General features: G+C 38.4%; 1 protein-coding gene and 2 pseudogenes across 1 annotated transcript; 1 reads left to right on the top strand and 2 right to left on the bottom strand.

Moving 5' to 3' along the window:
- Nucleotides 1-26,171: 26,171 nt before the first annotated feature.
- LOC132297641 (U2 spliceosomal RNA) lies at nt 26,172-26,392 on the bottom strand (annotated as a pseudogene).
- A 5,193-nt stretch (nt 26,393-31,585) lies between these two features.
- On the bottom strand, nt 31,586-31,803 carry LOC132297651 (U2 spliceosomal RNA; annotated as a pseudogene).
- A 10,802-nt stretch (nt 31,804-42,605) lies between these two features.
- LOC132295061 (photosystem II 5 kDa protein, chloroplastic-like) lies at nt 42,606-43,205 on the top strand. The gene has a single exon (XM_059793134.1). It carries the CDS (start codon nt 42,694-42,696, stop codon nt 43,024-43,026), a length of 333 nt encoding a protein of 110 aa, XP_059649117.1. The 5' UTR covers nt 42,606-42,693; the 3' UTR covers nt 43,027-43,205.
- Nucleotides 43,206-72,089: the final 28,884 nt, after the last annotated feature.

Genomic DNA, 72,089 nt, shown 5'->3' with positions numbered 1-72,089 from the left:
GGTTTTCGCAGCTATATAGAATCTAAGATTGGGAAACTTAGGAGGATCTTGGATTGGTGAATGAGAAGTCAAGAAGTGCCTTTGCCTTCAGTAATACCCAATTAGCAAGATGATGGGATTATACACGTTATGACAGCAAACCTTAAAATCACACTCAATGCTATGTCAGGCTTGACCAACCAACGGCTAAGCAACATTAAATGCCCTTGATTAAGGGAGAAATGACATGGCAACACAGTGCAAGGCTCGAGAGGATTAGACCTTTCAGACTCCTAAATCCCTAGGATAACCCATATAATCCGGATCAAGAGAAATGCACGCAAGAAGCCATGCACAGAAGGAACCATTGGGTAATAACCAATGGAATCTGGGTCTATAAATTGTACTATCCTATGAAGGAATAAACTAACTCCAGAAGAGGAAGCTGTCATAAGATACTGCATATTTACCCTACCACCATCTTAATCGTAATAGTTAGTCTTCTTCTCCTCCTTCTACACTGAGCATTTCCTCTGTTTTCCCTCGTATTTGTATTTTCTGATATCACCATTGCATTATTATATTACTTGATAAAAAAGAACCCCTATATTTTGGCGACACCGCTGGGGATATCAGTACAAGCAAATGGAATCACAGGAGATGCCAATTCATCAGTCAGAGCCCTCTGTTGGGGGGGGGGGGGGTGGTGACGCTTCCCTCTAGTCCCAGGTGCCGTCCCATGCCTTTAATGTTCATGCACCATACATCACAATGCCGAAAAGCTCAACAGCCCTTTCCGTTCATGAGGAATTGTTACAGTTCAACCGTGACCTTAACGACCGCCTTGACAGACTAAAGGCCCTGATTATGGAAGTGCACGGGCTAAAATCGCTTTTCCTACCAGGGTAACCTTGCCTGAGCACGACCAGCCAGGCAGTTCGTCCACTTATGTGCCGCCACTGTGGTATCCACCGACGCAGGCATAGGCAGCCCCAAAGCCTGCCCCAGTTCAGGTTGTCTCTTCTACAAACCCTTCCCTGGAGTATGTCACTGAATCTATGCTACGTGATTTCTTCATGAAGCATGCCCCGTCCGCCATGCGCGCGTTAGTACTACGTATGGAGCCTCCATATCCAAAAAGTCTCGCTCAGACTCCGTACCCACAGGGGTATATTATACCGAAGTTTCCCAAGTATGATGGCGTTAAAGGTGATGCTGATGAGCACTTGCAAAGATTCGTAGAGTCTCTAGGCCAACATAGCCACGATGAGGTCCTACGTCTTCAGAAATTCTCCAAGTCCCTCACAGGGCTCGCATACAGATGGTTTTGAAGCCTTGAGCCAGACTCAATCACCACTTGGTAACAACTCTCTCAAAAGTTTCATGACAAGTTTGGCCAAGCCATCGAGAGGGTCACCACCCTCTCACTCACCAAAGAAACACAGGAGCCTCACGAGGAGCCCCTTAAGTTCATCTCTCGCTTTTAAGCATGTGCGTGAGAATGCTTTGAGGGTAGCAGTGAGAGGGATCTGGTTGACATTTGCATACAGGGCATGAGCAAGACTCACATGATACACTTGGTCAACTTGGGGCTCAACAGCTTCAGCGATCTCACCACAGTTGTACGAAATATTTGCAAGGACGTCGCACCTACCAAAGCAGAGGTCGTTGGACAGGTCACTCGTAAAGATACGCTGGCTGTTCCTCGTAATGATAGGGCTAAGAAGCGTCGAGAAGCAGACACAATGGCTAAGGGGCATCGAGTTGAGCGAGTTAATGATCCACCCCCTTTCCCGGTGTGTATGGAAGAAGTCGCTAGCACCCTTGAGCAATGGGTCAAGCATGGCGTGGTCATGTTACCTGTTCCTCACAAAGAGCTAACCGCACAGGAGCGCGCTAGTCCAAATTTTTGCATTTTCTATCAGGTCACCACGCATCCGACAAGCGTCTGCAGAACCTTAAGGTGAATCTTCCAGCAACGGCTCGAGGGTGGTGATCTCGAGTTAACCACACCAAAGGATGTGGGACGCAATCCTTATCCTCATCATCGAGGTTTGGCCGTGGTCACCTATTATGATGAGCTCAAAGAAACTAATCCCATGCAGTCAAAAACTCAGGTGCAACATAGCGAAGAAGAGTGTTGCGCAACAACTTCGTCGAGTCAACATACCTCCCAGCAAGCCCCTTTGACCATTTCTTTCTCTGAAACTGATAAGAGAGTGTCCACTCCTCATAATCGTCCTCTTTATGTCACTGCGCAAGTCAATGACAGAGAGTTCTGACGCGCTTTTCTAGATAATGGGTCCTCCATCAACATCATGCCATGGGTAACTTTCTAGAAAACTGGTTTGCCCCAGGATCGCCTTGTCAAGGAGGCCATCAAAGTATATGGTTTCGGCAACGAATCCTATCAGACCCTCGGTTATATAAATGTTGATTTAGCGGTTGGTAGGTTTCGCGTTCCCACCAAGTTCCATGTCATTAAGGCCGACACCTCCTACCATGTACTCCTCAGATGAGCATGGATGCACCGCTTTGGCATAGTGGTTTCAACTTATCACCAATGTTTTAAGGGCATTTTGGGTAACAAAGTCATCACGGTCCCATGCTCAGATAAGCCCTTTGCCAAGCACGAGGCCTATTTCACTGAGACCCTCTTCTTTGATGATCTGGACGACGAAGATTAAGAAGGAGAGGCGCATATCATTCGTACTCCATTGCCCAAATGAGAAGAGGTACATCAAGGCATTTTTTACCCTCCCCAACCATACATTTCCCGCCACAGCGCAGAAGTGACAACTCCTCAGGAGTGCAAACGAGTCCGGCTGCTGGATAGGCGCTATGTCTACCGTTTATGACAGTGTACGGGCTCAGCTTCGGCGAGCCCAGTTGTCGAACCTACATTTGTAGAAGAGGAGTTCCTATAACTTCTAGATCTTGAAGAAATCAATCTCGCCTCCGCTGGACAGGAGCCACGGACTACTTTCATCTCTTCACAACTGGACCCATCATTACGTGACAATCTCATCTGCCTTTTGAAAGAATTTTCAGACATCTTCGCTTGGACTTACAGCGAGATGCCAGGGTTAGACCCCCAGCTCGTGACACACCATCTTAGCACCATGCCAGATTCGCGCCCTGTTAAACAAGCACATTGAGTCTATTGTCCTGAGCTCGAGCTTCAGATCAAGGCAGAAGTTGAAAACTTACTTCTCGCAGGTTTCATTAGACCAATCTTACATCCCACTCGGCTGACAAACATTGTGCCTGCGAAGAAGAAGAATGGGCAAATTCGCATCTGTGTTGATTTTCGTGATCTCAACAAGGCATGCCCAAAAGATAATTTCCTTTTCCCATCATAGACACGCTGGTTGATGCAACGGCTGGGCATTCACTCTTTTTCTTTATGGATGGATACGAAAGGCTACAATCAAATACGAATGGCCGAAGAAGATGCCCACAAGACTGCATTTCAAACACCACTTGGCAATTTTCATTACACCGTCATGCCTTTCGGTTTAAAGAATGCTGGAGCCACATATCAAAGAGCTATGATTGCCATTTTTCACGATATGTTGCATCGCACGATGGAGGAATATGTCGATGACTTGGTGGTGAAGTCCAAACAGCGAGAAGACCATCTTCAAGATTTGCGTCAAGTATTTGAAAGGTGCCGCATGTACAATTTACGTATGAATCCCCTTAAGTGCGCATTTGGGGTAAGTCGAGGCAACTTTTTAGGCTTCTCAGTGCATCGTCAGGGAATCGACCTCGACCCCACCAAGGCTCATGCAATTACAGATATGCTCTGCCCTTGCTCTTTCAAATAGCTCAAAAGTTTTTTAGGCAAAGTTTTATATTTGCTTAGGTTCATACCAGCACTTACAGAGGTCTCTCACCCTTTCAGCTCACTGATCAAAGGCAATGCCAAATTCATTTGGACAGTAGCCCATCAAACAGCCTTTGAGAAAATTAAGTCCATTCTTACCTCCTCGACCACAATACACCCACCTATCAGGGAGCAGCCTTCACTTCTCTATCTTACCTCGACTAATAAGTCTATTGGCGCCCTTCTCACGCAAATAGTCGAAGGGTAAGAACACCCAATCTATTATCTCAGTCACTTTGTGCGAGAGGCTGAAGCTCCCTACTCAGCCATCGAGCGCCATTGCCTTGCACTTGTATTCGCAGCACAAAAATTTAGACATTATTTCATGGCTCACCGATTCCATTTAATCACAAGGTATGACCCGTATAGGCACCTCTTCTCCAAGCCAATCATTTCAGGAAAGGCGTCGCGATGGCTCTTAGCTATCTCAAAGTTCGATATTACATGCTTTGCACCACGGGGCATTAAGAGCCAAGCTTTAGCAGATTTGCTTGCCCAATTCCTAGAACAGAAGCACGAGCCTCTCGAAGACGGTCACAGTGAGTGACAACTTGCTTTTGATGGGTCTTCCACTAGCAAGGGGGAGGGGCAGGCATCGTCCTCACATCTCCAGCTCAACAAGTCACAGCGGTCTTCCAACTCGCTTTTCGCTGTTCTAACAACAAAGCTGAGTATGAAGCACTCATTCTTGGTCTCCTCGCAGCCCTTGACAAGAGTATCTCGAGATTATGCATATGTGGGGACTCCAAACTAGTTGTTAAGCAAGTGACTAGCGAGTACGCCATATGCGGGCTTTCGCTCGCATCTTATCATACCATCATTTAAAGGCTCCTCGCTAGATTCTCCTCCGTTTGATTCATGCATGTACCTCGCTCCAATAACAGGTACCTGGACGTGCTTGCAACATTGGCCTCTAAACTAACAATTGTAGATGACATGACTCAGGTCCGCATCACCAAGCGTATCGGTCCAGCTACCATCACCGAGCTTTTCCTAGCCCCAACTTCTTCGGACAATGACTGACGTGCCCCAATCATTAGTCAACTCAAGCACAGAGCAGGACCATTGCCCCTCATGCAATTGAAATCATTTTAACTCTTGCAGGGTTTGCTGTACTTTCGCCTGCCATGCGGAACGTTAGCTAGATGTTTGGGCCTTCGAGACGCCGAAACAGCTCTCAAAGCGACTTAAGAATAGCACTATGCCACACTCCTTGCACTGTATCGACGACTCCAGCATCAGGGTTACTATTGGCCCGACATGGCAATACAGGCCAACGCCCTTCAGTGCACTTGCCTTCAATACCAGGCCATGATAGACGAGACAAAGTCTAGTGTTCTAGATGTCACAGACTGACGTCGTCTATTTATCGTCTTCTTATCATGTGGCACTCTCCCAGAAGACAAACAGGCTACCGCGAGGATAAAAAGAAAGGCTGCACAATTTGAGCTCAGGGGTGACGAACAAGTTCGTTGCTCTCTCAATGGCACATACTTGCGATGCTTGTCTGAAAGCGAAACAATGGAAGTACTCACGAAGGCTCACCAGTTGGAGCATTATGGCTCACACAAGCTCTTCACATACTTGTTGGGCAAGGGAGTTTATTGTCCCACCATGGAGCGCGATGCTAAGTCTCATGTACGGAAATGCAGGCCTTGCCAGCACCACCATCATGAGATTCATACTCCAGGCACACCCCTTCATCCCATTGAAGCCTAGTGGCTATTCCATACATGGGGACTGGATCTCATTGGACCAATACACCCACCAGTGCGAGGTTACATGTGGATCCTTGTGGCAACGGAGTTCTTCACTAAGTGGATTGAGGCTATCCCTCTCAAGCATGCAACCGGTAGGGTTGTCACTACTTTCACACAAGAAAATATTATCTGCCGCTTTGGGATTCCTCAGTGCCTCCTTACCGATAATGGTACTCCTTTCATCAATTGTAAAGTCAAAAGGCTACTCGCGCAATACAATGTACAACATAAATGCTCATCGCTATACTATTCGCAAGGTATTAGTCAGGCCGAAGCCTTAAACAAAAACATTCTCCGAATCCTAAGTCGAACCCTCGAGGAAAGCCCTACCACATGGGTCGAGCAATTGCCTTTGGCGCTCTGGGCTTATTGCATCTCCAACAAGGGCTCTACCGGTCAGACTCCCTTCTCCCTTGTCTATGGACTCGAGGCCGTCCTACTAATTGATATTGCCATCCCCGCGGCATAGCTCGCCTCGCGAAGTGGGATTCACATGCCTCGAGATAACGAGTTGGAGGCCCTTGATGAAAGACGCGAGACAGCCCTCCAGCATCTCCAACAATGTAAATGGAATATAGCGCGAGCATACAACAAGGATATCCAGCCCCGACAGTTCAGACCAGGTGAACTCGTTCTTAAGGTTGCCCCTCATGTCATGCGAGCTCTCTCAGCTCCCAAATTTTCATCCAACTGGGAGGGTGCTTACTGTTGACCTTAATGACTCCATCCAAGGACAATCTAGAGGTTTTGATGATAACAAACCATTAATTGTGTTTAAGGACTAATGTTTACATTGAGTGCTATATAGATTATTCACATTCAAAGAAGAACCTCAATGAAGCTATAGAGATCATTCCAAGTATTCCATTATTCAAAATCACATCTATGGAAAACAAAGGAGACAAAGGAACATGAAATTACAAGGAATCAAATGCAAAGTCTATCCAAAAATAGCTTGGACTACAACGAGCAAGAAAGCAACTCAAAGAAAGGAAGAAAGTGAGTCTACCTGAAAGTCTACACGATCATAGACAAAGCATGAAGAAAGGGGTAGATAGGATGGTGAGCTTTTAGGATTCAATGTCAAAGTATTTATGAATCCATTTGAAGCTCATCTCTATAGGAACATGCATATCATATCATTATTTATATGCTCTTATATCCATTAGTAATAGACTATGCACTTTATTCATATACAATTGACTTTTGGAGTCTTTGCTAAAGAGTGAGTTAGTTCAAGCTTGCATAAGCTTTGAAAGAACTCATTACTTGTGTTAGAAATGCTAAGACCATGCATATCAATCATATAATTCATATTGGTCGACAATTAAGGTATGGAAAACCTTCATTACCATGAGTTGGTAACGGACATTAGGACCCCAAAATGCGCGTCATGAAAAACTGTGTTTTTGGTTAAGTGTGAAAAATGAATTTTTGAAATAATGATTATTTTAAAATAATTTTTCCCGGTAATAACTCTTTATACTTAAGCTAGCCTAAACTGATTTTATTAGAATTTTTGACCAAGTCTACATTGGTTTTCATAAGGATTCATTTTTACCAAAACTGTCGGAAATCCAAATTTGTACTAAAACTGAATTTCTACATTTTGATTTAGTTGGATTTCAATTTTCTAGTATTTTTTATTGAATCCAAATGGGGGGTACTTCCTTATTTACATTGTAAACTTAAAGTAAATGGACATATAAATACTGTAAAAGACATTTACTTAGGTATGTGAAGATGTCCTGTGTTAATCTGTCTCATCTGTTAACTTAGAACACAACTCATGAAGCAGCAGTTTTATTTCGACAGATTGAAATGCATAGGCAAGTTATTTCGGACGACCGAAATAAAGAGGGCAAATGAATCAGCTCATCCGATTCTCACAGAATGTTTTGGAACAAAGGAGGAAGGAGTTTCGATCGACCGAAACAAAAGGAAAATTATTTCAGCTTACCGAAATAGGAATGACAGCCAACCTTGAACTATTTCAGACGACCGAAACACAATGGTGTTTCAGTTCGGTCGACCAAAACTGTGATATTTCTGATTTTTTAGCATTTTCATTTTTCCAATAATTCGTGGAGACAAGGGTATTTCTGTCTTTTCGCATGTTGTGTTCGGGATTGTGGTTGGGTCCATTTGCATTTTGTACATTTCAAATTATGTGGATTAAGTAGTATTTGGATGTGGTGCACTTGTGTGTGTGGTGTATGAATTGAAGTAAAAGTAAAAGGGAAAAGAAAAGAAAATCTGGTGGGGCCCACCACTCACACTTAAAATGGTCTTGAGACCACACTTCTTGCTCCACACATTCTCTCTCTCCCGTAGCTTCTCTCCTTCTCTCATTTTCCATTTCTTTTTCTTTCCACTTGAAAGGCAATCTTTGAGCTTTGATTATTCTCTTAATTCTTGGTGGATTAAGGTGCCATTTGATGCAAAACAGAGCCCACTACGAGCTCTACGCACTCATACCAACAATTTCAGTTTTAGTGCCCTCCTTAGAGTTCGAATCTAGGGACCCATTGTTAGGGTTTTGGTGCAAACTTGAGGTAGGGACCCTTAATTCATGATGTTCTTGCTCTTTTGTGAATTTTATCTCCTTTGTGTGATAAACATGCTTAATTTGAGAGTTAATTGTTTCAATATTGTGTAATTGATGTCTAGAAAAATTCATGATTTTGATTAGGATTTGTTCTTTTTGATTAGGATTTGTTCTATGTGAAAAGCATATTCTGGTGATAGTTTTGTTGTATTTAATGTGTTGATGACTCAATTGATGATGTTGAATATGATATATACTTAGTTGTGAAGCAATTATGAAATGTAAAACTTCTAAATGCCATAATATTGTAAGCTTGAGACATATATACATGTACATGCCATTGGGTTGCATGAAATAGGATAAGTCAGTTTTTGAAATAAAAACAGAAATTTTGGGAGAAGAGTTTTTGTGAAATGGTTTTGATAAACCCGGTCGCTGCGGGGTTACCAATGGGCCGGAGGTTAATATAGCCTAGAGGGGACTAGGAAGTCGCTCTAGCGTGGTTGAGCTAGCTGGCCCCATAATGACGCCGTGGGGTTACCAAGGGTCAGGGACACTAGCCAATCCTCCTCTCGTGTCGCGGCGGGGTCACCAAAGGGCAGGCTATATTAACAGTTGGAAAGTATGGTTTTGAGAAATGAAAATGGGGAGTGACATATCATGCATTGCATTTCATTGCATTGCATTGTTTACACTTGGAATTGACATTGAAGTTGTTTTAACCCTACATTGCATGATCCCCATTTCCCATTGGCCTATGCTTTGATTGGATTCACGGGGACACAAGACATAAGTCTTAAGTGTCACCTACTGAGCATATAGCTCACCCTACTATATATTATTTTTTTCAGGTCTTGGAAAAGAACCGGCGAATGCCAATCCACCTCAAAATTGAAAGTTGTTAGAAAATGATTTTTCCTATTTTGTATTCGGCCATTCCATGTATAATCATAATTTTTGGAGAATGTAAATAAGTTTGCAATTATGGCCATTGGATAATGTAATTAAGTTTTATTCAAACATGAGCCTTTTTTTATGTATTTAAGTAACGTGTGGTGATTCATGATGGTTGTTGTAGTTTTATTTGATGTTAAAATGTAATTAACTTTTAATTAAACTAAATCTTCTAGTGTATTTTAGTGACGTGTGTGGTTGTTGTACTCGAATTTATTGTTGAAATGTATTAATTTTGCACGTAAGTGTAGTGACGTGGGTGGTTGAATAACCAAAAGTTGGAGTACAGGGTCACACGGGACAGTGGGAAGTGGGAGTGAAGCTTTTCTGGAACCGGTCGACGTATAACCCAAACCGGTCGACCGGTATCTTCACAGTATATGTTTGAGTTGTTGACGTCCCAAACCAGTCGACCTATGGCATCCCATATGTCGACTGGTATCTTGATCCTAAACCAGTCGATGTATGGCTCCCCATACGTCAACCGGTATCATGGCAGTGGGTTTTCCCACTGTTCATATCCCAAACCAGTCGACGTATAAGGAGTATACGTCGACCGGTTCTGCCTTTTCATGTAATTACCAATTTAAGTTCTTAAAATTACACTTTGGCATCATTTGAAGTTGAAATTAATTATTTTTTTGACCTAATTAAATGTCATAATTATATATTTGCCCCAAAAGGACTATTTTACCCCGGACCTCATTTTAATTATTGTGTGATGCACATAAATGACTATGACGTCCTTTGGGTCTTAATTTATTAAAATATGGCAAATTACTATCTTGCCCTTTTTAGAACTCAACATTTTAATTTAACGTGAAATTACCGTTTCACCCTTGGATGTTTTTGGGTCGGGTTAGGACCCGTTTAATGAACCGGATCCATGAGGAGCTGGGTCGTTATAGAATGGTATCAGAGCGTGGCTTCGAAAACCTTTGGGATGACGGGTAGAGGCCTAGATAGAGTTGCGTGGGGTGTTGTTTACATTGTTTACGTGATTCCTTGCTACGTGTTTAATTATTTGAACAAGTATGTTTAATTGTCTATGTGCTTATATGCCTAAATGTTTACGTTAAATGTTTCTTGCATTGTTGTGCATGTTAAATGTTGATACGTTATCATTTGCTGTTGAGTCGTCCACGGTGGACTTTAGCGTCATGTCTTTGAACCATTCTCTTGTTTTATAGCACGATGTCATGACGTGAAGAGTTAAGGGAAGTTGGTCCTAGGCCAACAAGGGGTGATGTTGGAGAGAGCTCTAGCTCCAATCCGAAGGAGCTAAATGATGAGGACACACTTCTTAAGGACTTGATTCCCCCGAGAGTTGTCCCCACAAGGAGGGATAATGTTGAAGCACTCGTCGAAGTAGGTGAAGGTTCTGTGGCACTGGAGTTGAATCGTTTGTTGCAAAATGTCGTAAGGGCAATGATTGCTGCTCAGTCGCAGTTAGCACCACAACCTACAGTTCAAGTTGAGGAGACGCTAGCTCAGAAGCGTCTCAAGATCATTAAAGGTTTTTCTCAGTTGATGCCAGTTATGTTCGAAGGCGGTGCGGATCCAATGGTAGCAGATGACTACCTGGATCAGGTTGAGACTCAGTTGACCTCAATGGATGTGACGGAGAATCATTTGAAGATCATCCTAACTACTTACAAGTTTGCTAAAGATGCCAAGGTTTGGTGGAAGTCAGTTATCAACCAGTATAAGGTGGAGGAGATGAGTTGGGACAGGTTTAAGGAACTGTTCGATGAGAAGTATTTTTTGCTTTCCAAAAGATGGGAGTTACAAGACCAGTTTCATAACCTTATTCAAGGGAGCATGTCAGTGGCGGAATATGAGAACAAGTTTACTTTACTCTCTCGTTTTGCTTCAGAAATGGTGAGAGATGAAGCTTACAAGACTCGGAAGTTTGTTTCTGGTCTTAATGATTGGATGAGGCCATTGATCACGGCGCAGTTCATTAAGGTTTACTCGGAAGTAGTAGAAAGGGCATTAATGTTGGAGGCCGATAATAAAGAGAAGGATGCAAGAAGAGAGCAGTTGAAGCAAAAGAGAGGTGTAGGGCCATCATCGGAGGGATCTCCTTGGAAAAGGAGTAAGAGTGGTTCATTTCAGTTTCAAGGGCAACAGTCTGCATGATCTGTTCCTACCATTCCTATGCCAGCTGGATCTGACAAGAGTGGAGTTGTTTGTTATCAATGTCAGCAACCTGGGCACTACAAGTCTAGTTGTCCCATGAGATCGTCTTCAGTTTCTTCAGTTCCAAGGACTTGTTATGGGTGTGGCCAGTAGGGTCACTTGATTCGGGACTGTCCGAGTTAGGGAGCAGGTACTAGTAGTGGCAGAGGGTCACGATAGAGGCCGTCACAGTTGGCTACAGTTCAGTCAGGCTTCAGACCACCACCACCACCTCAGCCTGCCATGTCTTCTCAGGGTTCTCGTCCAGCTAGGAGGGATACTCCTACTGTGTCGGCACAACAGTCTGGTGTTCAGATTGGTGGTTCTCAAGCACAAGCACAGCAGGGACGTGTCTTTGCACTTGCACCAACTGATCCATCTCCTGGACCGTCAGTTCTCCGAGGTATATTTCTAGTGTTTGGTTCTTGGGCCCGTGTTTTGTTTGATTCTGGTGCATCTCATTCTTTCATTTCATCATCATTTGCACTTGCATCGGGGTTAGAGGTCAGTTTTATGGATCGGGCATTGTGTGTTGATACGCTGATTGGGGTTTCCGTGTCTTTGAGTTGAGTTGTGCGGGATTGTCCCATTGTGATAGTTGGGCAGACTTTCGTGTTTGACCTTATCCTCCTAGAGATGACTAGTTTTGACGTCATTCTCGGGATGGATTGGTTAGCCTTCTTTCATGCTACAATTGATTGTTTCAGAGGAAGAGTCACGGTTTGCACTCCTGAGGGAGATTGTTTCTTTTTCATGGGAGATCGGAGTGATTCCCAGCCTTCATCATTGTATGGAATTCGTGGACGGAGTCGTGGTGATTACTTCTTGGCTAGTCTTCTAGCCGAAGAGGAGGATGTTGTGGGAAAAAGTTATCCGGCGGTTGTTCGTGATTTTCTGGACGTGTTTCCAGAGGATCTGACGGAGTTGCCTCCACACCGGGAAGTGGAGTTTACCATTGATTTGATGCCTGGTAGCGCACTGATTTCTATGGCACCGTATCGCATGGCACCAGTTGAATTGGAAGAGTTGAAGAAGCAGCTTGATAATTTGAAGATGAAGGGTTTCATCCGACCGAGTGTGTCACCATGGGGCACACCAGTCTTGTTTGCTAAAAAGAAAGATGGTTATTTGAGGTTGTGCATCGATTATCGAAAATTGAATCATGCCACCATCAAGAACAAGTATCCTTTGCCAAGGATAGACGATTTGTTTGATTAGTTGAAGGGAGCCAGATGTTTCTCGAAGATTGATTTAAGATCTGGCTACTATCAGTTAAGGGTTAGGGATGAAGATATCCCAAAGACAGTGTTCCGTACACGGTATGGACACTATGAGTTCCTTGTTATGCCATTTGGCTTGACTAATGCGCCAACGGCATTCATGGACTTGATGAACCGCGTCTTTCACGATTACTTGGACCAGTTTGTGGTAGTTTTCATGGATGACATTCTTGTGTATTCACGGACTCGGGAAGAGCACGAGGTCCATTTGAGTATTGTTTTGCAGATTTTGTGGGAGCAACGATTGTATGCCAAATATGAGAAGTGTGAGTTTTGGCTACAAGAGGTGAAGTTCTTGGGGCACGTTGTTTCAGAAGGCGGAGTGTCCGTTGATCCATTAAAGATTGAAACAGTTTTGATTTGGGAGCAACCCAAGAATGTGTTTGAGATCCGCAGTTTTCTTGGTCTAGCGGGTTACTACCGGAGATTTGTGAAAGATTTCTCCCGTTTGGCAGCGTCTATGACTCGTTTGACCCGGAAATGGATCAAGTTTGCGTGGAATGAAGCATGTGAGTCATCTTTTCAGGAATTGAAGACAAGATTGACTACAGCTCCAGTGTTGGTGATACCTGAGCGTGGCTTGGGTTATGTGATTTATTGTGATGCTTCACACGATGGCTTGGGATGTGTGTTGATCCAGGATGGTAGAGTAGTGGCTTATGGGTCTCAACAGTTAAAGACTCATGAGTACAACTACCTTACTTATGATTTAGAGTTGGCGGCAGTGGTGTTTGCTCTGAAGTGTTAGAGACACTATTTGTATGGTGAACGATTCGAAGTGTTCTCGTATCACAAGAGCCTCAAGTACTTTTTCTCCCAAAAGGACTTGAATAATAGACAGAGACGATGGGTCGAATACTTGGGAGATTACAACTTTGATTTGCAGTATCATCCGGGCAAGGCAAATGTTGTAGCTCATGCCTTAAGCCGAAAATCTCGAGGCACTTTGGCCGGTTTGGTTATTCGGAAATGGAAGATGCTTGAAAGTTTGGCGGAGATGGGATTGTGTTGTTTAGATGAGGATGATTGCAATGGGTCGGCATTCTTGTTTAGTCTTGTGGCTCAGCCTACTTTTGTCGGACGAGTGATTGAGTCACAGAGACAGGATCCAGATTTGGATGCCATTCACGCTTTGATCTCTAGTGGTGAGACAGTGAAGGATTGGACCTTACATGCAGATGGGGGTCTACGGTTTAAAGATTTGTTAGTTGTCCCCACGGTTTGTCGTGAAGATGTTTTTCGGGAGTTTCACACTTCCCGCTTTGCAGTTCATCCAGGTGATACAAAAATGTATCATAATTTAAGACGTCAGTATTGGTGGAACGGGATGAAAAAGGATGTTGTGCAGTTTGTAGCTAAGTTCCTTACCTGTCAACAGGTGAAGGCCGAGCATCAGAGACCAGCAGGGTTGTTGCAACCATTGCTTGTAGCACAATGGAAATGGGAACAGATTGCGATGGATTTTGTGACAAGTCTTTCAAGATCACGGAGAGGCAACAAGGCCGTATGGTTCATCATTGATAGATTGACCAAGACGGCTCACTTTTTGCCTATTAAGGCAATAGATGATGCAGAGACACTTGGCGTTCTTTACGTGAAGGAGATTGTAAGGTTACATGGAGTTCCAGTAACCATTGTTTCGGACAGGGATGCTAAGTTCACTTCGAAGTTCTGGGAAGGACTTCAAACAGCGTTTGGTTCTAAACCTTAGCACGACATTCCATCCACAGACAAACGGCCAGTCGGAGCGTACTATCCAGATCTTGGAGGATATACTCCAAGCATGTGTGCTTGACTTGGGTGGTAGTTGGGAAGATCATTTACCACTCATTGAGTTTGCCTACAACAACAGTTATCAAACGAGCATTGAGATGGCTCCATTTGAGGCGTTGTATGGCAGACCTTGTAAGTCTCCAGTTTGTTGGACTGAGGTAGGTGAAACAGCTGCCTTAGGACCCGACATTGTACTCAAGACTACCGAGAAGATCAAATTGATTAGACAGAGGTTGCTCACGGCTCAAAGTCGACAGAAGAGCTATGCAGATAGGCGGAGACGACCGTTAGCTTTTGAAGTAGGAGACCATGTTTTTCTACGGGTTTCCCCACGGAAAGGTTTGATGAAATTTGGGAAAAGTGGCAAGTTGTCGCCACGATTCATTGGACCATTTGAGATCTTGGACCGTGTAGGAGAGGTTGCTTACAGACTCGCTTTACCACCGCAGATGGACAAGGTTCATAATGTTTTTCATGTGTCGATGCTACGGAAGTATGAACCGGATCTATCTCACATTTTGGATTGGGTCGATGTGGACATTGATGAAGATATCTCCTATCAAGAGGGACTAGTGCAGATTCTTGACAAACGGCAGAGGTGTTAAGGGATAAAACGATGCAGTTAGTGAATGTTCTTTGGAGGCACCACGGAGTCGAGGAGGTTACTTGGGAGCTTGAACAGTAGGTTCATTCCAAGTATCCAGAGTTGTTTTCTTCCCCAGGCAAGGCTCGATTTCGGGGACGAAATCCTTTTAAGTTGGGGAGATTGTGATGTTTCTGATTTTTCAGCATTTTCATTTTTCCAATAATTCGCGGAGACAAGAGTATTTCTGTCTTTTCGCATGTTGTGTTCGGGATTGTGGTTGGGTCCATTTGCATTTTGTACATTTTAAATTATGTGGATTAAGTAGTATTTGCATGTGGTGCACTTGTGTGTGTGGTGTATGAATTGAAGTAAAAGTAAAAGGGAAAAGAAAAGAAAATTTGGTAGGGCCCACCACTCACACTTAAAATGGTTTTGAGACCACACTTCTTGCTCCACACATTCTCTCTCTCCCGTAGCTTCTCTCCCTCTCTCATTTTCCTTTTCTTTTTCTTTCCACTTGAAAGGCAATCTTTGAGCTTTGATTATTCTCTCAATTCTTGGCGGATTAAGGTGCCATTTGAGGCAAAACAAAGCCCACTATAAGCTTTACGCACTCATACCAACAATTTTAGTTTTAGTGCCCTCCTTGGAGTTCGAATCTAGGGAACCATTGTTAGGGTTTTGGTGCTAACTTGAGGTAGGGACCCTTAATTCATGATGTTCTTGCTCTTTTGTGAATTTTATCTCCTTTGTGTGATAAACACACTTAATTTGAGAGTTAATTGTTTCAATATTGTGTAATTAATGTCTAGAGAAATTCATGATTTTGATTATGATTTGTTCTATGTGAAAAGCATGTTGTGGTGATAGTTTTGTTATATTTAATGTGTTGATGACTCAATTGATGATGTTGAATATGATATATGCTTAGTTGTGAAGTAATTATGAAATGTAAAACTTCTACATGCTATAATATTGTAAGCTTGAGACACATATACATGTACATGCCATTGGGTTGCATGAAATGGGATAAATCAGTTTTTGAAATGAAAACGGAAATTTTGGGAGAAGAGTTTTTGTGAAATGGTTTTGATAAACCTGGTCGCTGCGGGGTTACCAACGGGCCGGAGGTTAATATAGCCTAGAGGGGACTAGGAAGTCGCCCTAGCGTGGTTGAGCTAGCTGGGCCCCATAATGACGCCGCGGGATTACCAAGGGTCAAGGACACTAGCCAATCCTCCTCTCGTGTCGCGGCGGGGTCACCAAAAGGGCGGGCTGTATTAACAGTTGGAAAGTATGGTTTTGAGAAATGAAAATGGGGAGTGACATATCATGCGTTGCATTTTATTGCATTGCATTGTTTACACTTGGAATTGACATTGAAGTTGTTTTAACCTTTTGCATGATCCCCATTTCCCATTGGCCTATGCTTTGATTGGATTCACGGGGACACAAGACACAAGTCTTAAGTGTCACCTACTGAGCATATAGCTCACCCTACTATATATTATTTTTTTTCAGGTCTTGGAAAAGAACCGGCGGATGCCAATCCACCTCAAAATTAAAAGTTGTTAGAAGATGATTTTTGCTATTTTGTATTCGGCCATTTCATGTATAATAATAATTTTTGGAGAATGTAAATAAATTTGCAATTATGGCCATTGGATAATTTAATTAAGTTTTATTCAAACATGAGCCTTTTTTTGTGTATTTAAGTAACGTGTGGTGATTCATGTTGTTGATGGTTGTTGTAGTTTTATTTGATGTTAAAATGTAATTAACTTTTAATTACACTAAATCCTCTAGTGTATTTTAGTGACGTGTGATAAATTACGTTAATAACGTGGTTGTTGTACTCGAATTATTGTTGAAATGTATTAATTTTGCATGTAAGTGTAGTGACGTGGGTGGTTGAATAACCAAAAGTTGGAGTACAGGGTCACACGGGACAGTGGAAAGTGGGAGTGAAGATTTTCTGGAACCAGTCCATGTATAACCCAAACCGGTCGACCGGTGTCTTCACAGTATATGTTTGAGTTATTGACGTCCCAAACCAGTTGACGTATGGCATCCCATACGTCGACCGGTATCCTGATCCCAAACCAGTCGACGTATGGCTCCCCATACGTCGACCGGTATCATGGCAGTGGGTTTTCCCATTGTTCATATCCCAAACCAGTCGACATATAAGGAGTATACGTCGACCGGTTCTGTCTTTTCATGTAATTACCAATTTAAGTTCTTAAAATTACACTTTGGCATCATTTGAAGTTGAAATTAATTATTTTTATGACCCAATTAAATGCTATAATTATATTTTTGCCCCAAAAGGACTATTTTACCCCGGACCTCATTTTAATTATTGTGTGATGCACGTAAATGACTATGACGTCCTTTGGGTCTTAATTTATTGAAATATGACAAATTACCATCTTGCCCTTTTTGGAACTCAACATTTTAATTTAACGTGAAATTACTGTTTCACCCTTGGATGTTTTTGGGTCGGGTTAGGACCCGTTTAATGATCCGGATCCATGGGGAGCTGGGTCGTTACAAAAACTACCCAGATTCAAATCTGAACGGCTATTTCCTCTCGGGCAGCGTGCACAACAGTTCTAATTTTGAATTAGCTCATAAAAACTCTATAAATAGAGTAAGGGACTTCGGGATTAGTTGTTGCTACACTTCAGAGACATCTTCTAGCATCATAAGAGCTTTTGTTCTTCATTCATATCATACTCTCTCATCCGATATCATTCATAGAGTATTGAGCTTCAATCTATTCATATATATTCTAGTTGTGAGCTTTGATTTGTATATCAATCTTTGAGAGATATATTTGTATGCAACAAATTTGATATTCATTTGTAAGGGCTTGTGTGGCCCAAGGAAACAGAAGCAAGCTAGCTTCAATTTGTAAGGGTTGGTGTGACCCAAAGGAAGACTAAGAGAGGTTGTCTCTTAGCAAAGTGAAGCAAGGAGTTGTTTCATGTAAATGTTTGCTCTCCACCCGTAAGGTGGTGCCATAGTGGATTGGGAAGACTCAAGAGGGGTCTTGAGCCGAGGAGTAGGAGTTTTCGAACCTCGCTAAAAATGCCGTGTGAATGTTTGCAATCTCTCTTCCCTTATCTCCTTTACATTTAAGCTATTAATTGTTTATGTCCATATCTTGATTATTGCATAATTGTTAGAATGTGTTAAGTTGAATTTGCAAATCTAAATATTGGCTATTGTTTGCCATAGACTCTATTCACCCCCCTTCTAGAGTCAATACTTGGGCAACACTTACATTGTAAGAACATCTACTGATAGTGGTTATTGCACTTTCGAGGGTTCTGATCACAGCCCAATCAACAATGTATGGTTGAAACCCTATTTTTGCTAAATCAAATTGTCAATCTCGCAAGAAAATCTCTTCCTTACACAAGTGTGATGCCTTTCTTTTAACCTTTTTTTTAAGGCAAAAAAAAAAAGAAAAAGAAAAAGGGGGCGGGAAGGGAGAACGCACGAAATGCTCCAATACCTTTTTTCTTTCATCCAACATTTTCAATTACATTTATAAGGTTCTCAATTATTACAAAAAGGTGGAAAGAAAGAGAACAAAGAAAAATCTCAACTTTTTCATTCAAGGTCTCAAATTACAATTTTTGGAATTCTTAACAAAATAAGGAGCTACAAGTTTAGTTCGCATGTGAGGACAATAATGAATAATCATCATTGAACTATTGAGAGTAAGCCACCATCACCGCCAAACTTTCTCACTCTTGTGCGAGCTCCCTCTCCAACTTATCAATGCGAGCTCGTGTTTCCTGAAGGCGTGGTGAGAGCAGTCGCTGCTGGCGGCACTTTTCAGCCACATACAGTCATTTTCGCAGCCATGCAGTAGGAACCTCGAGCCTCTGAACATCATCTAACAACAGTGTGGCCTCCTTGACAAGGTCTTCATTGGTCGAGCCCTGTTCGATCTCCATAAAAATTTCCAAGATCTTGCCAAGGCACAAGTACATAGATTGTCGTACAAATGTATGGCACGATGATAGAAATTGTGACACCTCAGGATGGTGCGTGAGAGCTGCCTCAAGAAGCTGTACGTAGGCCTAAGGGAGTGGCATGCCCATCCATTCCACCTCCGCACCAACATCATATGTTCTCGCGCCAGTTTCAGCAACTTGCTCACTTGCCGAAGTTGACTCATCAAGTGGGCACGAAGCCTGTTCCGGTTGAGCAACAACTTGTTCACCCCTCGAGTTTGTTGCAATTCGCTCAACAAGGGGAGGTGTGGATTGCCTCGATTGGGTACCCACAACATCCATCCTATGGGTCCTAGCTTGGGACTCGGGGAGGCCTCTCGAAGCATGTGTGGGGGAGTTTTGTTCTGCCCCTTGTGTTCCCAAGGGCAAGGTTTGACCCTCGCCATCAGGAGGGCCATCTCCCTCGAAGGAGGCCTGTTCAGCCATGTTTGCATCCCCAGATGACGAAGGCTCTCGTACCTCTATTGGAGAGCTTGGAGCTATGTCTGTATTTTCTTGAGTAGGCACTTCCACATCTTCACCCCTGGGTGACTCAATTATAGGCTCATCTCGAGAAATTGTCTCTTCAGGGGTTCAAGATTTAGCTGTGTGCTCACCCTTGGTTGGCAGGTCATCGCGAGCTGTGCTCTCCTCTTCCCTTTTTTACTCTACCTCCTCAATAATGTTAACATCATCCTGAGGTCGCTCGGATGTACCAACGTAATCTCGCATCATCTTTGCCACCTCAGCAGCGTGAGCACGAACGGGCATTTCTCGCTTGACGACGAGAGGCGAGACATTCAGCGCCAACCTTTCCAATTCTTCTTCCTCCTTTGCTCTGGCGATTGTATCCTCCTGAGCATAACAATGAAGAACACTCTCGCCTAAGGCTTTTACAAAGTCAAAAGTTGGTAAGTTAGGAAATTCACTGTCAAAAGCTAATACCTCGCTAGAGCTTATGTCGTGGACTGTGCTATCAACTCCAGCTTCTCGCACACGATGAAGCCTTCGTACTCCACCTTGACCTGGCCTAAAGGCAGCAGCTATTGAGCCATGCTCTCCTGTAAAGGGCTAATTTGTAAGATCTTCAGAAGAGGAATCAGTACCCACTTCCATACTGTCTGAGGGCTTATCCATAAGTGGAATTCGGCTAGATGAGGCCTTTGATTAAGATGCACTTGGTGGAGGAGGCGCTACCATTTCCCCCCTCAAAGTAGCAATGACTGGCTTTGCAGCACTTACAACTGCTCGTTTCCTCAGAGGGCCAACATTCACACTAGAAGCGGCCCTTGTCTTACGCTTTCTAGCTGGTGCTAGGGCCATTTCGACCTCAGGGATAGGGACAGTCGGGGCAGGCTGCGAGGACCCCCCATGCTGTATTGAGGTTGCTACAAGTTCTGGCACAAAGCTGTAGCGTGCACCTCTATCAAAGGCTATAGGGGGCCTCAATAAATAGTCCCCCGCATAGATTACCAGCACCTTCGCGTGTTGGGCAGGACTTGCGCAAAAATCTTTCCAGCCTGCTAGCTTTATGGCCCAGAGCAAGCGGGTTGCCTCAGTGCACATAGGGACCCTATCTCTTCTTGGCAAGAAGAGAGCCCCAACTCCTACGCGAAGCAGCCCAATGTGATCCGCGATAAACCTTGCGAAGCTACCCTCATAGGAGTCCTTGCCCCTAGCAAAGATGTATTGTGAAGGCACATCTTTATCATAGCCAAACTACAGAGGCATTATGCAAGGATTGTACGTCTTCAATATTTGGCCACCTTCCCATATGGCAGGTAAATAGCCTAGGGTGGTGACTAGCAGGAACACCAGCACCTCGCTCGCATTTAGTCAATGAGCACCTGTTGGGATATGCTCATCATCATCAAAGCACATGGGCAAGGTCAATGCCCTAGGCAGGATCGCAGCGTAAGGGCGAGCAACAAACTGGAAGCTTTGATCTAAAGCATATCCCAGTCGCCCTCGCAGAGAGCATCCATGCCACCTCATGCCTCGCACCACCTCTTCATCCAAAACCAAATCTACTGGGATGGGAGAATAAGATTGGAACCTCTCGTACAAAAACATCTGTAAGATGAGGGTGGACGCGTAAGAGTAATGGACATAGTGTCCCACAGACCGTACCATGTCTTTTCCTACCATATCAAGGCGATGGTACAAAGACCCCAAGAATAGAGGCATGAGGGCCACTTTTACACCACTCGCTAGCTTCACCGCGAGGTCTACAAGTCGCGGTAGCAGAGCATCTTCAAGGGTGCCCTCAAGCACGTATCTCGATAGCCAACATAGTAGGTAAGCTGCGAGACCGGAAGAATGGTCAGTCCAGGGGCTTGGAATTCTTTTTATTCCCTCATCTGTGAGATTTTTCCTAGCCATTGGAAAATTTCTAAAATAGTACCACACCAAAGCCCTGAGAGTGGCTTTGTGCGTACCCTTGCCTCGATCAGCATGGCGAATACCCTGTGTACCCCATAGCAACCTGAAATCTTTGGTTGTCTCCAGGGCTGCCTCGAGGTCCTGTGCTAAAGTCTCTTTAGTTGACAAGAATTCCTAAGAGCCAGGATTCTCCACCCCCCAAAAATGTAGACCTAATAACTGACTCACATCCTCAATAGTGGGTGTAAACTCTCCCCACGCAGTAATAGAGGTGTGCGAGCTCGAGCTCCACCGTGAGGTCAATTCCCATAAACCAACAGTGTCGCGAGTAATTTGTATTTGGTGAAACAACTTAATATAGGGTGTCAAGCTCGTCGCGTTTAGAGTTGCCTTGCACGCAGGATTAGCAAGGATCGCATCAGTCTATTTTTCCAAACTATAGGCAGGACTAATGTGATTGTTAAAATTCACATAAGAAAATGGATATTATCCTTGCTCGACCCCAAATCGCAAGATGGTATCAGCAGGAATGCGAGGAGCTAGATTAATCTCGACCTCCTCCTCCATTAACTCAACCACTTCAAGTGGTTTACCAGCAACCACAGCCTTGCTGGCCCGATGCCAAAACAAATCGTTTTTCCCAAAGAATGGTGCCCGTCGCCATTCTGAATCCACTGGCACTTTAGGGGGAAGGAAATCCTTTTTGAATAGCTCTTGTTTCTTGCTAACCGTGATGGCAGTCCCTTAAACTAAGAAAGAACGAACAAAAAGCTTTAAGTTTTAGCAAGTCCTCTTCGCCGGCGATGATGGAAACGGAGGCAACCACAGTAATTTCTAAGTTATCTCTTCACAATAGCTCTTCACACCGTCGCTATCCCCTTTTAAATAACTTTTCTACCTCGGGAACCTCCAAAATCGAAGTGGCAACATACGACGCATTAATGGTTAGAGGCGACCTTTCAAGCTCGTGTCCTTTCAATCTCTTCGAAGAAATAAATGACCTAGCCACTTAGCCTTGCATGCGTACCAATTCATTATGAATCACTACACGTGTAGAGGGACAAATTATGGGTGTCACTTATTAGAAGCTGACATGGCATGTTGATAAGTCTACATGACCTTAACTAAATCCCCCGTGGCAATTTGAAAAGCCAAAAGCCTTGATAAACTAACCCTCAAGCACCTTAAGCCCTGGTATCGCTCCAAGCCCATCAAGTCTCGAGAAACCAACTCTCGAGCACCTTAAGCCATGGCATCGTGCCAGGCCCATTAAGCCTTGGAATCGTTCTAGGCCCATCAAGTCTCGAGAAACCAACTCTCGGGTACCTTAAGCCCTGGCATCGTGCCAGGCTCATTAAGCCCTAGCATTGCTCTAAACCCATCAAGCCTCGAGAAACCAACTCTCGAGCACCTTAAGCCCTGGCATCGTTCTAGGCCCATTAAGCCTCGAGGGATCAACTTTCGAGCACCTTAAGCCCTGGCGTCGCTCTAAGCCCATCAAGCCTCGAGGGATCAACTCTCGAGCACCTTAAGCCCTGGTATCACTCCAGGCCCATTAAGCCTCGAGGGATCAACTCTCGAGCACCTTACGCCCTGGCATCGCTCCAGGCCTATCAAGTCTCGAGGGATCAACTCTCGAGCACTTTAAGCTCTGGCATTGCTCTAGGCCCTTTGAGCCTCGAGGGACTAACCTTCGAGCATCCTTAAGCCGTGGTATTACTCCAGGACCCGTGCAAGCCTCGAACACCCCACATTTGGGCAATACCACTTTGGAGGACCAGAGCCCTAAAAGTCTTGATATTAAAATTCGCATATAGCATGAAACGAAGGTAGGGTTTTCGTAACTATATAGAATCTAAGATTGGGAAACTTAGGAGGATCTTGGATTGGTGGATGAGAAGTCAAGAAGTGCCTTCGCCTTTAGCAAGGCCCAATTAGCAAGATGATGGGATTATACACGTTATGACAGCAAACCTTAAAATCACATTCAATGCTATGTTAGGCTTGACCAACCGATGGCCAAGCAACATTTAGTGCCCTTGATTAAGGGAGAAATGACATGGCAACACAGTGCAAGGCTCGAAAGGATTAGACCCTTCAGACTCCTAAATCCCTAGAATTACCCACATAATCCGGATCAGGAGAAATGCATGCAACGAGCCATGCACGGAAGGAACCATTGGGTAATAACCAATGGAATCTGGGTCTATAAATAGTACTGTCTTATGAAGGAATAAACTAACTCCAGAAGAAGAAGCTCTCATAAGATACTGTATATTTACCCTACCACCATCTTAATCTTAATAGTTGGTCTTCTTCTCCTTCTCCTACATTGAGCATTTCCTCTGTTTTCCCTCATATTTGTATTTTTTGATATCACCATTGCATTATTATATTACTTGATAAAAAAGAACCCCTACAAAGCTCAAGCTCGCACAACTTTGTTCTTGAGTTTTGCCTCAAAAGGCGCGGTACCTTCTGGAGCTATCACTAACACAGATAATAAGTTCACTTCCGCCTTACCCAGGTAATAAGTGCACAAAACTTAGTAGTTTGTGCTAAAAAAATAAGTATTTAATTAATCTTTTTTATTAGTTAAATGTTTTTATCCTTTCTTTTTCATCTTTTATAGGGGCTAATTTCGAAATGAGAAGAAAAAGAAGTAAAAATGGCAAAAAAGTGAGATTTTATGGCTGCAGAAAGGATGAGAATTTATTTATAATTGAAGAAGAGCACTAGAAGCATTAGGAGAGATGGTCCAGGCATAACCAACTTTAGAGAGGTCTCGAGTTTAAGACTTCAATTATTGCAGCATAATTGTTCTATTTTCTTTTATAAACGATCAGTTAATTTCAAATTCAAAATTAGCTTTATTTAAATGTATATTTAAATTAGCAAATATTAATTCAAATTGAAAAATAACAAGATTTTAGCAATATTTAAATGTATTTAATTTTTTTTCTCTCTTTGTATTTTGATTTTCAAATTGTTCTCTTTTTCCCTCTTCCCTTCTAAACTCTATAAATAGGGACTCTCAGAAGGGGAGGGAGATATAGAGAGAGAGAGTTAAGAAAGAATAGAGTGAGTTAGAGAGATCTTTTTTATTTTCTTGTAATTATTTTCTCATTCAATGAAAAATATTTTTATTTCTATGCCTTATTTTCTTGTTAATAGGCTAAACACCCCTCTCAAGGGACTGATGAAGCCACCATGCCTGAAGTATAAATAAATATATATTTCATTCCTTGTATGATTTCAATCTCGAGAGTATTCTTTTATGAATCTCAATGACAAAAACCTCATAATGGAGGTTGGAGGCTAAGAAATAGAGGGATGATTCTTCGTGTTTGCCAAATAATGGTAATTCGAATAATGCCTACTGCTATTTACATTTATAACAAGAGGTAGTAATAGAAATTTTGCAAGAACATCTCTCATAAATAACTAATAAATTTAATGTCATATTTCCTTCATCTTTTCAAGTTATAATTGTTAGAATTGTGAATAAAATTTGTTTAATAAAAAAACGTGAAAGGTATCCTTTAATGTAATGTCAGTTGGGAAATACAACCACTACCATATCGCGTCTTCTTTGAAGACATGTCTACGTAACAACATGAATGTCACTTGTGACAACGTGAATATCTTGGTGTGAAAGGGTGGTATGTTGTTACATGTAAAACCCTATATATCATTCACATGCATTGATGTATAAAGAATGTTTGTACATCAGTATAACTGTATAAACCAAGAGGTGTGGTAGTTGTAGACTAAACAAACGTCTTGTATGACCAGAGGTTATATTGTTAGCCTGATACTGGAAAGGTGCGATAGATGGAACAATGTCTGTAAGTCAAAAGAGATACAAATGAATAGACACATCCAATAACGATGAACACCACTTTGTCTATAACCAACCATTGCTTTCCATTGGAAGTGGTTGTGTCTGTTGATGAAGAAACACAAACACCGCATTATCTACAAATACCCACCATTGGCTGTCATTTCAATTCGTTCAATTCATTTTCTTCTCTCCCTCTCTCTAGACTTGAACCCAACCCAAGCAGATTCAAGCTATAGGTCAAATGGTCCGAGCCACTTCGACCATAATCTAATTTCACTGAGCCATCTTTTTTTTTTGGGTCATTCATTCTAAGCATGATAAGTACGTCTAATACAACCACCGAACTGACCAATGTAAAAAACGATCTGATATGTTCTCAAAGCAATCCTTCTTCAATTCATATTGGGTCCAATAAGATGTAAAATTGTCATTCCCCAAGTTTAATTTTATCACTTTTATAGGTGGCTAAAAAAATAAAAATAAAAAGAACTTTCGGTATTAATGGGCTTGTGCATAACTTGACACACCAAATTAGATAGGGGAGTAGAGTTTGAATAATAATAATAATAATAATAATAATAATAATAGTAGGATGGTGGTGATACTGGCGCTTCATGCTTTTTCTAATTGCTGATGAACAAGAAAGACTTACCACATAACTATACCAACCATTGACCAAATATTCTTGTCAATCCAAACAAAACAATTCAAAGAAGAATTCAGAATTACAGGAGAGAAAAAAAGTTGTCGATGGTAACATGAGAGAGGAAGAGAGAACTGAGATAAAGAAAGAGACCTTTTAAAACACAAGAAGGGCCTTTTTGATATTTTAGTTTAATGACAATAGTAATGGAGTACCCGATTGTGTCCAATCAAAGATAAAATAATTTTTTATTAAGTAAAATTGTTCTTGTTATTTTATTTAATCCCTTATTGTCAAATTAAAAAAAAAAAAATTCTCTTAGAAAGATTTGAACTTTGTTTGAAGGGCGCACCAAAACTTGCTGTAGTGCAACACCAAGTATATTCTCAGGATCACAGTAACAAGCTACTCTAGTTGATCCAACCCTGAAAAAAAAAAATTAGTTCAATATCATGCAGGCCCAAGTCCACACGATCCAGGGCGGTGGCCTTGGTATCAGATATTAAACTAGTAAAAATAGATATTACATTTGATCTCTTAGCCAAAAGGCCGGGAAAAGTAAATTATTAATTTATTAGGTCTATATTTTTATAAGAAGGTAACACTTCATAACTTGTAACCAATGTGGGACAAAATCAATGTGCACTAAAAACATGTTTAGCACGAACTTGCACAAGTACTGTAATATATGTGTGATTGAGTTTTTAGATGTGTAAGAAAAAAAATATAAAGATTGACGGTAAATACACCGTGAACTTCATTTCAATCCATTAAAAAACCAAAAACTGAAAGACATTCGGTTCTTGATTTTGATTCAACACTTCAGTTCTTGAATAATTAACGGAATGATAATCATCATATTGATTTCATTGGACTCGAACGATTCTACTTGTCCAATGATCACTTCAAATCAATTTTGCTTCTTCTTTGTTGCTACCCTAAAGTATCAAAGCCTTAGCTGTCATTGATTACAAAAACTGCACATTGATGCTCTCTCATTGCTCTAATAAATTTCCTTGCATTCCTTTACCTTTTCCAAGCAATAGCTGAAAATTTTATTTGCAGGTATTTTATTTCATCCATTATTTTCAATTAAACTAAATTTTTATTGGGGTTTCTCTTTCGATCCTAAACCAGAATGCATCTTAATTTCTCTAAAGTTTGATGTGAGACCAAAACTAAACAGCAATTTCATCACGTAGGTAGATATATATATCCCCAATTTCTAATATCAATTTTTTTTGTGACATAGTTTTTAAGGAAAATGATATTTACGATGGATTTGACCGATTTGTCAGGCAGATCCTGTGTGGCGTCTATTGACAAAAAGAATGGGCCCCGGTCTCTCTCTCTTCACCTATCTGCAATTTTTGCTCTAGTTTCCCTTCTCTCTAGAAGACCGGGAAATGCCAGATTTGGGGTGTCAAAGATCGATGGCGGTGTCAGCAACGGAACTCCAATCGGTTACCGATATCGCATCAACCGTTATATCAGCAGATCGATAGTCCTGTGCTCAAATCAAAATGCAATCTTCTCTCTTTACGAAGAAAAATCTATACTGTCGCCAAAAGGCCACAAGATTTTTTTTTATTATTCGATTTCTTTTTTCTACTGTTAGCCTGCTAGTAGGATCTGTGCCGTGTATCAATTATGCAAAAATGTTCCACTCTGCTCAAAACCCATTTGTCTCTTCCCCTTTTTCACCCGATCTCGACAAAAAAGAGAAATTTTCTGGTCATGCCAATTGGATCAACACCATACAAATCCTCCTCGAAACCCATTTGTCTCTTCCCCTTTTCCCTAAGGCTTCGTTTGGTTAGGTGGAATTAATTAGAAAAGAAAGGAAAGAGAAAATTTTAAAACTTTTTTGGAGTTTGGATAGAAGGAAAAAGAAAAGAAAGAGAAAATCTAGTTTCCTGCATCGGTCTATTTGTCTCCAAAATTTTTCAGGCACAAAACACGCGAAAATAGTATTTTCCCGTGAAAGGAGTCCCTTTTATTTGACTTTCCTATTTTATTCAACTAACTTGTTTGTATTTGTTGTTGGGTAATTCTCTCTTTTGTGACTTTATGAGTTTTCAACAACTATTTTTATGAAGCAATAAATTTTTTTTTCTTTCAACAAAATAGGACAGGTGCATCTTTTTTAGTATAATCCACCTATCTAATGCGAAGGTTCAAAAATAAAAGAAAAAAATATTAATATTTAGTTGAGCCTCTGTACTCTAATTATGTGTAATCCAACCTTTAAAAATTAGTTTGCCTTATTTTATTATAATTTTTTATTTTTATTTTTTATCATCTATTGAACAATATTTATTTTTTAAATCCTAACTGATATAAAAGTAATTTTGGTAAGTAGAATTATATTTTTTTCACTTTCATCCTACCCAAATTAATAAAATCATATTTTATCATAACTTTTTTTTTTTTTTTGATAAGTAAATATTTTATCATAACTTTCTCAAAAGACTTTAATACTAATCAAATTCATGGTAAAATAGATCTTACTTCTAAATAGAATTTTTTTATATTTTTTTAATCCTCTGTTCTATGTTGCAATTCTAGCTACTCATAATCCGGTATGAATATATATATATATGTATATCTTTTATATGGTGAAATATTTAATTTTTCTCCCAAACAGTAGTCTCTAATTTTTTTTTTTAATTTGTTTATCTTAAACTAATAATTAGTTTTACCTAGAAAATATTATAAAACCTTATTCTAAATATAAATAATAAATATAAATATAAACAATTATATATTTGAATTTAATAATTTATCATTTTAATTCATAAGGATAGTTTTGGTATGCATAATCACTTTCTTTTCACTTTCATACTATCCAAACTAACAAATTAATATTTTTTTACAATTTTCTTGGATAAATTTTCATACCAACCAAATGTATACTAGAAAATCTTTTTTCTTTTGATTCACTTCACTTTTCATTCACTTTCTATTTCTTTTCTTTTCTAACTTATTTCTATCTAACCAAATGGAGGCTAAGGAATTTCTGAAAAGCCAAACGACGGAATACGTATGAGCAATAGAAAGATTTCAACTAAAGAATTCGACGAGAAGCAAGGAAAGAAATTCTAGATTGTCATCGTGGTTGTCCCGAGTCATCACTGTAAGAAACTAATTTTGATTGGGTATCGCCATTGGATAATTCACCTCAGATTGGGTGTCGCCGTCCAGCGATTTTGTTGGCTTATTTATGCTTCTGGTAATTCTTCATGTGAAAGATCCATAAAGAGAGCATTAAAAAGATTTCCTCAGGCACCTTCCAGAATGGTAATGTTTGCTAATTTACCTTGGTCAAGCTTTTTATTTGTAAAAAGAAAGCAGATCGGCGACGAAGAGACACAAATGATGGAGAAAACAAGCATCGGCCGGCGGTTTATGGTTGCCGACAGTGAAATCCCGGCGAGGACGGATTGCTGTGATGTCGCCGGAGTTGAGTTGACGCATGCAAATTCGTCAGGCGGGTGTTGAGATTGCAGGAAATGGGTTTGATGAAGCTCTGCACTTGGATCAAGTACGCTGAAACGGCGTTTTTCATATCAGTTTGTTCCGAGGAGAGAAGACGAATGGACAACGTCTGATGATGTTGATGCCAAATTGAATTAATTTTTTGCCAGCTGTACCGCCACATGTATTCTGCCTAGCAAGTTGGTGAGACTGTTTTGCTTGGATATCACGACTCAATTTTTAATATTTCAAACCCTTAAAATATAGTTTGATACATATGAATGAAATGGAATAGAATGGACATTTCATTCCAATTATTCCCTTGTTTGGTATGACATTTAAAGTGGAAATGCCTTGGAATGAAAATACAATTTTACATCTAAACCGATGGAATGAAAATTCAAGGAATGATATTCTTGGCTGCCACCACCACTACCACAACCACCGTCTTTTGCCACCACCTCCGCCTTCCGCCACTGCCCTTACCGCCTTCCGCCACCACCGCCACCACTTTCCACCTCCTTTCACCGCTTTCACCGCCACTATCTTCCATTGTCTTCCACCACTTTCACCGCCACCACTTAGAATGGTTATTATCATTTAATTTCCACCTCATTTCATATTTGCAACTAGACAATAGAATTAGAATGATTATTCCATTCAATTTTCATTCTCATTCCATTTTCATTCCTTTTCATTAATAAGTACCAAACTAGGCCTAAAAAGATTTAAAGTTTCATTTGGAGGGTGCACCAAGCCTTGGCAGTAGTGTTACCACCAAAGACATGCTCAAGGATCACCACAATAGCAAGCTACTGCAATGTTACATCCTCCAAATTCGGAGATGTGGAGGGAATATAAGCAGGTGTAGAGATAGGAATTTGGATTGGGATATATAAGCAGGGATTGGGATTGGGATTGGGGGGAGGGGGGGATGTGGAGGGAATATGAGAAATAAAATAAAATTTTCTTTAGTAATTTTTGAAATTTTCAAAAATTTAATTTATGATTTTTTTTTTAATACTTTGATTCTATTTTCGCAAATATATACCATTATTGGCTTGATGAAAGATTTAAAAAAATTAATAAATAATTCTAACTAAAGGAATCTCACAAGGTTTAAAAAAACACAATTATTATGATTAACCTAGAAAAGTACTTTGGTAATTTTCAAATATGGCTAAATGATTTCAAGTTGATATTGTATGAGTTTAAAGGGGATATAAGTTAAATTTATTTTCACTCTCTATTTTTGGGCCAATAAATAAATGTTTTGAAAATATTTTGGAGAGGGTTAAATTAGAATTTATTATCTCTCAGGCTTGATCTCTCTGCCAAAAGTCACTTATTGGTTTCTAGGTTGTAATTTTCTAAAGTCAATCCATGATTGAGATTTTAGATGTCATCTTTAAACATTGTTAAAGCGAAACTTATAGCGTTATTAGTAACATATTGTTACAATAATTGAACCTTTATAAATAATTGATTAGGGGAGCAGTTGTTGGCGGCAATTTATGTAAAACCTTGTGTAGCTTGTTCATACTCCATTTATGATTTTTTTTCGCATAGAGCTATTGTTTCTTTCTCTGCAGAAAATATCAATTGATCAAAGCCATCCCTAGTCACACGTGCACTCATTTTTTTTTTTTTTTTTCATTTTAAGAATTATAAAACATGATCTGTCATGTTCTTAAAGCAATCCTTGTTCTTTCAATTCAAATTAAATTCATATGTGTTCCAATAAGATGTTGAAATCTAAATTTCGGCGCGCTTCAACCTATCTAAAATTGTCATTCCCCATGTTTAATTTTATAACTTTATAGGTGGCTGAAAAAACAAATACTTTTGGTATTAAACTAAAAATAGAATTATAAAGTATTTAAAGGCGAATACAGCACCAATTTACTAAGCCATTTGAAAGAACAAGGATTGCTTTAAGAACATGATCTGTCATGTTCTTAAAGCAAAATTCAAATTAAATTCATATGTGTTCCAATAAGGTGTTGAAATCTAAATTTCGGCGCGCTTCAACCTATCTAAAATTGTCATTCCCCATGTTTAATTTTATAACTTTATAGGTGGCTGAAAAAACAAATACTTTTGGTATTAAACTAAAAATACAATTATAAAGTATTTAAAGGCGAATACAGCACCAATTTACTAAGCCATTTGAAAAGTAAAAAAAAAAAAACAACTGTAAAAAAAAAACGCCTTCGTGAGTTTCTATCACATAGGATTGCCAATTCTTATTTCTATCCCATCATCTTAATTTCTCTATGATGTGAGAAAATCTTTGGTAGTAGTGCAACACCAAGGATATCATGTTAACCCGACTCTAAAAAAATCTTTAGTAGTGCAACTAGAGTAGCAAGCTACTCAAGTTGACCCAACCCTAAAAAAAAAAATTAGTTCAATATCATGCAAGCCGAGGCCCACATGATCCAGAGTCGTGGCCAGATACTATAGTTGATCTTAGCCAAAAGGTAGAGAAAGATATTTCATTAAGTTTATAATTTTATAAAAGGCTACCATGTAATTCTTTATAACTTAAAACTGATATGAGACAACAAACAGATTTATATAATTGCTCAAAACCAATGTGGGACTAAAAACATGTTTAACCAACTTTAAGAATTAGATCTTAGACTTAATAACCACCTTGGATTGATAAAGTGAAACCTAGGGCATTAGACACTGTTACAACACAAACTTTATATAATGATTAAAAACTTAATAAATGATTGATCACAGAGAAATTGTTGGCACTTATATAATCATTTGTAGCGTGTATATACTCCAATTACTATCCTTTTACATAGCGCCTATGTTTCGTTAAAAGTGACACTAAACCCTTTAGTGAAAATCACGTAAATAGCAATTTCTAATGTCTCGAACACTCACTTTAACAAGATTTCAAGTTTGATTTGGTGGGTGCAGCAAGCCTTGGCAGTAGTGCTACACCACAACAATTGCAAGATACTCTAGGGAATTTTTTTTTTTTTTTTTTTTTAACATAAAAAAATGATAAGTAGAGTCAGATGTATCTAAGTGTGGACCACATCATTAAATACTAAATAGGATGATATCAGTCCTCCTTTTCAATATGTCATGGACTGCCATACGGCATTGTTTGCCGCGAATGAGGCTTGATCTTTGCCAAAAGTCACTTATTGTGCGGTTCTCATTCTGAGCATTAATATTTCAAAGCATCCTTAGGTTTATCAATTTTTTAATTTTATTTTAATTTTTTTACTTTTAAAACTCAGCATTAGGATATTGTAATTAAAATCCAGCAATGGGTGTCGTCAAGGAGTCCGAACCTCCGGATCTACTTCAAATGTGGAATTTCAACGTTGAATGAACTTTCAAGGGATCAATTTTTTATTTTAACATCAAACTATAAATTCTTATTTTTATTTTTTTAAGTTAGAAAATGATGCACGACAAAATTCTAGATAGTTCGACAAGTTTGTTTTCAAACCGAAAGGATTGTTTTTGGGTAGGACTGACCCATTGAAAAAAAACACACACTAGATTTAGCTTGTGGGCTATGTCGTTTTTTGGCATAAAGCCTTTTTTGTAGCTTTGAAATTGCGTTTTCTTGTCTTTGTTAGTAAGTTTCCTTACATCATTAGGGTTTTCTTTATTATAAATATGCATTTACTACAAGAACATATTTTAAGCTTTTAATTAATAATATTTCAGATTGCTTTGTAATTTTTCTTCAACTTTGTGGATTCAAAGTTACAACTTTGTGAATTCAAAAAAAACCCTTATTCTTGTGAAATTGGTATCCGAACCTTGATTTACCCTGACCTGATTGTGACCGATCGTTTTAGCAATAATTGCTCTAGCAACGATGATCGTAGAGTGAAGGCCTCTTGGGCAGCCATGCATACTCAAGAAGTAGCAACTGATTTTGGGATTAGTGGCAACCTGGTTAGTGGCTCGATGATGTATCTTGCAACCAACCGAATATGAGTCTTGTTTCTATTTATCCACGTATGCTTACAGGCTATGTGGATTATTTCGATGATAAGGAGTTTAGTTTAGTGATCGAGGTAGACGTAACAAAAATCATATATCCGAACAATCGTGAATTTTATTTAAAACTTGATTTACTTACTTTTAATGGAAGTATTATTATTGAAGATGCCTTGGACTGACTTGAAGAAGTTGAAGAATTTTTTGATTATTTTGATGTACTTAAAAACAAGCAAGTTTCGCTTGTTGTCTTCAAGCTTAAAGGATGTGCTTCAATTTGGTGGGAACAAACACAGACTAACTGGAGGAGACAAGGAAAACAGCCTATGCAGTTGTGGTACAAGATGAAGTGGTTGTTGATAGATAAATTCCTACCACCAAATTATGAGGAAGATGTAACAAAAATATCAGAACTGTCGACAAAGGAAATTTACAAAAAAAAGGTAGTGGCATCAAGGATAATAATAATTTTGTTGAAGCAATGACTAATATTATTGAAGTTGATCAAGAGCAAAATTATGTTGCTTCACCTATTATAGTTGAAGAAGATGAAGTCAAGGATGTGAAAGTATTAATTTCTTTGCATAAGTTGGTAGATGCAGAAAATGATGAAATTAGCACGACAAAAGAAGAAGATAGTGATCGACAAGAAGTTCGATGCTAAAATTAAGCAATAAGAATTAATTGATGATTAACGTGTCAATGATTTTTTCAAATTAGATGTTCAAGATGGTATGAAAGAATTCGAACACCAAGTTGGTGAATCATCATTATGTGAGCAAATTGTGAGTGAAGATGTTTTTATTTTGAAAAGTGTCAGTGAAGATATATTGGTGTCGTGTTTTGAAGGTTCCCATGGCAATGATCAGCATACTGTTTTTGCAGGAAAGACTTCATAGTATTCGCAGCCAAACTCGAGGATGAGTTTTTTTGAGGTAGAGGGGACTAATGTAGGACAGAGTTATGGACAGTTCAACAAATCCGTTTTCCACCCAAAATGAGTGTTTATTTTTTATTTTATTTTTTTGGTAGAAAAGACCAGTTGAGAAATACCCATTAGCTTTGCTTTGTGGGCCATGTCATTTTTCTGTTGAAAACCTTTGTTTAGGGTTCCAAATTTGTGTTTTCTTGTCTTATAGGAGGTTTGATTATTTCAAGATTTTTGTTCAAGGCCTAAACAAAGTCGGATCTATCTCAAATTTTATATTCTGTAGTTTTTAGTGATTAGGATTCTTGTTCTATTTTTTCAAAATTTTTAGAAAATTTATTTTTTTGGATTATTTATTTTAGAGGTTTTCTTAGTTTCCTTTGCTGATAAGTTTCATTACAATATTAGGGGTTTCATTACAATATTAGGGTTTTCATTATTATAAATATGCAAACATTGCAAGAACATATTTTAACCTTTGATTAATAATATTTTAGATTTCTTTACAATTTTTCTTGAACTCTGTAGATTCAAATTTATAGCTTCGTGGATTCAAAGTAATCATTGTTCCTTGTGAATGATTCAAAGCTTTTGCTACGTCAGAAAAACATTATAAAAATTGTTTGCTATGTTTTAGAGTGCCAATTTTGATGTCTTAGATTTGAAATTGGAGAAAATTTAGTTTTAATTTCTAACTAAAATTTTCTTTTAATTCCAAATTCAAACCATCGATTTAATGCTCCCAAACATAGCATTGAGTTAATAAAACAGAATTATATAAAGATGTAGTCCAATACAATTTGAGCATATAAGCATATGGATTTGTTTCCTTCATTATCTTGCATCCATTAGGAGAAATTATTAGATTGTTCTGGCCTAAGCATTACAAGGGGAACTTGTCCCACATTGGATTCAGAAGGAAAAGTTATTGAGTATATATGAGTTAGATATCACCACCTAACAACTTAAACTTTTGGGTCAAATCACAAAGTACCTGATCCGTTACGGTTAGTGTTAAGAGTCAAACATTTGAGTTAGCTAGTTTTTTTTTTTTTTTTTTTTTTTTTTTTTTTTGGGGGGGGGGGGGGGGGGGGGTGGGTAGCTACATGTTTTATTATTGTACCTAATGAATATTTATTAAATTTTTTTTTTTCAAAAGTTCAAATAAATGTAGACACATTTATTATATATTCCCCGTACCAAGACTAAGAACACTCTGATCAATTGTCATTGGTTTCGTAGCGATTATTTAATTCTCGTTTTGCTTTAAATATACTTTTTGTCAAAACTAGAGGAAAATAGGGAGAAAAATATTACGATACTTTTATTCTTCTCACAAGGAGGTATATATACTATACACAAGGAGGTATATATACTATACACATATTAAACATATAAGGAAAGTATTAAGTTTACAAAGTCAGCTCTAATTTACGCTAATTATGCTAATAGATAAAAGGTAATCCTAATCAATCACGTTAGCACTCCCCCTCAAGTCGGTGCATAGATGTCTCGCATGCCCAACTTGTCGATTGAAGTATTGAAACTTCTACTTGATACTGCCTTTGTCAAAATATCTGCTAGCTGGTCCTCAGTCTTTACAAAAGGCAAGCTAATTATTCCACCTATTAGTTTCTCTTTGATATAGTGTCTATCTATCTCAACATACTTGGTACGATCATGTTGAACTGGGTTATGTGCAATGCTAATAGCAGCCTTGTTATCACAATAAAGACTTATAGGTTTCAAGGGACAAAAACCCAATTCACCCATCAAGATCTTCATCCATAACAGTTCTTGAACCCCATGGGCTATAGCTCTGAATTCTGCTTCTGCACTTGATCTAGCTACCACATGTTGCTTCTTACTCCGCCAAGTTACTAAGTTTCCACCTACGAAAGTAATGTATCCAGAAGTTGATCTTTTATCAGTTATTGATCCAGCCCAATCAGCATCTATGTAACCTTCAACCTCTAGATGCCCATGTTTAGAAAACATTAGACATTTACCAGGAGCAGATTTTAAATACCTGAGAATCCGATATACAACATCCATGTGAGCTTCACTAGGTCCATGCATAAACTGACTCACCACACTAACCACATAGGCGATGTCAGGGCGTGTATGAGATAAGTAGATTAGTTTCCCAACTAGCCTCTCGTACCATTCCTTATTTGTGGGAACTTGATCTGGATATTCCCCTAACTTGTGATTTTGCTCAATTGGAGTATCTGCTGGTTTGCAACCTAGCATCCCAGTTTCAGTCCTCAAATCCAAGACATACTTCCTTTGGGATAGGAAAATACCATGCTTTGATCTGGCCACCTCAATACCTAAAAAATATTTCAGAGTACCCGAATCCTTCATCTCAAATTCCTTGGCTAAATAATTCTGGAGTTTTCTAACCTCTTTCTCATCATTACCAGTAACCACCATATCATCCACATAAACTATTAATGCAGTAATCTTGTCCTTATTTCTCTTGAGGAATAGAGTATGATCAGCTTGAGTTTGTTTGAATCCATAGTTTTTCATTGATTGTGTGAACCTATCAAACCATGTAGGAAAACATTTTTCACATCAAATTGACGTAGAGGCCAATCTAGATTTGTAGCCAAGGACAAGAGAACCCGAATGGTGTTCATTTTGGCCGCTGGTGCAAAAGTTTCTTGGTAATCAATCCCATAGGTTTGTGTATAACTTTAGCCACTAGTCGGGCCTTATATCTGTTAATGGAGCTATCTGCCTTATACTTCACAATGACCACCCATTTGCAACCTATAGTCTTCTTATCCTCCGGTAGTTCAACTATATCCCAAGTAGAGTTTTTCTGAAGAGCTTTCATCTCTTCAGTCATAACACTTCTCCATTTAGGATTGCCAAGAGCTTCCTGTACATTATTAGGAATGGACATAGAGGACAGTTGATTTGCAAAAGCATTATATGAATTAGACAACTGGTGAGATGATACATAATTGGATATAGGATATTGAGCAACATTACTAGATAAAAAAGTAAACCGTTTAGGAAGTTTACCCTGATTAGGACGAACAGGATAACGAGGACCTTGAGATTCATTTTGTATCTCAGAATGACCTCAGAATAACCTGCTGAGACTGCTAGGATATCAAGGTTAGACTTAAAGGAAAGGTTAGGCTCAAGAGAAGAAATAATAGTAGGAATTACCTCTGGATGATCTTCAGGAATATCCTCAGAATGAGCCTTTTGGTCTGATAGTTCAAGAGGGGAATCTATCGAACTTATCTGAGTGCCTTCCTCATTATCTTTTTTATTATTCATCTGTACCTTTTGTCTTTTCACATATACCCTTAACTCTTTATCCTTCTTTTCAGGTACTATCTCTGTCCTTTGCACAGTTAGTATTTCATCCAAAAAGGACTTCTCTTCCAACTGACTCCCAATCTCCCCCTGAAGAAAAGTATCAGTAACTCCCCCTGAAAAATAGGCTTCATTCTCATAGAAGGTAACATCTATAGAAAAAAATAGTTTATGGGTAGGAGGATGAAAACAATGATATCCTTTTTGGGTGGCAGAATAACCCACAAAGATACACTTCAAGGCACGGGGATCCATCTTACCCCGTTGTTGCGGGTGAACGTGGACAAAACTAAGTGAATATGGACAAAACTAACACATCTAAAGACTTTAGGAGGAATGTTAAGACGGAAAGGAAGAGAATGATACCGAGACAAGGCTTGGAGAGGTATTTGAAATTGGAGAATGCTGGATGACATGCAATTTATAAGAAATGCAGCCGTGAGTACTGCATCAGCCCAAAAATTTTTGGGAACACGCATAACAAAGCATAAAGATCGAGCCACCTCTAGGAGATGGCGATTTTTACGCTCAGCTATACCATTCTGTTGAGGGGTAGAGACACATGAAGTCTGATGAACAAGGCCATGTTGCTGGAAGTATGCACCAAGAGTATGTTTGAGATACTGTCGTCCATTATCAGATCTGATCACCTGTATGGAAGCATTAAATTATGTATGAGGCATTTGATGGAAAATTGGAAAAATAGAAGCCACATCACTTTTATTCTTCATCAAATAAACCCAAGACACTCGTGTGCAATCATCAATAAAAGAAACAAACCATTATGCACCAGTGTGAGAAGGAACCGAAAATGGACCCCAAACATCAGTATGAATGAGTGCAAAAGGAACATCACTCTTATTAAAACTTAAAGGGAATGAAACACGATGGTGTTTTGCTAAAATGCAATGTTCACACTGAAAATATAAAAGAGAAACTTTAGAGAATAACAAAGGAAATAAACGTTGCAAATAAGGAAAAGATGGATGTCCCAGTCTTCGATGCCATAATCAAATCTCTTCTCTAGCTTTGGATTCCTCTACTCCAACTTGGTACACTTAGGCCACCTTAGAACCAGGTGAAGCACTCAAATCCAAGTAGTACAAGCCCCCTCTCTCCCTACCAAGACTAATCGTTTCCTTCGTAAGAATATTCTGAAAAACAAAATGGGTAGGGAAAAATGTTACACTGCAATTTAGATTCTTAGTAATTTGGCTTATGGAGAGTAAATTATTAGAAAGGGAAGGAACATGTAAAACAGAAGAAAGAGACATAGAAGAAGATAAACAAACAAAATCAGCTCCTAAAATTGGTGTAGACAAACCATTAGCAACTTTAACACTACTCCTATAAGGATTAAATTTTGAAATAAACCGAGTTGGGTTATTAGTCATATGATCGGAAGCCCCTGAATCAATAATCCAAGATTGAGCACAAGGAACAGAAGAAATACTCAAGGCATATCCCAAATTACCTGTATTGGCCAAAGAGGTAGAAGCATCAACCTAAGAAACTTGCTGAGAATGTTGAGTTACCAAACAAGACAAAGAAAGTTGTGGTGCAATTTGAGTGTCACCAGAAGTATGATGAGCCTGAGACCCAGAGTGCCTCCTTTTTTTGGGCATTCTTCTTCTGAACATACCAATCTGGATAGCCATGTAGCTTAAAGCATGTTTCTCGAACATGTTTAATACCATTACAATAGGTACATCTTCGAGTATCAGAGGATTTGAAATCAGATGAACTGGAAGATGACCTTCCTAGAGGAATAGTGGTACCAGTAGAAGTAATCACCGATGCAATCTTAGGAGAAGATCCCACTTTCAAGGCAGAGCCGTCACTGAATTTTCCCGCCATCATAGTTAGTTGACGAAGTTCCTCACGGCGCACAAAAGCATAAGCATTCTGAATACTTGGAAGCGGATCCTAAGCCAATACTTGGCTCATAATTTGGTCTAGACCGGGATCTAAACCACCCAAAAAATCATATAAATGATCCTCCTCAATTTGTTTTTTCATTGTAGCCGCATCTTTTGCACATTCCATGGAATAAGGACGAAGATAATCCAATTCTTGCCAGATAATTTGAAGTGCAGCATAATACTCAGTCAAAGTCTTACCATTATGACGGGTCTCATGTGCTCAGCAACGGAGTTCATACATCTGTGAAGCATCTTAACCATCGAATTCAGTAACCATGACTTAACCATGGCATTCTCCTCCACCCAAGTTGCACTAGCAATAATATCTTTTTCATTAGGCTTAACCTTGGTACCAGTCAAGTATCCCACTTTCCCACGACCTGTGACATATAACTCCACATTTTGGGACCAAGTGGAAAAATTGGAACCATCTAATTTATCCGGAGTAATTTGTAAGGACAAGTGGTCTTGATGAACAGTAACTGAGGTAGACACCGGAGAGACAGAAGTTGAATCTCTTTTGTCTTTTGAGTCACCCATTACTTGTAGCACTTAAATATATATATATATATATATATATATATATATATATATATTGACTGAAGAACACAACAACGCAGATTGTAAAATTCAATAAGAAGAATAGTTACAGTAGATAACCCCCCCCCCCCCCCCCCCCCCCCCCCAAAAAAAAAAAAAACTCATGGCATAAAAGGAGAAGAATGAAGTCAGCAATGAGTCAACCTGAAAAACAGATTGTCCACCACCTTCATATCAAGCCGAGAGGGTCTAGGTAAGTCAAATTGATGATTTGCCAATAAGCCGCAGCAGAAATCAGTAGTTAATTTGGCAAGAAATCGACAAACCAAGCCGATTGGAAGCAAAGATAAGGCCACCAGCAAGCAGAGTACAGCCAGCGGCAAGTATGATTTTAGGTATTTAGAGTAACGATAAGTATATGGGTATGGGTAAGGTAAATCAGAAAAACCCTAATCGTGTAGGCTTTGATACCATGTCAAAACTAGAGGAAAATAGGGAGAAAAATATTACGATACTTTTATTCTTCTCACAAGGAGGTATATATACCATACATAAGGAGGTATATATACCATACACATATTAAACATATAAAGAAAGTATTAAGTTTACAAAGTCAGCTCTAATTTACGCTAATTATGCTAATAGATAAAAGGTAATCCTAATTAATCATGTTAACACTTTTGAATTGTGATAGGGTGATAAATATTGTTTAAGTAGCTTCAACTTCTTATGTTACTTTTTTGTTCTAGGGTATAGTGAGACGTGCTGGAATTTGAGAGTTTTTTATTTTTTTTACTTATTTAAAACTGCGAGCAAAACTTCAAATATGTTTTTTTTTTTTTTGGAAAGTAACTTCAAATATGTTCTTAGCAAATCTTTGTACCCTCTTTTTTCTCTTTTGAATTAATAAAATTAACTTAGCTACTAAAAATCATAATTTATATTTAACAATACAAATAATATATATATATATATATATATATATATATATATATATATATATATATAGTTAATGATATCAAGACTTGTTATGAAATAAAGATTGAATGGAAGTTAACGAGAACAAGAGAAAAATAATGATAAGAAAATAAAATAGGTACAAACACAAATAAGATAAGAATTTACATGGTTCGGCTATACTTACGTCCACAAGAGAAGATCAAACAAATATTTCACTATAGAAATAAAGAGATATAAGGCGAAGTGGCTTACATCCAAAACTTAATTATACCCAAGCTCTCACTCAAGTCTCAAATATTGATGTACTAAACTCACTCAATTTTTTATGATGTTTGATACCATGAGGAGCACGGGCTATTTATAGCCAAATTAGTCCCCAAAAAATACTTGATGCCCAAGAATTATTCATTATTTTTCAAATCCATAATAATATAATTGAAATTATCAATATGCTCCTTAAGAGGCGTACCTTCCTTCATATGAAGGGTATATAGTCTCTGTTTCCGGTAGAATATGTTGGTGAGAGACTTCGTCATACACACTATCCAATTTCAGCCACAACTTTGACATCATGTCTTCATTAATAACTTCGTGCAACACCTCATCAGCTAGATTCAGGAGAATTGCACCACGCGCCTTTCCATCGACCTCCTTCTTGTCTTCATTAGACATAGTTGCTAGTAACTTTTCCTTCCCGAACAACACCTTGTTTAGACCTTACTGAATCAGTAGGGCCTGCATCTTAATGCGTCAAAGACTGAAACTAATGTTGTAATCAAATTTCTCAATCTCGTATTTAGTCGACATTTCAGAAAATTCCTCAAAAGCTCTGATACCAGTTTGTTTTGAAATAAGGATTGAATAGCTTATGAAAATAAGAAAAAAAATAATGATAAGAAAATAAAATACGCACACACAAAATAGACAAGTATTTATGTAGTTTGGCTATACTTACATCTATGGGAGAAGATAGAACAAATATTTCACTATGAAAATAAAGAAATACAAAACAAAGTGGCTCACACCCAAAACCCAATTACACCCAAGCTCTCACTCAAGTCTCAAACACCGATATACGCAACTCACTCAATTTATGATGACATTTGATACCACGAGAAACACCGGCTATTTATAGCCAAATATGTCACCGACTAATTTGAAAGCTTCATCATCACACATCATATATATATATATATATATATATATATATATGTATGCGCTTACTTCTCTTGTAAGCTTATTGATAAGTTGAGTTGTAATAATTTTGAGCCAAATAATTTAACAAGACTTCACTTTTAGAATGGAATGACATTAGTGTTCGGTACTTCGGTGTTCCTTATTCTTAAATAACAGAATAAGTATTAAAGATAATTTTTTATTTAAATATAAACAGACAAAAACGAAAAGGTCCATATATACATAAATAGGAGTGTGAATATAATTGAAAAAAGAAAAAGAGATAAAGAAAACCTCAGGATGTTTTCTCAACCTGAGCATCAACATAGGGATTCAGGACCACAGGTTTGCCCAAGATAATATAGCAACACGTGGCAATGATGCATTGGTCAGAACATGTAGTAGATAAGATATAGATATGTATGGCTCTTTTTCTTCTGCTTGCATGCCACATGCTTCATTAAGTTCCACTACAGAGATGATAAAAATTGCAAACTAGAGAAAACAGGTTGGGAGTTATAAACGTCGCAAAGCAGAAATGGCCTCAATCACCATGACAGCATCATTCCTGGGCGGAGCAACCCTCTCCGGCCGGTCTTCCGCCACAACCCACCGGAGACTGGTCGTCACAAAGAGTGTCAACAAAGCCAGCTGTGAAGGAGAGAGAGTGAAGGTGAGGGATGACAGCAAGAAAGAGTCCAACAATAATGGTAGGAGGGACTTAATGTTTGCTGCTGCTGCTGCCGCCGCGGTTTGCTCTGCCGCTGGAATTGCAGTGGCAGGTGAACCGAAACCGGGGAGCCCCGAAGCCAAGAAGTTCTATGCTCCAGTTTGTGTGACCATGCCAACAGCTAGGGTGTGCCGCAAGTGAAGACTTGTATAGCTAGGTTAATTTGGTCATTAATTGTGGTTCAATTGATTGGAATTGAGCCAGAAGTTATGTTCTAAACTTCTCATCCATATGAAGTACTTGTAATCTTGTAATGAAAAAAAATAATAATTGAAAAGATTTTCTTTGGAATGGTTGAAGGAAGCGTTATCTTTGATTAATGATATTGTACAAATATATATGGAACAAATTGAAAAACACTACAATTACAACATACTAATGCATAAATTTTAGGAGCTATTTTTGCATAATAAATTATAATTGCTAGCTGTGTGAAATAATGGAAAGTTGACAAAGAGCTTGTTTTTGGGAACTTGTAGAGCCGCGTCCAGGATTATAGAGATGTAATACTTGGTTACGCATATTGTGGCAGTTAGTTTCCATATCTGCACCAGTATTAGTATCCTTATTTTCCTTAATATGCCCCCTCAAGCTGGCGTGGTAATTTGGATGAACACTCAGCTTGCGTCGAAACAAGGAAAACACATCATGTGACAGAGACTTTGTGAAGATGTCCGCCGGTTGTGAAACAAAAGAGATAAATCGAGTAACAAGAGTTCCCATAGCAACTTTTTCACGAACAAAGTGGTAATCAAGTTCAATATGCTCGGTCCGAGCATGGAACATAGGATTTACGGACATATGTAAGGCACTAATGTTATCACAAAACAATTGAGGTGGTCTAACTAAAGATACACCAACATCTTTTAAAAGAAAGGTTATCCAAGTTAATTCAGCAGCCACAAAAGCCATGGCCCGACATTCGGCTTCAGTACTAGATCGGGCTACAGTAGGTTGCTTCTTGGAACACCAAGAAATACAGTTGGCTCCGAGAAAAACACAATAGCCCGTTGTACTCCTTCTTGTTGTGGGACAACCTACCCAATCGGCATCGCTAAACCCATACAACGAGATAGGACTTGTAGAAAGATAGCGGAGGCCATAATGTTGAGTATCTTTTAAATATCGTAGTATCCGTTTAACAGCTTTCAAATTGGCCATTGTTGGATGACTAAAGTATTGATAGGCCCGATTTACAACATGAATAATATCAGGCCTAGTGAACATCAAATATTGTAAAGCACCCAGGATACTACGAAAATTAGTGGCCTCTACAGGAACATTATCGGATGAACTTGAGAGTGATCCTTGAGAGCTTTTGGTGTGGCAATGGATTTACTTTCCAGCATGTGTGTGCGCAGAAGCAAATCGTTGGTGTATTTTTGTTGACAAAGATAGAGTCCTCCATCAAACCGTTTGATCTCCACGCCAAGAAAATAGTGCAACGGGCCTAAATCTTTAATAGCAAATTCTTTGCTAAGCTGTTCAAGAAGCACCGAAATGAATTGATTATCATTCTCAGCAACAAGAATATCATCAACATAAATTAAGAGAATTGTAATTATGTGACTGGTGTGATAAATGAAGAGTGAAGAGTCGGCTTTGCTACAATAAAAGTCAAGTTGAAGAAGAAATTGTGATAGCCGGTCAAACCAAGCGCGCGGAGCCTGCCTTAGTCGGTATAAAGATTTTTGCAACAGGCAAACATCATTGGGTCGGTTTGTATCAACAAAACCCAGAGGTTGCTCCATGTAGACTTTCTCTTTGAGATTCCCACGCAAGAAGGCGTTTTTAACATCAAGTTGCCTTAGGTGCCAGTTGAACGAGAAAGAAAAGGCTATGACAAGGCATATGGTAGTCGGTTTTACAATCCGGCTAAAAGTTTCGTCATAGTCCACTCCTGAGACTTGAGTAAATCCTTTAGCGACCAAACGAGCCTTGTAGCGAGCAATAGTGTCATCCTCTTTGTACTTAATTTTATACACCCATTTTGAGCCCACAATATTGATGTCAGAGGGTTGGGGAACGAGTTCCCATGTTGCATTGTCATTGAGAGCTTTAATCTCATCTTTCATTACATTAATCCAACGATCATCTTTTAGAGCTATCTTTAAGGTCTTGGGCTCCAAAGAAGCGAAATTGGCAGTAGTTGCAATTATAGCATAATCACGTAAATATGGAGGAGGGTGTCTTTATAAAGGTATTAGACATATAACGACCATATCTCCATGTAATTATGAGGATTGACGAGTAGGTGAATTTTCAGCAGGAGAAGATTCAACTGAAAAATCTTCTGCTGGCGTGATATTTTTAGAGAGTGGAGAGATGTCTTTAATGTCCAAAATGGAAGAAGAAACAGAATTTTTATGTTCCTGATCTTCAGCACAATTTATAGTATTATTTCGAGAAGATCATGCATCAAAACCATTATCACAACAATTAAAAAAGTCAGAAATTAAAGGGTCTGTCGCCATAGAGAGACTTTCCTTAGATGTTTTGTCGAGCCATTCATCCAAAGAAGGATATTCAAACAGTAATAAATGGGGCAATTCTGACTCTGAAACTTGAGGCTGAAATGGAAAAATTTCTTCATTAAACACCACATGTCGCGATATGTAAACTTTCCTGGTTTTTGGTTCTAGACATCTATAGCCTTTGTGACTGGGACTATAGCCAAGGAACACACATGGATAAGTCTTCTTGGAGAATTTTAATTGATTTTGGTATCACAGAGAGGGAAAGCACTAACATCCAAGCACCCGCAAGCCATTATAGTCGGGATGTCGATTGTAAAGCTTGTAATAGGGAGTAACGTTTTTTAGAACTGAGGATGGCAACCTGTTGATGAGATACATGGCAGTGAGAAAACTTTCAACCCAAAATGATAATGGCAAGTTTGCATGAAATAGCATAGTCAACCCAATTTCTACAATGTGCCGATGCTTGCGCTACTCCATTTTGTTTAAGAGTTCCAGGATAAGAAATATGTTGTTCAATGCCACAATTTGCAAGATGGTTAATAAAATCAGTAGAACTGAATTCTCCTCCACCATCACATTGAAAGATTTTAATTCGGTGATCAAACTGATTCTCCACTAGTTTTTGGAACTTGAGGAAGCAGGCCAAAAAATCTGACTTTCATTTCAAAATATATATCCAGGTAAACCTTGAAAAATCATCAACAAAAATGACATAGAATCGAAAATTCTGATTAGAACTCAAAGGGGCTGGCCCCGAAAGATCAAAATGTATTTTTTCTAGAGGAAACTTAGACACTTTATTTGATTTATTAAAGGACAGTTTATAACTTTTACCCATTTGGCAACTAACACATAAGGAAGGTTTAGCTACCCAATGAGTGACATCAATGGCTTTTCTTTCTTTCAACAAGGACAAAGTCTTTAAATTCGGATGTCCAAGTTGGTGACAAATAGGGGAGGAAGTGCCACCCTTTTTTATTGCTCTTAGTGCCTCCTGACAGATTCCATCCAAAGCAAATAACTGTTCCCTTTTATGCCCCCTTGCGATTATCCTTCGATTCCGATCCTTAACAACAAAACCACAAGAGGTGAATTCAAAAGTGCATAAATTATCTGAAGTAAATTTTTGGACTGATAACAAATTTTTCTTTAATTCTAGAACTACCAAAACATCTTTTAAATCCAATTTTCTTTTATTTGTCATAATGCAAGCATCGCCAGTATGAGATATAGGTAAACAATTTCCATCCCCAACATATATCACATCACCACCACTATAGGATTTAATGCAAGATAATTTACTTGCATCATTTGTCATATGTGATGTAGCTCCAGAATCAACAATAAAGGATTGGTCATTGAAATCATTTATGGCAAGGGCGGCAAGAGCTTGAGGAAATTCTTCAGATTGATATGAGTAATCAAAACAATACCAACAATCAATTGCACGATGATTTGGTTTACCACAAATTTGGCAAAATACTTTACCATTTTTATTTGCCTCATTGGAGCGTTGTTGCTGGTTTCTTTCGTTAGCTTGTCCAGTGTTGTTGCTTGAATGCTTAATGCTGGCATGAGTATTTTGGCTTCCACTCTGAGCATTGTAACGTCCGGCTGGTGTAAAGCCTCTGCCACGTGAATTAAAATATCCTCTGCCTCCTCTATTGTTCCGACCACGACTGCGTTGTCCAACGAAAGCCTGTGCATGCTCCATGAATAATTTTTCTTCCTCCTTTTGGGTAGAAGGTGACTATTCATATCCTTGTAGGGCTAGCACAAACTCATTGAAAGTAGGGTAAGGAGCCTTAGAAAGCATTTCAATACGAAAGTTTTCATACCTTGGGCCTAAGCCACGGGAAAATTGAAAGACCTTGTCAAGGTCAGAAACGGGCTTTTTGATCGCCGCGAGATTGTCGCAGATGGATTTGAAGTCTCTTAGATATTCGTCTAAGGACCAAGAACCTTTTTTGAGAGTCATCAGCATATTTTTTAAATGCCCTTCCTTTTCTACAGTAATGGGAAGGTGTTGTTGTTGCAGGGACTTCCAAACTTCAAAGGCTGTTGCAGTTTCTATTTCGAAGATCAAATTGAGGACATCTTGCTTCATGGTTCCAAGCAGCCATGAAGTAAGAAGCCCATCATTATTGACCCACACTGTGTACTGCGGATTTGGAGTCATATTGCCCTTGTCATCTTTGATCTCTTCTTCTGGTTTTTCTTCACAAGTGAGATGGTGAAGAACACCGAGGCTGCAGACTAAGGGAAGGATTTGTGAACGCCATAAAAGAAAATTTGTAGTCTCCAACTTCATTGATACTAAACTCGAACATTGGTGGAAAAATTGAATGCTCAATTCAAATTCGGTTTTTGGGATTGAAGAGAAGGATGAAGACATAGTTTCTGGCTTGCAGATTTTAGGCTCTGATACCATGAAAAGATTTTCTTTGAAATGGTTGAAGGAAGCCTTATCTTTGATTAATGACATTGTACAAATATATATGGAACAAAATGAAAAACACTACGGCAATTACAGCACTCTAATGGAGAAATTCTAGGAGCTATTTTTGCACAATAAATTATAATTGCTAGCTGTGTGAAATAATGGAAAGTTGACAAAGATCTTGTTTTTGGGAACTTGTAGAGCCGTGTCCAGGATTATAGGGATGTAATACTTGGTTACGCATATTGTGGCAGTTAGCTTCCATATCTGCACTAGTATTAGTATCCTTATTTTCCTTAATAATAATAATAACTATGTTTCATCAAAAAACTGTGTTTCATCTTTTTTCTTCTTGCTTTATTATGTTTTCATTGTTTTGTTCATTATAAAAGTCACGGTTATATGGTACGGAGACACTGAATACTTTAATTTAAGAATTTTCTTCACTATCAAATAGATTTATAGATGGTGAAATGAGTGGAGTTGTGAATATTTCTTGTCAATGACAAAAAATGATAATAATAAATAAATAAAATAAAAACCTCCATCGCGTGGTGATCCAATATCATTTTTGGGTTAAACAAATTAATCTGAATTTTTAGCCTTTCATGACTATTAAATATCTAGAAACATCAATGCTTAATTCATAGAGAAAAGTTCTTGAATTGAACTTATTAAAAAGTAGTTTTAAATGAAGAAGAAAACAAAATTAAGGTTCTAACAATCCCACCAACTTAAACATTGGTTAAGCAAATTTGAAAATATTTGTTGCATTCTTTTTTCTTTTTCCCTTTTTTTTTGGCAAAAATAAAAAATAAAAATACTAAGAAGGTATGTCAACCGTAGGATTTGAAGGTAGCCCATTAGATGAAGTAATTGAGAACTAAGAAGTTATTTACATTCCCATTAAATGAATGTAGGAAAATTGTGTTTCACTCATTCATGACACATTGACACACCTATTACATGAGAAATTCCCCTTCAAAAACCTTCAACCCTCGTGAACTATGAGCCACCATGCGACATCAAAATTTTAGCTTAAAATATTCTTCCAAAAATAACACAAACACACCACGGGCTCATACGCACTTGCACAAATTCACAAATTCCTGGCACTTCAATCTTTGGCTCAATGAAAAGACTTAAAACTTCGGTGTCTCATGATATATCATGTTTCAGGATTCGTGTTTTACTTAATTCGTGTGGGGGCCGACTTGCATAGGTCCGTAGACTAGTCGGGGCAAAGCCCTAAACATTCCGGTTATCAAAAATGAAAGTCAAACAATTTGTAAAAAATAAAATAAATAAATAAATAAATAAAAATGCTACAACAAAATATTCCAGTTTCATCTACACCATTAACGATCCCTATCGATTGAGCTAGATGTTGAGAGGAAAATCCACGCGATCCGAAATGGCACCATGAATGGCATCACTTCCTATGGCACCAGGGACACAGCCCAAATTTGTCCGGAGGGGCACAGTGCAATATATATGTATATGTGTGTGTGTGTGTGTGTGTGTGTGTGTGTGTGTGTGTGTATATATATATATATATATATATAATATAGTGTTCAATTGCTTCCCGGTGAGCAAGGAGTAATATGCTCACTTTTAATTGTAGCCGTTGGATTTAATCCAGCAAATGTCCTTTATTTGTAATAGTTTAGGAAACTGTTAAATGTTTTTATTATCATTAACTATAGGGCGAATTGCAAAAAATTCCCCTCGACTTTCACCCATTTGCAAAAAACCCCTTTATAAATATCTTTTGCAATTAACCCCCCTCAACTATCATGAGGGGGTCATTTTAACTAACCTCTATTAGAGTGATTGTGTGATAAAATTTTTGGATGAAATTACCCTTAAAATTAAAACAATTCATTAGTGTTACTAAAGTACCCACCACTCACCTTATTTTTATTTTTTTAAATGCATAAAACACTAAAACAAGGCCTCTTATTATGAAACGAGGCCTTTAATTTTTCTTTCCAAATGTTCTTGCATTTGGAATAAATATATAGTAATATGGTAGTTATTTATCAAATGTCAACTTAAATCGATTTTGGTGAAAAAAAAAAAAATAACTTGTAACATTATTTTTATAAAATTTAAAAGTAGAATTTATAAGATTTTAAAAAATTATGGATATAGCATACTCAAAAAAAATCCAGCGTCCACCATAATATCAAAACAAAACCCCCCTCCCCCACCCCCCAACACATATTTCATACTTGTTTTTATTTTTTTATTTTTTTATAGTCTAAAGATATTTCACTTAAATAACAAAAATATTTGTTTGGACTATCTTTAATTATTTATTTATTCTGTAGAAAAAGCATTTATTATGACATAAAATTTGATTTATTTCAACATCATAAATCTTAATCCTAATACTTTTTAATTAAATTGTGATATGCTCCACACACACACACACACATCTATATATATAAATGAAAAAAGCCACTTCCTCCTAATTATGAGATAATTTTGTACATTGTTTGATAAATTTTTACTTTTAAATTTTATAAAAAATTATGGTGCTGATATTTTTGGATCTCTCGTATATATCTCTTTCTTTATCTTATTTTATAAAAAATCATGGTACAAGTTGTTTTTTTTTTCACCAAAATCAATTTAAGTTGACAATTGATAAATAACTACCATATTACTATATATATTCCAAATGCAAGAACATTTCGAAAGGAAAAATCAAAGGCCTTGTTTCAAAATCAGAGGCCTCATTTTAGTGTTTTATACCGTTAAAAAAAATAATAAAAAAAAGTGAGTGGTGGATACTTTAGTAATACTAATATATTATTTTGATTTTAAAGGTAATTTCATCTGAAAATTTTATCACACAATCACTCAAATGGATTTTTATGTTAAGGGTAATTTTGTCCGAAAATTTTCCTCACACAATCACTCTAACAGAGGTTAGTTAAAATGACCCCCTCATGATAGTTGAGGGGGATTAATTGCTAAAGATATCTATAAGGGGGGTTTTTTACAAATGGGTGAAAGTTAAGGGGTTTTTTTTTTGCAATTCGCCCTTAAATATAATTAGAATGAAAAGACAAAAGGATACAATTTTATTGAAGGAAATAAAATCTATCTATAGTGTTAGTTAGTATGGCCTATTTGATTTTCAAAGTCTAAATCAAGAAGAATAATTTGGGGACTAATTTTTCTTAGACCGACTTAATGCATATTGCTTTCTTATATACTTCTTTCGGTTTTAAAAGATTGTAGAATCAATAGTTATGTGCATCTATGTAGAAATTTTGATCCTTATTCTGTATGTTTGTAAGCGTCGTTTTATGTAATGATTTCTTTGTTTACCAAGAAAATAAAAAAAGCTTTGAGCCATGACTATCTGATTGTTTTGTTGGGAGGATGAACCAGTGGCTTCCCATCAATTGTGATTTTCTTAAATTTTATATTTTCAATCAATTATGATTTTTCCGATCAACTGTGATAATGATCAATCGTGTTTTGTGGGGGCAAAACTCTTTTATGATGAGGAATTGTAATTTTTTTTATTTTCTAAGATTTTATTTCCTTTAATAAAGTTGTACCCTTTTGTTTTTTCATTTCAATTATATTTAATGGTAATAAAATGATTTAATAGTTTCCAAAAATATTACAAATAAAGGATATTTGTTAATAGTTACAATTAAAAGTGAGCATATTACTCCCTGCTCACTAGGGAGCAATTGAGCACTACTGTATATATAACATGACAAATATAAAATATAAAAGAAAAGGAAGAAAATTATTCAAATATGCACCATAAAAAGAAGAATTTTAAGAAGTATAAAAAAGAAAAAAAGGGAAGAAAAATGAGAGAACTTTGAAAGGGAAAAGCTAAAGTTCGATTGAGGAATGATTATTTGACTTTTTCTTTTAAGGAAATTAAAGGAATTTGAAGACTAGAAGAAAAAAATTAAAAAATGAAGTTAAGAAATAATTTTAGAAACTAAAAAATTTAGTTGGGGGGGGGGCGGGCATCTAATTTTTTTTTCTTCATATATATAGGAAAAAAATCCAAAAATTACTACGCATATTACTATATTATAGAGGGTGGGGACAGGTCATATTGGGGGGGGGGGGGGGGTAGCTCCGTCCCTATATGAAGTGCCAGCCGAAGACACTTCAACGATCAAGTCATTGATACAAGGGAATTCACAAGTACTATATTTAATGTCAATAAAACTTTTTCATAAACATTCTATAATGGCCGAGACCTCGGAGTTAGTTGTAAAGATGAAGATTGGGGGGGGGGGGGGGGAGTCCCTGTATGGAGTGCCAGCCGAAGACACTTCAACACTTCAACGATCAAGTCATCGATACAAGGTGTTGATGGTAGTTCGTGAGTAGGATAAAGAGATCATTCCATGTAAGCCAAGAATCTGAGATCAGTATCCAAGTGGAGATCCAAGCAACACAAGGGATTCTCTAGGTATGGAGATTAAGAAAGGGAAGGCCGACCTCGGTACCATGTAAACTCGAGCTTATCAGAGGATAGCAATTAATGTGGTGGTTGTTGTCTTAAAGGTTGATTAACACCCCTATTTATAGTGTTTACCTCCTCGGTTAATGTCTTTTAGTCCTTTGGCTGAGCCCGCTCTTACCCAAAGGTTTAAGGGTCTCTTCTTCTGACGGATGAGACATTGATAGATAGGCCGCGACGCTTTGCCCCCCCAGTCAAAAGAGGTAACAGCGCTCCCTAATTAATATGGGTCTTATCAAACGTCTTTCGTAATTAATGCGTTCCTTATCCTCCTTTTTTCGAGCTTAGGTACCGAGTATCTTTTCCCCTTTGTGTTGGCCTCGGGTTGAGGCGAGTCCTTGGATCTCTGCCACTTATCCACATGTCCTCAGATTCCTGTGCTTCAGGGGGGATAGGTTCCTTTCGAGGTCCTGCCTTCATGATCTCGTAGGGTCTTATCCCAACTTTATCCCGCGGTCTTCTTTGCCGAGAAGGGAAATGTGTAAAACAGGTTAGTCGAGGTCGCTCTTTCAGAGAGCACCCTCGAGCGAGCCAGGGGGGAGGGGCCCATCCGACTTAAGCGGGGTGCGTTCACAGTAGAGGAAGGGTAGCGACCCCTTCCTCGGCCAGTGAGTTTAGTTATTGGATAGGTGGCTCGAGAATACCTAATCCACCGTGGGCACGCCAGGTAAGCACTGGCCAGTTGTGCCTATGTTGCAGAGGTGGCACCACTTAGTCAGCTATCGTGGTGCGGTCATCAACACAAGGGAATTCATAAGTACTGTATTTAATGTCAATAAAACTTTTTCATAAACATTCTATAATGGCCGAGACCTCGGAGTTAGTTGTGAAGATGAAGCTCATCTCCTTTAAGCACTTTTGGATGGAGTGTTTATCTCTGCCAACGAATTGTTGGATCAACAAGCTGGTGTAATTCTCATCCCCTGAAAACTTGAATTTGAAGAAAAAAATAATAATAAATAAATAAATAAATTTGTTTATCTAATCAATCACAACTCACATGATACTAATAGAAAGGCATATAAAAAAATTAGTTAGACTTCGCAAATTAAAAATGTTGGAAACCAAGTTTGATTAAACAAATTTTGGGTCAAAATTGGAGTGGATCCTACTCAATTTTTGAGATGGGTTCACATTTAAACGTGTTTATGGACTGTGGTTAGTGTCAATCATGGTATAACTAGAATACATGTGCAGTAAAATAGGGATTAGGTAATTTTTATGTAAGGTAATAAAAAGAAAGAGTAATTTATACATAAGGTAAGGGAATAAAAAGAAAAAGTTAAAATAAAATACTACTACAAAGCGTCTACCAAAACAATTGTCACATGGTTCACAACTAGACTTGTCAACGGATCGGATTTGGATCGATCATGGTCAATCCGATCCGAATCGGATAAGCATAATGAGTGATTCGATCCGGTCCGATAATCTGACGGATTTTTACTGAGTCAATCCGTTTTCGATTTGTTTGATTATTGAATGTCCGATCCGATAGTGTAACATGCATAAATCAACAAACAAACAACAGATTAGGGCATCTTGTAAACATAGAAACCAAAAAACTGAATAATGTCTATCAAGTTCGATTCGTAAACAATACAGGTAATATAGTATGAAATTTCAACATCACAAATAAGAATTGGTGTAATTCAACATATATATATATATATATATATATATATATATATATATATATATATATAATGATTTAGATGGAGTTAACTTGAAAGAGCTCGGTTTGGATATCAATTTCAATGTTAAATCTCACACTAGTACACACTGATCTATTACTTGTAGCCTTTTGGTTTGGGGTTTAACTCTTAAACCACAGGCAAGGCTCAAAACTGGTACACGTAGAAGGGAAAATTTACACCCCCAGGTTACTTTGAGGTATTTCAAAATACCTTTCCTTTTTAACTTTCAAAAAAAATAATATGAGGAGGAGAGAAGTGAGATTGGATGAGATAGAAAGGAAGAACACTTACCTGAGGGTAGTAATATTTTGCAGCGGTTGCCGATTGATGGGTTCATTTCTCTGATTTGTGTTGTAGCTCTGCTACGTAGGAGTGTTTGGGGAGGTTGTTTTGCGGCAAGGGTAGTGTGAGTGAGAGAACAAAATGTTGTTATGTGATATGGTTACGGTTTAAATTAAAGGAGGAATGGGCTTGGGCTTGGGAATAAGAAGTGGGCTTGGAGATGGGCTTTGGGCTAGACTCTTATATATATATATATATATATATATATATATATATATATATAATTTTAATTTGGATCGGATTATTATCATATCGGATTGGTAAAATCCAAATCCGATTTGTTAAACTAACGGGTTATCGGATTTGGAGCATAAACGGGTTATCGGATTTTTTGTTCAATCCATATCCGACTAATTGGATTGGATTCGATCGGATTCGGATTAGAATCTGATCCATTGACAGGTCTATTCACAACTAAACCACGCCACATGTACATAATAGGCATTTTACATTTACAACAACCTTTGAAACTAGTTTGTTGTATTCACTAAAAGACCCTATCGATACACAAACAAACTCTAGCGCTGCGCTAGGTCACTAATTGAAGTTATTTAAAAGCCTCTAATGGTTCTCACCAATGAGTAATTAAACCCTAGCTACGCTCTGGGTCATTCAAAAGTCTCGAATGGTTATTACCAATGAGCAATCAAGCCTTAGCAGCACACTGGATCATTTAGAAGCCTCGAATGGCTATCACCAACGAGCAATCCAACCCTAACAGTGCTTTGCGTCATTTAAAAGTCTCAAATGGTTATCACCAACAAACAATTAAACCATAGCAGTGCGCTGGGTCATTTAAAAGCCTCAAATGGTTATCACCAATGAGCAATCAAACCTTAGTAGTGCGCTGAGTCATTTAGAAGCCTCGAGTGGTTCTCACCAACGAGCAATCAAACTTTCGCGCTATGACATTCAAAAGAATCTTTGAATAACGCCTTCATCGAAAGCAAATGAACATCGATACTTTTATATACTACCAGGAACTTCAAGATTTTTGGGTAAATCAAAGTACCATGCCATACAGCAAAAAACAAATCATAGGCAAACATCTTGAGATATTGATAGGGTATTCTCGATCATGGGGAACTTCTCCCCATAGGGATCTATAAAAGGATTTGGTTTGGTGAATGAGAAACTAGAACATGCTTGGTAAACGAGCCTGATTAGTGAGACGGTGGATGCACGCTATGAAAAAGAAACTTTGCATCACATTTAATGCAGTGACATAGCCATGATCAACTTGACTATGCCAGGTGTAAAGTATGACAAAATTGCATTTAATGTAATAGATAGGGCTTAGCAGCAGGTTTTAGGGCTTGATCAGAGGAAATGACCTCTTAGAGTCCTGGAGTCATCATGACTACATCAGTAGCCATGACTCGTGATGATGGCCATTGGTTGAAATATCTAATGTGTATCAAGGCTATAAATAGGAGCCTCTACACAAGTATTAAAGGGTCGAGAACATTAGATAAAAAAGAAGTAGATTAACGTGATCCTGATAGCGCATTCCCTATCTTCACCAACGTACTCACTAACCAGTTTACTTTCTCCTTCTTCTCCAACATTTTCTGGATCCTTCACATTTGTGTTTAAAAATATCACCATTGGTTTAATATTAACTTGTTTTAAGAAAAGACCCTTTTACAACTACTATAAACATCATGAAATTCAATTTATGATGTTTATTATTTTTAATATATATATATAGCAATTTTGTAGGTACTCAGGCTAGTAGTGAACCAATAGTAGTAAGCGTTCTATTTGCAAATAAGCAACATATTTTGATATTTTCTTATAACATGGATCATGTCATATTTTTTTTAATTGATACTCACACACTCTCCTCCAAAGAATTGTTTGCACTAAGCAGGAATCATATCATTTTGGTCTAATGGACACATATTTAGTCCGTAGTCAATAAATAATTTGTTAGGTTGGAAAATTTGTTAATATGATTTGGTTTAGGGCAAATTGCATTAAACCTCCCTCTTACATTTAAATTTTAGCACGAAATCCATCTAGAGAAAAAGTTGACAAAAAATCGCCCTAACTATCCAATTTTTTGCAAAATGATGTTGTAATGATAAAAATGTCCTTTAATATAAATTTAAGAATTATTTTTGCTTTAGATTTTTTTTCATTTTTAATTTTTTAAAAATATAAAATTTTCATTTTAGGTTTTCTTTTCCTTTTTAATTTAAATTTTTATTTATAAATTGTTCTAAGGTATTTTCATTTTCTTATAGACGCACTATTAAAAAAATTCGAAAAAAATTGAACAACACTATGCCAAATAAATTATTTGTATTAATTTTAATTTTATATTAAAGTGAACCATTTTTTTTAGATTTATATTAATGGACATTTTCATCATTTTAACATCATTTTTCAACAAATGGAGGTTTGACGTGAAATTTCTTTTTAGGAGAATTTCCTTACAAAAATTAAAAATAGAGATGGATTTTATTGAATTTGCCCTTTGGTTAAGGAAAAGTAAATATTGTTAGTTTGACCGAGTCTAAAATCATCATCCTTGCGAACACACATAATTTGGCCAAGTGATTTGTTTTTGCATGCCTTGGGTTTTGAGTTTTTACTTGGTATTCTTTATGACTAGTCTTTGCTGTTCTTATGGTAGGTAAACGTCCCTTCGAGTCTTCAGAAATTAATAAGGTTGCTGAAGGTCGTCGGGTCATGCCTTTCCAGATATCTCAATTAATAAAAATTAAAATAAATAAAAAATATTTGCCATGAAAGTCCCATCTCCTATTCCTTGCTTGTCTTTTCACCTTTTTAAGTGTGCTCTGCAAAAGGGACGGACTCTCCTTGCTTGTCTCTTTTGCTTTTTGAAAAATGCTTTACAAAAGAGGAGGGGCTTACCATACCAGCTCATAAAACGTATAAGTGGGGACATCCGGACGTTGGGTAGTCTCGAAATAATATATAAAAGGAAAAGTAACTTTTAATTTAATAAAGATAATTTTTTTGAGGTCTTAATTAACTTTAACAAATCATGCTAAATCCTTATTTATTGAAAAAGTTTGATGAATATGGTGCCGATGGGAGAGAGATATGTGTGTATTGTATTGCATTGCACACCAGGAACAAACTATTACCTTCCATTATATAGAGGTAGGGTTTCACTTGAATACTTTTATTATACACAAATTCAACTTTGATTTACTACTCACATTTCAAGTTGAACTAAGAGTGATATGGTAATATCTAATAAACTTATTTTTATCTAATATTTCAATAGAATATTCTATTGAAATAGCCTGTTAACTCCTTAACCTATTAAATATCAATTTCGCTATTAAAAATTTTTATGTTGAAAGTGCGGCATGTGATATCAACTCTAAAAGTTCTAAGTGAAAGTCCAAACTATATTCCAGATGGAAATGGAATGGACTTAAAGGAGGTTTAGAATAACAAGGAAATGAAATGAATTGAAGTGTTGAGCCGAAAGTAAGAAATTAAAAGAGTACTGAGAGATAAATTATATTAATAAAGATAATTGAAATACATTGTTGAAATGTAAAAATAATTTTTTTTTAAAAAAAAAAAAAAAAAAACAATGGTAAGGATTGAAAGGATAATTGAAGTGTAGTTGTCGGGTTGAATATAGTTTGAAAGTTAAAAGAAGAAAAAAAAAATCCCTAAAAGCGTTAATTATTAAAAAAATTATTATATGATTTCGGAATATTTTCGAGTTAATGGTAATTATTATAGAGTAATGTTATTGTGAGAGTGCTATCGTAAAAAGTCTAAAGAGCTCTCGCTTATAAATCACATGATTCCTTTTTTAGAGATTTGAGAGAAAATTAATTAAGAAAGAATTATTTATAATAAGAAAATCATATTTTTTCTCTCTTTCCTCTTCACGTTCTCCCTCTTAATTAACCTTTAAAGAATCTGTCTTTTTCAATCTATCACTAGAAAAGGTAAAAACATAGCTGATAATTTATCAATAGCTCTCTTTGAAAGACTTTTGATTTCGATGCATGTCCATAGCTAACATGGATACTTGGGGGTGGCGCAAAAAAACACACACACAAACTATGATCTAATGTTAAAATTTACATATGCTATTTACGTGATTATTGGATACCTGACAGCATGCCTTCTCATCAGGTTACCGCTGCTCTTGCTGAAGCTGGCCTAGAATCTTCTAATCTCACTGTTGTCATTGATTTCACAAAGAGCAATGAGTGGACAGGTACTTAAAAAAAACTTCTTTGATGAGGATAACTTAATTCGTTGTTTTGGATTTGGTGATGGTAACTTAAGTTTTTATTTTTTATTTTTATAATAGCTAGGGTCCTCATATAATTCTTTATCCATAACCGTTATCTTGATTCATTATTTTTTGTTTTCAGCCTCAACTCATGATCAAGAAGTCTTCAGTTTCTACCAGAGGAACGATTTTGCAATGGATTTGAGGAAGTATCATGAGGGTAGAGAGGAATTGACCCCACCTTTGACGTGCAGGGTTTAACCATAAGAGCGAAAGAGACAAATTCTTTAAGAGTGTTAACCAAGAGAAAGAAAGAGAGAACGTAAAGAAAAAAGAGAAAACAAGATTATTTATTTATTTTTTATAAAATTTTTTTTCTTAATTAATTCTATTTTAATTTTTTTTTTTTTTTTTTAAATTATGTAATTTATAGTGAGAACTATTTAAACTTTTTGTCCTTTTATTATATAAAAAATATGTAAACTTTATGTAATTGTTTTTTACTGGAGTAAGATATTCCGTGATAATTGACCAGGACGCCCACGGTCTAAAATTTTCTCCTCTTAAAAAAAATTATGTAATTTATAGTGAGAGCTATTTAACTTGTTGTCCTTTTATTATATAAAAAATATGTAAACTTTATGTATTTGTTTTTTACTGGAGTAAGATATTCCGTGATAATTGACCAGGACGCCCACGGTTTAAAATTTTCTCCTCAAAAGTTCTGTCATACTGAACTTTTTCCACTTGATTGGAATAAGGTGAGACACGCATGGGTCCCATTATACTGAATCAACAACGTTTTCCACTTGATTGGAATAAGGTGAGACCCACGTGGCAAACAAACAAACATTACATAGAAACATAAAATAAATCAGCCTTAGCCAACTCTCTAACTCAATTACAAATGAAGGCACATGCTCTAACACCATATCAGAATGGCTAAGAGTCATTGAAATATTTGTAACCGCATGAGCAACAGAAATACCTTCCCGACAAATATGCGAGATGCTCGCCTCGTTAAACCAACTCAGTGCTTCTTTGATATAAAAAATCAAAACTGAGAGCTCTTTCGGAAGAGTCACAGGACCCAAAACTGCATCAACCACCAATTTTGCATCACATTCCACCCAAATACATTGGAACCCCATATAATTGGCCCACCATAAAACCCGACGCACACAATGAGCCTCAGCATAAGCTGCAGATACAGCAAAAAAATGATTTCAAAGTAACCACATACTCAAAGCACGGTTTTTGCGTTCGTCCACTCCTCTGGTGGGTCCGTATCATTCTTAGGATTCTTCTCTCTTCAAATTTTACATGATAAATTACAATTACACCCTATACAATTTGTTGTAATTACATTAATATGGTCAAAATAACTTAAATTACATGGATCATCTTTAAATTTGGCGCGTGCCCTCCAGTTAACTAGCCATTACGATTAAAATGACAGATTTGCCTAACTCTTTAATAAGTACCCACTCGAGGGAAAAATATTGGGTACGTAACTAAAAAGTCTCTCCCAACTAAAATATCATCTTTTGTTTGTGTTTATTCCATTATTTTTGGCCCAATGAAAAGACGACATGTGGCGAGTTCCAATAAACTTGCCACACTGGATTGGTACTTTAATGTCCAAAAGAGGATGCATAGTATGGTATTACTGAAGATTAAAATTTTGTTATCCACCAATAAGGAGGAGGTATGTGGTGATTTCCAATAGAACTTGCACCGCCGGATCGCAACTTTGGAAAAATTCCATTCTGAGTGTTTAAATTACATGATATCATGTGGAAGTAAGGAATATATGGACCCACCAAAGTCTTATTATTTTAGATGGAAAGAGGCAAGTCCTAATTGGACTTGCCATCTTTAAAGCAAGGGTCCACATCTTCCTATATGGAATGAATTTTGCCACTATTGGTGAGTTTTACTAAGCTTACTATGGTGCTAACTGCGGTAGATCAATTCTTTTAAGAGTTGGTATTATGGAAAGTTCATAGGGAAAATTGTGCTTCTAAAGATTGTGTAATCCTAATTAAAGGAAGGTTTTCCATTCTACAAAACCAAGAGTTGACCAGGTCAGAAGAAGGAGAACGGAATTTCTCCTAAATCTTAGGAAGCCTCAACAGTTGTCTTAGCTAAATCAACGACGTTGCTAAAGAAAAATGAAGTAGGATGACACATATTTATGGATATATATATATATATTTGTATTACATGTACCCTACGATGAAGAAGTCGCTAGAAAGAAGGTACCATGATGCCATAAAAGCCGAGACCAGTTTGGAAAGTATAACCAGAAGGAAGTTACCCAAAGATAGAGGGAGCGTGGGTTTGTAAATAATTCCTATAAACATGCATGTATATATGGAATTAGAGGAGAAGAAGGACTCTAAAGAAGGAAGGGACTACAAGAAATCGTGGGACACTTGATCAGTTGAAAGTGGTGGAACCATGAAAGGTAACTACCACTATTTAAAGTAAGTAATTCGTGTCTGAGAAGAGGAAGAAATCTGCAGCAAATAAAGGAGACGTGGGTTTACAGAATTAAACATATATATATATATATATATATATATATATATATATATATATATATATATATATATATGGAATTACAAGGATCGTGGGACACTTGGCTAAACAAGAATATGTCAGTTCAAGGTGGTGGTATTTCATGCAACTGCTACCACTAACTGAAGGGAAGTTGTCGTAAATCATAGATGGCAAGGCTAGTTAAATCGTGTCTGGAGGGGAAGATATTTACGATAGAAGAAAGGGAACAAGAAATCGTGGAAGACAGGGTGGAAACTATAATAGAAGAAGATGGAAGGAAGAAGTTACAACTGCCAAGAGAACATGGGACACTTGGCAGTTCGAAATCAATACAAGTGGGAGTTGCTAAGGCTGCTATATACCAAGTCATATGCATGGAAATCTCTATAAATAAAGCACTTGGGCTTCACTTGCAAATCTTGTTCAACACACACAACCAACAACACCTTATCTTTTAATTACATTTCATATATCTATACTTTCATGTAATGCACTTTCAATATGTTTAATTCAAGTCTTTCACTTATTATTCCTACTTTCTAGTACTTTGTTTTGAAGTCTCGCACTTTCAATACCGCTTTCCATTCCACTAGCCATAGAGTAGTCCAGAAGTCATTTTTCAAAGCAAAAAGAACCTCCGAATATGGTAATTCCAGTCCTTCGTATAATCGCCTGATCCATGTAATCTCCTACTAGATAATTATTTGGATATCCACTTTAGAATGACAACAGTTCCTGGCATGCCTAACATTCACCCTTTTTTCCGCACTTAGAAAGGACCACAATTTTTAGGAGCCGAACATCTTGGCACGCCTAGCGAGACATTTTAACATATTATTCAATGGCTGGTGGAAGAAGGCAAGGCAAGTTTGTCCAAGAACCTGCCGAACTAGAAGAGATGCAAGCCAGTGAACTTCCAGTGAAAAGTTCACAATTTGCACCTAATGAAAATGATATGGTAGAAAAATTTGCTCAAACAATGACAAATGGACCCATCATGGACAACATCCGCTTGATGGCAATGCAGTAAGATAGGTTTGCGCAAGACCAAGCAAAAGTCGCCCAAAACTTAGCCAGAGTTGCGCAAGATCAATCTAAGGCTACTCATAATCATGCAAAAGCCGCTCTTGCTAATGAGCGGAAGTTAAAAGAAATAGTGGGCCGAATCTCTCAAAGGTTTGAGTCCATATTGGAACAGTCCCTTGTGACGACGTCCATTTCCAATGCGTTTAGAAAACAGACTTTTTAATGCGAGAGGTCGCTTCGCAAGGTCAAAATAAGATTGTGGTTTAAGAATCCTTTTTAGTTAAATTTACATTTATAAAATCACTACTACAACTAATGAAGTATAGCGAGTAGGGATCGTCTACAGAGATTATACGTGTTGGAATTTAACTTCGACTCTAGCGTGTCAAAAGATTACAAAGGGGGGTTGGATTGGTTGATTACTCTAGAAAACAATTAAATTAAAATGCAAATAAAGTAAACTAGTGAGAGATAGGGATTTAAGAGATATGAAGAGAGGTCTTAGGGTGTTGGAATCACCACTAAGCTCATGTAATTAACCACTTGCTTTCCATTAATGGGGAATACATTGTTGCAATTTAGATGTGGCCACAAACATAAACACAATTTGCATGTAAAAGTATGAACTATCTAATGCAAGAGTGAATTGTCTACCTAAACAACAAGTAAACTAAGTGTAGAACAACCCACCAAAACAAAAGCATAATCCATCAATTAATTAACAAATGGGTCTAATGAGAGCACACATCAATCTAGAGAATCATGGAATTTGTACTAATAAGTCATGGAATATCAAATTAAGAATAAATTGTCTACCTACCTACAAACATGAATTAAATTGTAGAACAACCCATCAAGCATAAGTATAATCCATCAAATTAATTGACAAACCCATTCAATGAAAACCTATGCTTAGCCATCACTAAATCCTTAATTAATCACATATAGACATGCAACCAACATAGAGAATCTAGTGTAGAGATCAATTCCCAAATATTCACACATAAGACAACATATAATTAAAATAGAGAATCATAAGGAAAAATTAATTCAACAATCACAAGGCTAAGTGATAAGCGCCGAATAATGTATATTCAAGCGCCCTAAATTACATTAACAAAGTCCAGTTATTAATTATTTTATGTAGATTAACTCCATTTCTATGTTTTTATGCATTTTCAGGTTCATTGGCCAAAATGGAACAAGAATAAGGCCTTGTGGAATCTTGAGCAACAAAAGGTGCCAATGCTGAATTCTGGCAGCAGTAGAGCCTGGACTTTGCTTGCCATTTTGACCTTCCAAACTCGAGAACTGGACTTCCCTCATAACATGAAATATTTAGAGCTCTGAATCAGCTTTCCAAATCTTTAAGTGGTTCATCATTCGGAGTTCGGAGCAGAGAGTTATGATCTTCACAACAGAGGTGCGCAGAACTGCCTAGCAGCACTGATGTACTGCCTTTCTCCCCATTTTCGACCAACCAGACTTGAAAATTGGGTCTTCATCAAAACATGAAGTTTTTAAAGCACTGAATCAGCTCTCCAAATCTTCAAACAGATCGTCATTAGGAGTTTGGGGCACAAAGTTATAGCAGTTTTCCCAAAATAGGTCAGCGCTGAGCAAGAGGAGCATGTTGCACATTGAACTAAGTTAGAGTGCTCGAGATCATCAAGCGTGTGCTCGAAAATCAGGCAGAATGCCCTTCGGAAATGGCTCATTTCAGCCCACTTGCACCTTGGTTTCTTCACTTTGCTTTCCTCTTTAATGAAGTGGTTGGAGATGTTGGTTGGTGGCTTTTTGGGTGGTAGATAAGAGGGATATGAGCCACACAATGAAGAGAGCTTCATTCTACAAGATTAGAGGAGAGAGAAGAGAGCAAAGGAAGGAGAGTTCTTGAGTGCTACAGTAGGAGCTCGAAAATGGAGATGAGGATGATGCTTCTTCCTTCTTCTAGCTCACCAATGGGCAACTAAACCTCATCTAGGGAGGTGATGAAACCCCTCCCTTGTAAGCATGTATTAGTATAGTTTATTTTTGGGGATTACAATGTACTTTTGATAGTCTTTCCATGGTCAAGAGCCTCATTTTTGTTGTAATGAATGTTGAATGTTTTAAATGATTATTGTGAGTTATTCATCTTGTCTTGGATGGTTGCTTTTCTTAATCATATTGCTTGCACTTCCATGGTGACAATGGAAGTTAGATCATGGAATGGTTTTAATGGCATGGAGTTGGAGAACCTAGATAGTTCATGGCTTAGGGTTTCCCCTTTTGATGGGCTATACTTAATTCTTAGCTTTATGTGCATTCACCATTTAAATTAGGGCTTGATAATCCTTGGCTTAGTAAGCATGTTCTAAGCTACATTTTAGTTTAGGTAGTTGATCATGTGAACCTTTGATGGTTTATTCTTGCCTTTCTATTTAAATGAACTACTTAAGGATATTATAGCAACCTAGTATTGTTATGTATCATGACTATCATATATGTTGTTTTCCCCTTAAATTAATCTTAATTTAGCATGTGTATAGGGATGGAGGTGGATTCATTTCCCTAGCCTTCTTTACTTGTACTTCACTCCCTTGAATTCTTGCAATTTATTGTTTTATGCACTTTTAATTTTCTAGCTTAAGTGACATCCAACAAAACCTCTATACACCCTTCATCATTCTAAGAATGATTCTAGACATTTAGGTTGTATTAGACTAGCGTAGTCCCTGTGGTTCGACTTACCCGACCAATAGCCCTATTTTACAATGATTCGTGCTATTGCGAAGGTTGATGTATAGTTGATCAACCGATCAATTTTTGGCGCCGTTGCCGGGGACTGCAAACGGTTTAGCAACCAAAGTTTAGGGTTAAATTTAGTCTGATTGTGCATATTGTGTCTTGTGAATATTCCTTGTATGTTTTGATCATCTTTGTGTTGTAAGATTCTAGGGACTCGAAGCTCGCCGTGGGAATGCTAGCAAATTGTAAGTCTAGAGGACCCCAGGTAAGTCTCGTGACTTCTAGTTTCGAGTCGTGAATATTGTGCATGTGTTAAAATTAGTTTTAGTTTAGTTGTGAAGCCCTTGTTGAGGCTCTTATCCTGTTTAAATTTTGTGTTCAAGCATCGGTCCTTGTCGTGGCCATTTACATTTTCTGTCTTGATAATTGAGGAGAAAGGGAACATCGTATGTGGAGTTGTGGTTGATGAATTGCTTTGTTGAGTATATGCTTTGTTGTTGATGTTCGGTCGTAGGTCACTTTCCTTACCCACAATCGATTCTCCCATTGATATTAACTCTCTTGAAAGAACTCTTAGACGGAACCTTAGGGAACCCACTCTTATAAGGGACCTTGGAACTGAATTCAATATAATGGGGGATAACGTAGGAAATCCGGGGAATGAAAGGGCTGAAATTCCTAATATCGAGCCAATGACTCTTAGAGATCATTTCATCCCTACCACCTATGCTTCTCCATCTTGCATAGTGATGCCAAACATCGATGCAGCTCAATATGAGATCAAGTCTAGTACCATTCAAATGCTTCCATCATTTCATGGCTTTGATAATGAAGATCCATATAAGCATCTTGATGAGTTCCTTGAAATCTGTTCAACCATCCGGTTGAGAGGTTTTCCGGACAATGCACTTCATCTCCATCTCTTCCCATTCTCCCTAAAGGATAGGGCAAAATATTGGTTGAACTCCCTCGCTCCCAACTCTATTACTTCTTGGGCTCAATTGCAACAAGAATTTCTTAAGAAGTATTATCCGGTGAGTAAAACCAACCAAATGAGGCGTTCCATTCTAAGCTTTTCTCAAGTTGATGGAGAACAACTCCACGAGACTTGGGAAAGGTTACAAGATCTTCTTCGGAAGTGTCCTCATCATTTGATCCCAAAATGGCAATTAGTGCAAGCTTTCTATGCCGGCTTGACCGAAACCCATAGATTCATGGTTGATTCTTCTTGTGGTGGGATGTTCATGTCCAAGAATGCGGATGAGGCTTGGACCTTACTTGAGAATTTGAGTGAAAATTCACTTCAACACAATTCTCGTAGGGCTCCGACCGCAACCACTCCAAACAACACCAACCCTTGTCAACCAAAGTCAATAAGGGAGGAATCATCTCAAGTGGATGCCATCGCTCATAAATTCTATCAATTGATGGCACCACATCTTCCTCCTTCATTGTCTCAAAATTCGGCAAATTCAGTTTGTGCTTCATGTACTAGTCCATTCCATCTCTCGGAAGATTGCCCCACATCGGAGCAATTTCCTAGTCCCAACCAAGAGCAAGCTAATGCCATGTTCTCGCGGCCCGGGAACAATCCATATTCCAACACCTACAATCCGGGTTGGCGTGATCATCCGAATTTCTCATGGCGGCAACAAGCCCCACAGAATTCCCAATTCCAAAACCAAGGGCGGCAAAATCAGCCCTCTTCTCAATATCAAGGTAGACCTTTCCAAGCCTCTTCAAGCTACCGTCCTCCTTACAATCCAAATGTCTCCAATCAACCTCCTGTGTGTCCAACTGACGAGATAGTAGCTGCAAACAAGCAAATGATGGAATCATTAAATAAGCAAATAATGGATGCCAACAAGCAACTCTTGACATCCTTGCAGCCTACTCTCCAAATGGTTCACTCTCATACTCAATCCATAGCTAATCTCGAAAATCAAGTGGGCCAAATAGCTAACTCGGTGAATCAATTGCTTCAAAAGGACAAGGGCAAGCTTCCCTCTCAACCTTTTGAAAATCCTAGAGGAATGCATGTGATTGACGAAACCCCTCCTCCGAGTGGGCCGACTCATGAACAAGTTCAAGCTATCACCACCCTTCGGAGTGGTAGAGTGGTGGACAACAAGGTCGATGGAGACAATAGTGAAGAAGTTTCGCCGTTGAAAAATCCAAATTCAAGCTCTTCTAATCCAAATTCTTGTCCCAATACCATTCACGGATATCCCACACATGTCTCCCCAACTGTGGAAACTACTTATGAGCCAAAAGCTCCGTTTCCTCAACGTCTTCAAGAGTCGACACACTTTGGGAACAAGAATTGTAAAATTCAAGACATGTGGGAAGTCTTCAAGCAAGTGAAGATTAACTTGCCCCTGTTGGATGCTATCAAGCAAATCCCTCCCTATGCAAAATTTCTCAAAGATTTGTGCACTCAAAAGCGCACTTCTAAAAATCATTTGCCAAAAAAAGTGAGGTTGACTGAAAATGTTAGTGCTATTATTCAGCACAGCACTCCCCCGAAGTATAAGGATCCGGGTGCCCCCACAATCTCGTGCGTCATTGGTGACAGCAAAATCGAGAGGGCCCTCCTTGACTTAGGAGCTAGTGTGAATTTAATTCCATACTCGGTCTACCTACAACTTGGTTTGGGTGATCTTAAGCCGACTTCCGTGGTTTTGCAACTTGCCGATAGATCGGTCAAGCATCCACGAGGTATTCTTGAGGACGTCATCATCAAAGTGGACAAATTCTACTTCCCGGTAGATTTTGTGGTTCTTGATACGGAACCAGTCCATGACCCAAAAAAGCACATTCCCGTGATCCTTGGTAGACCATTTTTAGCTACGGCTAATGCATCAATTAATTGCCGAACCGGGGTGATGGACATTGCTTTTGGAAACATGCAAGTCAAACTCCACATCTTTCATGTAACTCAACATCCCTCCAATGAGGATGATTGTTTTCTTGTGGATGTCATTGATGAAGTGGTCGAAGAATCTCTCCCCTTCATCCTAAGCAAAGATCCCCTTGAAACTTGCATGTCTCATTTTGACTTCTCAAACTTTGATGTTGATCAAGCCATTCAAGAAGTCAATTCCTTGCTTGATATTAATGCTATCATGGATGTACCTCCTTGGAAAATTCCAAAAGAACCACTTCCCCAACTTTCCACCACTCCTCCGGTCCCATCATTGTTATCTCCGCCACAACTTGAGCTTAAGCCGCTCCCGGCCCATCTCAAGTATGTGTTCCTTGGTCCAAAGCAAACCCTTCCGGTCATTATTGCCTCGGACCTTCAAAAAGACCAAGAGACCAACCTTTTAGCGGTGCTCCAAGAGCATAAAGAAGCTATTGGTTGGACAGTGGCAGATTTGAAAGGAATTGACCCCTCCATTTGTATGCACCGCATTCATATGGAGGATGACGCAAAGCCTACTAGAGAGGTCCAGCGCCGGTTAAATCCAAACATGAAGGAAGTGGTCATGAAAGAGGTGATCAAATTGCTAGATGCGGGAATCATCTATCCTATCTCTGATAGCAAGTGGGTGAGCCCCACACAAGTTGTCCCCAAGAAATCCGGGCTCACCGTTGTTGAAAATTCAGCGGGCGAGCTCGTGCCACAACGAACCACCACCGGGTGGCGTGTGTGCATTGACTATCGTAAACTCAACTCATCAACTAGGAAGGATCATTTCCCACTCCCATTTATTGATCAAATCCTAGAAAGGTTAGCCGGACAAAGCTTCTATTGTTTTCTTGATGGTTATTCCGGCTATAACCAAGTGGCCATCGCCCCCCAAGATCAAGAGAAAACAACATTCACATGTCCCTTTGGTACTTTTGCCTATCGACGCATGCCTTTTGGTCTATGCAATGCACCGGCAACGTTCCAAAGGTGCATGATGTCCATATTCTCCGATATGGTTGAAAGGTTCTTGGAAGTTTTCATGGATGACTTTTCCGTATTTGGCTCCTCCTTTGACTCGTGTCTCAAAAATTTATCTCTTGTGCTCCAAAGATGCAAAGAGACGAATCTCATTCTAAGTTGGGAGAAAAGCCACTTTATGGTCCAAGAAGGCATTGTTTTAGGACATGTCATTTCTAAGCGGGGAATCGAGGTAGACAAGGCAAAAGTTGAGTTAATCTCTAATCTTCCTCCTCCGAATTCCGTCTGTCAAATCCGTTCTTTTCTTGGCCATGCCGGATTCTATCGTCGCTTCATCAAAGATTTTAGCAAAATCTCACGGCCCTTGTGTAATCTCTTAGCCAAGGATGTTCCGTTCAATTTTGATGACGCTTGCATGGAAGCTTTCATCAAACTTCGCATTCTCCACTCCTCTGCCCCGATCATGAAACCCCCTAATTGGTCTCTCCCCTTTGAGATCATATGTGATGCATCCGACTATGCATTAGGGGCGGTTTTGGGCCAACGTGTGGATAAACTTCCGCATGTCATTTATTATGCTAGCAAAACTCTCTGCGATGCCCAATTGAACTACACCACCACTGAAAAAGAATTGCTAGCTGTGGTGTACGCCTTGGATAAATTTCGCTCCTATCTTCTTGGCTCCAAGGTCATCGTCTTTTCAGATCATGCCGCTCTTAGGCTTTTGTTAGCGAAAAAAGAGACAAAACCCCGCTTAATTCGATGGATCCTCTTACTTCAAGAGTTTGACATTGACATCCGGGACAAAAAAGGGACCGACAATGTTGTCGCCGATCATCTCTCTCGCTTACTTATTGAGAAATCTTCAGAATTTGCAGCCATCCGTGATTCTTTTCCGGATGAGCAACTTCTTCAAGTTTCACATTCTACTCTTCCGTGGTTTGCGGATATTGTCAATTATCTTGCGGTTGGCAAAATTCCAGCTCATTGGTCCAAACAAGAGAGAGACCGGTTTTTCTCCCAAGTCAAGCATTTCTTTTGGGAAGATCCGGAATTATTCAAGTATTGCCCGGACCAAATCATCCGGCGATGTATTCCTGAAACCGAGGCCACAGGCATTTTAAATTTTTGCCATACTCTTGCTTGTGGAGGCCATTTCAGTGCCAAAAAGACCGCTAACAAAATCCTTCAAAGCGGATTCTTTTGGCCTACCTTGTTCCGGGATGCATACAATTTTTGCAAATCGTGTGAACGATGTCAAAAACTTGGATCCATGTCCCGAAGAGACATGATGCCCCTCACCAACATTTTAATTGTTGAAATTTTTGATGTGTGGGGGATTGACTTCATGGGACCATTTCCATCTTCTTATGGCTATGAGTACATCCTTGTAGCGGTGGATTATGTGTCTAAATGGGTTGAAGCCGCGGCTACCAAAACCGATGATCATAAAGTCGTGATCCATTTCATTCAATCTCACATCTTTAGTCGTTTTGGTACACCCCGAGCAATCATTAGTGATGGCGGATCTCATTTCCGAAATCGTTATCTCAAATCCGTCCTTGCTAAGTATTCAGTCATTCATAAGGTTGCTACACCTTACCACCCTCAAACGAGTGGTCAAGTAGAGATTTCTAACTGGGAGATTAAGCACATTTTAGAAAAAACGGTTAGACCGGACCGCAAAGATTGGTCATTACGGCTAAACGATGCACTTTGGGCTTACCGGACAGCTTATAAGACACCCATTGGCATGTCACCATATCGACTTGTCTTTGGCAAAGCATGTCATCTCCCGGTAGAATTAGAGCACCGTGCTTATTGGGCCGTAAAAAGGTTCAATTTTGATCTCAAACAAGCCGGCTCTAATCGTGCGTTGCAATTAAATGAACTTGAGGAATTGTGTAATGACGCGTATGAAAATGCAAAAATTTACAAGGCAAAGACTAAAGCTTTTCATGACAAACACATCGTCAAAAAGTCTTTTGCCCCGGGACAAAAGGTCTGGCTTTTCAATTCCCGCTTGAAACTCTTTCCCGGTAAACTCCTGTCAAGATGGGATGGTCTATACATTGTCACTACCGTCTTTCCTCATGGAGCAATCGAACTTCATGATCCTGCAAGTGGATCACTCTTCAAGGTAAATGGCCAAAGGCTTAAGCCTTGCATTGACAGCACAATTCTAACCCGAAAAGTTGAGGAAGTCCCCTTGACGGATCCCATTTATGAGGAGTAGTGCCTGCTCTAGCTTGGTCTAGCTATCGACATTAAATTTAGCAAAGCAAGGGGATAAATTCTTTCGATGTTCCAAGCCTCCTTCTCTTTGAAATTGCTCGTGCCTTACAAAAATTTTTTTTTTTCTGGGAAACGGTTTAAATAAGCCAAAAATTTGATTTTTCTGAAATGGTCTTCAGTTGTGTTTCGCAATTTTAGACTGGCCTCTTAGACCTTCTCAGCTCTAATTTTCATTCCCGGAAATTTCCATCGCTTTCGAGCAATTTCATCGGATCTTTGGCATGCAACTCATGTGCAATCTCTCATTTTTAATGCATTGCTGAAATGTTCTTAATCTCATCCATGCATTGAAGAGATGTTCCAAGCTTGAAAATTTTCTCAAAATCATCCCTGCATTATGTGAGGTTGCAAAAGTTGGGAAATCTTCTTGAAATCATCCATACACTCAATGAAAAAAAAAAAATATATATATATATATATATCTAAAAACAAAAAAATAATAATAAAAATTTTTTTTTGCACCATTTGAATTTTTTTTTTCTAAATTTCCATGCATTGTATTGAAGCTTTGAGCTTGGCGATTTTTCCATCCCTGTATTGCATTAGAATAGTGTGCCAAGTTTCATAATTTTCCATGCCAAGTTTCACTTTCTATCCATGCATGCAAGGTGCAGCTATTCTATCCATGCATTGATTTGGAAGCATATTTCAAAGTTGTATCAATTCTTCAGCTCTCAGTTGATCATATTCACATTCACAATGCATAAGAATGAAGCACATAATGTTCCAAGGCTTTAACCAAGCTTCCATGTGCCTACTGCCTTCAGTTAGAGCACTCTAACTTCCAATTTGAGTGCTCCAAATTCTTCAACCCATACTGCCGACCCTGCTGCTCTCATTTCGAGCACTCTCAATTCTAAGAATGAGTGCTCGAATTCCATGCACCATCCAACCCTCACTCTCTGCCACAATGTCGAGCACTCGAGAAGGCCATTTCGAGTGCTCCAACTCCCATTCTCGCAGCCAACTCCCCATCCACATGCA

This window comes from Cornus florida, unplaced genomic scaffold (genome assembly GCF_030987335.1).
Source record: "Cornus florida cultivar Cherokee Brave unplaced genomic scaffold, ASM3098733v1 CherokeeBrave_3.0.0_Hap2_Chr02, whole genome shotgun sequence".
Taxonomy (NCBI): Eukaryota; Viridiplantae; Streptophyta; class Magnoliopsida; order Cornales; family Cornaceae; genus Cornus; species Cornus florida.
This window is presented reverse-complemented; position numbering and strand designations above follow the sequence as displayed.

What these genes read in the sequence shown, in the direction of transcription:
- LOC132295061 (XM_059793134.1), top strand. Translation starts at nt 42,694, where the DNA reads ATGGCCTCAATCACCATGACAGCATCATTCCTGGGCGGAGCAACCCTC.